The sequence below is a fragment of the Sprattus sprattus genome, assembly GCF_963457725.1.
Source record: "Sprattus sprattus genome assembly, chromosome: 15".
Taxonomy (NCBI): Eukaryota; Metazoa; Chordata; class Actinopteri; order Clupeiformes; family Clupeidae; genus Sprattus; species Sprattus sprattus.
Window position 1 is genome coordinate 16,727,289 of NC_137913.1, and position 71,747 is coordinate 16,799,035.

Genomic DNA, 71,747 nt, shown 5'->3' on the forward strand with positions numbered 1-71,747 from the left:
CAGAGAGCAAAGAAACTCCCTCTTCGTTTTATTCAAACCATAAAGTAGACAGAGAGCCTGAAATTGCAAGGCATATAAACTTCTGCCATATCTGCGGACAGGGAGACGCTATAATCAGACTCACAAAGATGAAGGCAGATTTTAACATCTTTTTTGTGGGTGCGCCGTGTCTCTTTGTGTGCAAGTCTCTCAGCTTAACATTACATTCACGATCATCATAAATATCATTATGGATCTTGCTCGGCCAATGCCCTAATCAGAATCGTTTTGTATTGACCACCCACCCCACCCTCCCCCAAAAAACTTGATTATTATAGATATCAATGAGAATCTGTTAACATAATTAAAATAAGCCAGCTGGACGTACTGCATAGCTTTGCGTAATATGAGAGAATGAGGAAGAATCAAATGAAATAACAAGATACAGTCCATTCCAAGACATGTGTGTTATCTTGAATGATTACATTTCTGGCCACAATAGACTAAAAAGTTTGTTGTATATCTTTTTCTGAGTGAAAATGTCATTACAGTTTGTGGATGTGGCGGTTGTACACTGATAGGGTTTGAGGCAGTGAGTTATTTCTGCGGTTTTGCAAGCTGTCTAGTTAATATGAGGATGAGAGTGACTTTATAGCAGATATATTCTTGTGCTAAATTTGATGATGATCTTAAGCTCTTAGACTACTGCAAGAGCATATTAGGTTTACCTCAGGTCACTATGGTATTCCACATTCATTATATAGAAATGTTATCCTTTTTAATTAAGAATTATTCTGGGAATAATTGCAGTGGCTGAATCCAGAACCCCAACAGAGCCGAGCATTAGATCAACGCTGAGCTTTGGATAGAGTGGCCATTAGGTATTCATTTGCATAATACAAGGCCACTGGTGACTGTATGTGTAGATATACGTACATGTATTAACGGTATGAGATCCCATAGACAGGGAAACAACCTTATAACTGTGAAACACAAGAGCAGCAATGATGAATCAGTAACCTGCATGAATGGGGAATGCCCAAGGTATGGGAGGTTGCAAGCTATTTTTATGTTGAGGAATTGAACACCTGGATGAACCTCAATGCAATCTCTTTCTGCAATTCGTAGCAGCCAAGAAAATGAATTGTTTGTAGAAAAGGCACTGGTGTGCAGCGTGTCTTTTTTAATCTAACTTAATCTAATGAGATTATAATATGTGTATAGAACTAAAAAGAAATGTCATCATTGTGTATTAACGTCATGGATGACATTCGTTTACTGCCCACCGCGCATTTTATTCAAATTAGACTCTCAAATTATACCTCTTATCAGACACTTGAGTGTTTCAAGGGGTTTAACCTTTTAAACAAACATTTTATTCCTTTTTAAAGCCTGCAAGGGCATATGTTAATGTCGAGGATACCAGAGATTAACTGCATTAACCCATAACACACAGGTTCTCTCCTGCTTCCTTGCTAATACAGAAATATGTAGGAATAATGCGCCACTCTTCCAAACGAGATATTTTTTGCCAGACAGATAAATCAGACTTGGTCAGTGATGATTTGTGATTGGCACATTCAAATGTTCCCTGTCAGATAAGGATATGTCAACACGCCTAAATCCACAATCCACGCTTCAGCGAAGAGTTTCCTTTATCGCCAGAGTTTTGACAACCCGCCCAGGCGGAATATGCCATTTCCGCCAGCTGTTTTCACCATCAAAATCAGGCCCCAAGTATCACTGACATTCTTTGCACTTCAAGCTGCAGTAAGGAGTTTTGATCTAAAACTAGTGAGATCACTGGCTAAAAGGCATGCAAAAAACCTTACAGACACCATCAACAGCCCTGTTGACACTGAAACAAGCTTGCTAACATGCTTAATGGTGTAGTTTGGTGATACAGTTTGTCGATGTCATACTGTTAATGTTTTACATTTTTGCAGGGTGGTTTGTCCTGAAAACAAAGAGCTACATAGTGCACATCCTGGATGGCTAGTGATCCGTTTGTTGATCGCACCTTCACATGAACATATACCATCAAAATTAAATTGGAGAAGATATCAAAACTATATAGCTGCTTATAAAGACATGGGGAATTGTTGCATAGTGTTGATTTAAAGCATGGAGGATGGGTAGAATTTGGTAACGCTTTAGACTTTTAACCTGAAAGTTAATTAATTCACTAATTTATCTATCAATCAATCAATAAATCAATCCAACTTTATTTGTACGGCGGATTTCATACCAGGAGGTTACACAATGCGCCTCACAGAAGAAAAATTGGGGGGGAGATCAGGAAATGACGTACTAACCACACTGGCACCCTTATTGCACACAATCAGTAAAGACTGTCAACTCATTTTAGAATACTGTTTTATTAATCATAAAGCCTACTGTGTGCCGTATGCTCATGTGTTAGGGCTGTAGAATCTGACATTTGCAATCCTCTGCTGCTGTAAAGCAATCACACATTTTGCATTTTCTTGCTGAAATGCATCTCTAGTTAAATTTTGCAAGCCCTGGAAGCCATCTTTTTTAATTTTCACAAAAGTCAGGCTAAAGAAAAATACTTCTCTCAAGCTTGTTTTCCTAGAGGAACTCTAAAAGCACTGTGCAGAGCACTTTGATGAGTGGTTCTTAACAGGACCCTTATAAAGTCTCTTTGGCAATTAGCCTTATGGCTGTTTTTCAGTGTGCCTTATGCTCTCGATGCATCAAGTAAAGCACATGGGAAGTGGCTATATTTCTCTCTGCTGAGCGCTCGACTGCAATCAGCACCACAGCACTAAGTATATATACTGTATATACAGCAGAAATCTAACCATCGCCCAGTACCGCATTAAACAGCCACTCATCCTCTCATCAGAGACTATTACTAGGCCTAACCCTCACACAATGGTTTGTTTCATTTTGTGCTTGTACATATGCAGACACAGTTAAGAATAAGCCTAGTTTGGATCAACATATTGGCCAAATAAAAGCACTGCTTGTAAATATTAGTAATTGCATATATCTAAAAGGGTCTGGCAAGCCGTGTAGATCATTGGGGTGCTCTTGGACAGACAGCTTTACTGAGCACTCCTGATTGCTCAGCGGCTGCTGAATCGGAGCTGTCAGTTTTGTCTTTGTTATTTTCCTTGCTGCTGCCTTCTCTAAATCCTAGCGGACGGTACAGTGTGTCAACTCCGCGCGCCTAATCAGAACGCCGCTGGATATCACACAGTCCTGCTCTGAACTCTTGACATTCTCTCACGAAATAACACCACACCCCACCTTGGCTAGTTCATTTCATGCATTATGACATCTTTCGTTAATATTATACATTTAGAAATGGATCATATGCATGGAGGTATTATCATTATTTTATCTGTATTTCCAGATGTTTCTGTTTTTCACTTGTCCTGTGCTGCAGCCCTTTGGGTGGAGAAATCAGCACACTCACGGCAGTTATGGAGAGCAGCAGTTGTCCAGTGAATTGCACAGGCCCTAAACAAGGTCATTACACGCCAACAAATCACATATTGATTAAAGAAACAAACAGGAATGGACAGCCAAATGATTTTCCAGATCAATGCGGCCGTAAAGCTTCATACAGTAGATAGGAATTATCTGTCTATGCCTGTGTGTGTGTGTTTGTGTGTGTGTTTGTGTATGTGTATGTGTGTGTAGGTGTGTGATACCAGGCAGATGGTCCCCCTTCAAGTCAGCTTGTATAAAAACTGTGCTGGGACTAAACTGGGATAGGCTGCTTTCGGATATAAGCGTGAAAGTCATTAGGTCCTCTTATGTGCCTCCATCAGTCAGTCAGTTAGCCTCATTATCGACTTCTGTCTGCTGCCAGTGACCTGAGGCATGCGTGTCAATCAGAGTAGTGACAGCAGCACCTCCCATATATACTACTTGTGTCTAATGACACCATGGATGGGGGGCAGGAGACACACACACACACAGGTGCACCATATCCCTTCTCCAGTCTTTTGCCAACAACGGAGATTTGCACATGAAGCCAAGTGAAGAGATGCAAAGGAGATGCGAGGCAGATAAAATGCAGTGCGAATCTGACCACGAACACAGCCATCTCGGGAGACAGCAGAACAACATGAGGCCTCTAGACGAAGGACAAAGCTAAAGCAAAATTCACAGAGGTGCGGCAGCCAGCCAGCTGTTGAGTTGGCTTAATTTGAGTTAAGTTGGGTTGGGCTTGTGTTCTGTTGTGTCTGCTCTGTCAATGGGGGGGGGGGGGGGGGGTCACATTGACCTTGCTGTACCGACGCTGACGTAGGACTCATCTCCGGAAACCTCCACGTCAGGGTCGAGAGGGAGTGGGAGCACCCGCTGCCACTGGCATCTGCACCATCTGTTCCGACTCATCACTGCCGTGATGGTGCGATTTAACCCAGAACCACGCCCCTCCACCACCACACTTCCTCCTCCTCTCCATAAAGCTTCTTACGGCCTGAGCCCAGAGGTTAGGGTTAATGTGCCTGCAAACCACTCGATTAACGCGCCACCACTTCACTCTGCTTCATGGTAAAAAGCATGCAGGTGACCTCAAGGGTCAGCTTATTTTCAGTTCGGCTGGGGTTGGTGTCCGTGTGGGGCTGTCCAGTGTAGTCTCAGTTCACCCTGTGGAATTCACTTCTCCATTATTTTCGATGACTTCTTTTTTCCTCTTTTAGAGTATTATTGTTTAAATCAGATGTGTGAGAATCTGCCTATGGTGCTCAGAGACAGCATCTTTCTATTTCTCTCCATCACTCTCTGTTTCTCCCCCATGCTTGCTCTCTCTATCACTCCCTCTCCCTCTCAACTGTAAGCTCAAGGTCGGTCGCCCAGGAAAGCAACAGCTGGAGCAAGCCTCTAAATCCGCTCCTGGTTTTAAATAAATGTGTATTTATTTTCACTCTTTATTAATGACTCCCAGCGAGTTTTTCAAAATCTGAGTGTGTGAGTGTGTCCATGATATAGTGATAATGTGATAAAGAGAGAGAGAGAGAGAATGATTGCGTGTGTGTGTGTGTGTATGTGTTTGTGTATGTGAGGGACTAGGTGTGGATTTTTATGTATGGCTGTGTATACCCCCCCGCTGTAAGGCAAATATGATTGTTTGTGTGGTAGCGGCTGTGAGTGCAGTGCAGTGGAGAAGCCTGAGATGAGGCTGTGTGAGTCATGCCGGAGTGAGCCTGGCTGTTTGCTCTTGTCTGGTGGGAGTGTGTGTGTGTGTGTGGGGGGGGGGGGGGGGGGGGGGGGCGTGCAGGCTAAGCAGGCAGGCAGGCATGTGATCTCCTCCATGAGTGATAGGGGGGGTGGGGTGGGGTGGGGGGTGGGCTGGTGAGATGGGGGGCGGTGGGTAATCCTGGCCCGGATACATTCACACGTCCTTCCTCACTTATCTCCGGCTGGATTCAAGCTGGAAAATCAAAGCTGAAGACTTACCCAAAGCCTCGCCCCTTCTGCTGCCTCCACCACCACCAGTGCTGCAGCTGCTGCCACTACGGCCGTCACCACTCTTCACTTCTTAACTGCTTATCTGATAGGGGAGACACATTGATCACAGGCCAAGCAAATCTGCCCTGAACAATTTGTGATGCTCAGTTAGGTTTGGGTAATGAAAACTGTTGAGCCATATACCAGGAAGGGAGGGAGGGGAGGGGATTAATTGATGCAAGGGAGAGAAAAAGAACAAAACTTGATACTTTCTATCTATTTCTCTCCGTCTTTTTCTGTCTGAGATAACTCCTCTCTCTTTCCCTCTTGAGTGCTTTCCTTTTTGAGTTTGAACAACAGCTTAACGGTTTTATTTTATTAATAGGAAAGTTATGTCCCCTTGTGTTGTACGTCTGCCTCTATGCCTCATCATCATCTCAAACAGAGATAGACAGGAGGAGAGAGAGTGTGTGTGTGAGAGAGATATATCCGTGCTGTTTAGGCTGGTGTCAACCATCCTCGCTCTCTAACCAAAACTATCCACTGACTTAAGAAGATAAAACCATAAAGCCCACCACAGTCTGAGCTCTTTATGTGTCATCGGGCAAAATCCTACAACTGCAGAGAAATGATTGTGTATGTTACACGGCTTTCCCCCTTAAGTATGTGTTTATGAATACAGATGATAATTATAATATTCTATATAGCAAAACTGGGATTAAGCAGTTTACAATACCGGAAATGAGAGGAAATGGAGGGGCCTGCGGTAGCCGCTCTATGACAGTGCTTCTGAGAAAAGCATTATGGAAGGCAAGAGACAGCGAGAGGAGCTGAGCGCATCGTGTGGGCGGAATGGTGTCAACCTGAAGCTCCCCGGTATACTGACCTAGAAGGTAACCACAGTAGGATATTACATCCACTCACATTACGTTTGCTCGACGGATTATTAGAATTGCCTTGGGATGAGATAATATAAGTATAAAATAAAATAATGCCGTCGAAAGGAAGACAGGAACCTTAAAGAAAAGCGTGTACTTTTTCTCTCTCAAGATGATGAAGCAACTCCCTAACAACCCTAGCAAGCCAAAAATGTAATATTGCTTTCCTAGCCACACAGAGATGAGAACAATGTGCTCGAATCAGTGATACAGCTCTTCATGTTAATATTCTCTATTTTTCTTGCCTAAAGCGCCATGCGGGACAAACATCCAGGCTGGCTGTGAGCTTGTGTGTGTGTGTGTATGTGTGCTCACGCTCGTGCTGTGGGAAAAGCTCATTGGCGTGGACTCGCAGGTCAGGAAAAGCGCCATTGCCCCCTACCGGCAGCTAGCGGAAGCGCTTCTGGAATCCCCCAATGTTTCTACCTCTATATTTGCTCAGGCATATGAAAAAAATGTGTGGGCTCTACCGAATGAATCACTGTTTCTGTTTAGGAGTGGGAGTAGAAGCAGAGCAAAGAGGCAGACATTCTGTTGTTCAGGAAGGTACACACACACACTCACTCATACCCACTTTTGGAAAAAGATCTGAAGTTGATAAAAGAGAAGGAGAAATCAATGGAGATGTTTTAAAAATAACGATGGCAGAAGTAATATGGCGTGGCATGGAACATTCTCATTAAGCCTGAGGTCAAATGCACAAGGCTGTAGATCCTTGCGTGACTCATCACTTCCTTCGAAACGTGGGGGCTGTCATCGGCATGTTTGTTTCCACACAATTATTTCAAAGATTCACTTCTAGGTTTTTGTGGTAACCCCGGAGTCAAAGAAAATGTTTTGTCAGTTTTGAAGCAAGAATGACCCCAATCCTTCCACAGCAATACCGAGGCAAGTGTCAGCCCTGTCGTGCACACCAGGCCAATTCAGATGTTCCCCTGCAAGATCTGCAATAAATCTTTGACAGTAGCAGCTCAAAAGCGTCTCTCATAGACTTCCAGTGTGATTCATCACATCATCAGAATGTTTGCCCTTGGATTTTAATGAAACAGCCCCCTTTTTCTTAATTTCCTAATTATGCTTTATCATTTCCGTCTGTCGCAGTAAGTTTCAGACAACCTCTCAGCAGGTTCTTGGTGCTGGCTGTGTCATTGTTTCAGGTGTAATTTTCTCCCTCAGTCTCCCTACCCTGCAGTCTAAGCACAAGGAACAAAACATGACCTCTATCTAATTAATTTGTCACGACTCACTGATTACCGGCTGAATGAAATCAAGACTTCAAAACATATTTGAAGGGTTGATGTTTTTTTTCTTTCTTTCTTTCTTTCTTTCTCTCTCTCTTTCTTTTCCCCTAGAGGAAGTCTTATGGGCAGGATACTCCACATTCTGTCAGAAAGCAGAAAGATTTTCTTCATTAGCCAGAACCCCCTACCCGCCCCCACTCCTTAAGTTTCTCCCCATGACCATTCTCTGATAACCTACCTTTTCCTCTCCCTCTTTCATCAGAAATCTGCATGTGTCTTCTGAATGGACCTATCACATTCAAAGAGAAATGGGACACCTTTTCAAAGTATATAGATGAAAGCAGTCTAATGATGTATTATACATGTGCGCCGATTGAATGGAGGGGTGGGGGGTTGAGGAGAGAGAAAGATAGAGAAGGAAGGGGAAGAGGTTTTTGTGGTGTGCAAAGAATGCCTGTCAATTTCAAATGACTTTGTGCGTAAGAGAATGAGAGAGAAGGAGACATCCCTCGTTTCCTAAGGCATTCTGTTGGTATTCCTATCAGGATGGCTTCTCTTTCCACCAAATGAAAATCAAATTAAATGGGAGGAAAAAAAGGCCAAGCCCCACCGCTGAAGCATTCAAGAGAAAAGGTAATTAATTTCGGAGCGAGTCTGAGGTGCGTGTGTGATGTCCCCTACTGCACCTCTCACCACTTCTGTCACCTTCATCTCGTCACAAACTGCACCATCTGCCCACAACCTCACCAACACGTACGGAGACTTGAGACACAAGTCTCCACACACACACACACACCCACGCACACACACTCACACACACACACACACACACACATGCACCCACGCACACACACACACACATACACCCACGCACACACATACACACACTCACACACATACACACACACACACACACACACACACACACACACACACACATGCACCCACACACACCTTATGTCCAAATGGAAATCTGTCATTCATCCATTACTATAAAACTCTGGGAACGACATCAGTGACATGACATTTTGTTTCATAGCCAACGAAGGCTGGCTTTGAAGCTTTTTTTTTTGTCACTGTTTTTTGCTTTTGTTGTTGTTGCTGTTTGTTGTTTTGCTTCTAATAGAGCCCTGAGCAGAGCAATGAGATTATTTACTGCATGCAGCATCTGTTGCTTTTTGCCGTCCATTTGTTCACTTGTAGCTTAGAGCGTGTGGCACTCGTGCCAATGCTGCGGTGACAGGGCCTGATGAGTGGGCCCAGCAGGACGGCCTCTCTCACCCACAGGCCTCCCCCGTGCCCCTATCAATGCACCAAATGACCATAACACAGCTAGAGCTTCTGACAGTTAATGCCTGGAAACTGCATATAAGCTACTGAGTGCCACATCGCCGGAGTCAATATGCCCCCACCCCCACCCCACCACTATAATAGGTTAAATTGGGATTACACTGTGGTGATGTAATAGTCAGGAGTGGCACTTGCGTAAAAGCCCAACAATCGCTTATACCAATCAGAAATGGGCATATTATGCCGAATGTGCGCAACTGTTTTTAGTTTGATAAGCGTTTTGAACATAAGATGCGTCATGGTGATACATCAGCTTCCCTTAACTCCCAAGCCTGGCAGTAGTTACTAATGAGACTTACATAAGTATGCCATCAAAGAATCAGAGCCTTTTTTCTAAGTAAGTGTACATTCACTGCATCCCACGCTCACCTCCCTCCAGTCCTCTGCGGTGCTACTGAGACACTGTGTGAGCAGTCAGCATTTCTCCACACAGCCTGCTGCTCGTGGAAAGCCGAGGAGGGGCGGAGGGAGGCAGAGAGAAGGCATTAATTGGATGTCTGGCTTCCATTAAATCGTAAACACAGAGCATTAGGCCAGCAAAGCAAACACTCCCAGTCCATCATGCCACAAAGAACACCACCCCCCACCCTCCCCTCCCACTCAGCTCTCATATATCCCTTTGCGTGGATAAAGAAGTTAATTTCACTTCCACTTACTACAGAATGCTTTGTCTGTCCTTTAAGCAGAATAAAAGGAGTCATATTATCATTCATACGACTAAGGATTTATTATGGCTTTGATGATGTATCAAGCAATGGAAGCACTGATATAAATCATCTACTTTATGTATTGGTAGTTTGTCGATCAGGCACTAGAGGCACAACAGCTGTAAATTGAACATTTAAAATAGCAAATTTGACAGAAAATAGACAAGAATTTGAACTCTTCTGTTTTGAGAAATTTGTAAACTGGATTAAGTGAACTTGATATACCCAAATATCATCAAATATCCCTTTTAATTAAAGTGTTCGCATTTTCACATTCAAGCAAAACAACTCTAAAGCTACCATGACGAAATCAGCGAAGAGCCACACCAAGAGAGAAATAACAGAAGCAATTTTCACCACAAAATGAAAACACAATGAATTATTAACAACTCTTTATTTAACATTCAAAAAATGGATGGGTGCAAATACATCCCCAATATATTAACATTAACATTCACATCATAAATTATTTACAAAATCTCTCTTTTCATTGTCTCTGCTAAAGTGATGATATGCTGTATAAGCACATGCTGTGCCCACACGTGAGCTTGTTATGCTGTGCGATATGACCAATTGCATCCATATTACGTATTGCTCATATTTCCTTTAGTGCGTCACAGGGGATCTTTACAGACTGAGTGCAACTCACTATGGGCTATGTATATATATTATGAATAAATGCCTTATACATAACTACAAGATATAACTCACACAACAAAGCATTGTTATCCTCGAATCCAAACTATTATAAACAGAAAGTGATATTGATGCACTTGTTTACTGCCTTTTAAATCATGCTTATTTTTTATTGTTGTTATCCTACTCGATGATGAACTGGCCTATAAAAAAGACCAGCAGAGTTGGATCGCCTGACATTTTAGGGAGCCCTTTTGGAGTAGTAAAGATGCCTGTGTGATATATCAGCCGTGGCTGCCTATCGGCATTGTGGGAATGCTTCATGGCGAGGGAAAAGAGGGTGGAAAAGAGTGGAGAAGTGAAATATGTGGACGAGAGAAAGAGCAAGCCCAGTAGGAAAAGATAAGAGCAGGAGATGAAGAAAGTGGGGACCAAAAAGGAGAGCTCAAGACACAGAAAAGTGCTTTGAGAGAGAGAGAGAGTGAGAACACCTACAGTATAGAGACCTTGAGTGAAACGAGGAGGAAGATGGAGAGGGAGAAAAGAGAAGAGAAAAACACAGAAAGGAGGAGGTTCAGAGAACGACAGAAATATAGCCATACAAAGGAGGCGAGGAAAGACAAGAGTGTTAAAATAGAAAGAAAGGAACAGCGAGAGCAGCTGGAAAAGAGGATGATGCAGAGGCTGTTACCAGAGAACGGTAGAAGGGGGACAGAGTGACAAGGCAAACACCTAGCATGCTGATAAAGTGTGTGTGTGTGTGTGTTTCATCCTCCTCAGGCTGGCGTGTGAAACACTTCTCCGCTGGTCATCCGCCTCAGAACCTCTTTCCAGAGGAGCTCTCGCTCCGACTGCGCCCCCTTCATGAAGCCGCGGTTCTCCTGCGCCCGTCGCACCAGATACGGAATCACCTCGTTCACCGGCCCGTACGGCACATACTTATACACAGGAAAACCTGCCTGGCCTGGAGAGATGAACAGAGAGGGAATGAGTGTGTGAGAAAGAAAGATGTTGAGTGGTGGTGGTTGGTACACTTATCGCTGGAAAAAAAGATGTAAGAGAAATGGGATCACCTCATTTACCTGCCAGACCTAGAGAGAGAGAGAGAGAGAGAGAGTGATAGAGCAAGAGAGATAGAGATGGTGATACACAGAGGAAGAGAAAGAGAGGATATGAAGAGGAAGGGAAAAATGACCTTCAAGAGCCTGCGAGGGGACCAACCCATTAGCTGTGAAATATTTTTCATCCAGCTCAGGGGGAATGAAAAGAGAGAGAAAGAAGGCAGAGAAGGAAAAGAAGAAAGTCAACTCTTAAGAGAAAAGACAGAGAAACAGAGAAAGAGTCACTTTTTCTTTCTTTTCTGTTTTTTCCTGAAAAGCACCATGTGAGACGTTTGTGTTCTGCGACAACAAAGACACCTGTGCCGAGATAATGGTGATTTAGGTGTCAGTCAGCCCACGGGAGCGGCTGGAGAACTCCTGCTGAGCCTGCTGCCGCGCAGCCACTGAATCAGTATGCACCGCACTGAGCATTGATCTCTCGCACACTCGCAAACTCACACACATGCACAGAGCCAACCTCAGATGGGTACAGCGCACTGACACTAAACGGCAGAGAGAGAAAAGAGAAGAGAAGAGAAGAGGAGAGAAGAGAGGAGAGGAGAGGAGAAGAGAGGAGAAAATGGTTGCCTCTGTGCTGTTCGGTGCTCTCTTTTCTCTTTTGGTTTACCAGCTTACCCAGTGGGAAGCTGATCTGATCGCACATCCCCAGGAGTTGGCCAAAGTACACCCTCCTGTCCGTCGGAGCGAGGTCCAAATCGTTCATCCTGTTTGGCAAGCACACATGAACGACAGACTCACAGAGATGCCATTAGAAGTGTATTGTCTAACAGGTGCGCATTCTGCATAAATGGATAGCGTGGGGCTGAGACACTGACACTGTCTCAATGCCATCCATAAAAGACTCGAAAGAATCAATCTGACACAGGCAGCTATCTGAGACATAACATTAATGAGATTCTCTCTGATGACTCATTCGCTTTGTGATATAAGGCTTTTCAGGTGGCTGCAGTGTCTGACACATTCAAGTATGAAATCAAAATTCATCCATCAGTGTGCATATGAATGCATTCATTTGTGATTGTTGGTATGCTCTAAGAGAATGGGGGCAATCTGGAACCGTTCTGTATTGTAAGAATCTTGAAAGAGCTCTGCAAAAATCCTGATGAAGCATTCATTCCCAGAAACCCTTTGAAATTTCCACCTCTGAGGAATCCCTTTCAGCTCCCAAGCCTGCCACCTACCCACCCACCCAGCCCCCTACTATCACCAAACGTGTGTTGAGTGCAAAATCCACATCCTGCGCATGCATCCGTCTCACTGTTAGCAGTTGAAGGCTAGATGTACCTCCTGAGGGTGAACTTGACCGTGTCCAAATTGTGAGAGGCCACCATGATGTTAGCGGTTCTGTGGTTCCCAATCTCCTCCAGCACATAGTCCAGACACCTGTAAGGGGGTTTAAAGACAGCAGGTAGTCATTCAAAACAGTCTATTCACCAACTAAAAAATGATGCTTCAAAGGCAGATTCAAAGCCATTGTGTGCATCGGATGTGTTCTTAGGCCACATTTCTTGTCTGAATATATAACACACTCTTTGCTGTAAAAGGAAATAGCACTTTTCTGTTGGTTTTGTCTTTCAACTTTGTGCTGCCTCGTTTCATCTGGTCCAGAAACAGGACAATTGATTTTATCTTAGAAATGTCTTGTCAAGGCTGTATATTTTGTATACAATCCTATCCATGCAATCATGTAAAAAAATGGAATGTGTAATGGCAGAAGATTGCTGTTCATTGGTAAACATTAAGAATGATGGTGTGTCTCACTTGTGGTACATCTGGTTGGTGGACTCGTAGTCTGTGTTGATGGGATCTTCATAGCCAATCTCGGCTGCCCTGCTTCTCTCCTGGTACATGTAAGCCCCGCGCACCAGCTTGGCACCAAAGTACCAGCCTTCACGTCTCGACAGCTCCACATCCATAGACACATTATCAAAGGCTTCCTGAGAAGGACAGAGAGAGATAGAGCGAGAGAGAGAGAGAGAGAGGGAAAGAGAAAGAGAGAGGGAGGGGGAGGGAGGGAGAGAAAAAAAAGATGTGGCTGTTTGTCTGTTGGGACTTTGCTGTTTTGTCAAATAAATAAGTGAGATCGTCACGCCTTAACTGTGGACAAGTCAATCATAGTGGTGGCGACACCAAGGTCAGAGTTTTAATTGCTTCAGGGAACATCATTATGGAGAAATGCATTTTTTCACACTGCTCCAAATATGAGATTGGAATGAATACGCTTACACTCATTATCAAATGTGGTCCGACCTCTAAGTGAAACTGTTAGACTAGGCTTGGTCATTAAAAACGGCTTCCCTGTTAGATAATAAATGTGAGGTTAAAGCTTGACTGTCAGAGGGATCATTTAAAGATGATCCACAGATATTCCTAAAACAGACTTTTTTAAATGGACAACCCAGTGAAAGACACATGCTTCATTAATGGATATCTATCTATCTATGTATATACGTATACGTATATGTGTGTGTGTGTGTGTGTGTGTGTGTGTGTGTGTGTGTGTGTGTACATGTATGTGTGTGTGTGGTTATGTATATATATATATATATATATATATATTTATATAATCTCTTGTATCAGTTTCCGCCTACTGCAGTTACATTACTGAGTACTGGTTGTTGTCAGTACTGATGTACATCATATAGTTAAGCATCTAATAGTCAAAACAGTGTCTCAAATAACAACATAGAAACATGAGGAAACAAAACATGTCTCAGGCATGAGCAACACATTTTACAACTGGGCTAGACACTTTATGAGTTATTCATTCTAAAAAAAAACAGGCTAGTTCTTTAACCACAATAACCTCATTCTGATATTTTACTGCTGGGCTAGCCACTTGATGAGTTATTCATTTTTAAAATCATAGTTCTTAAACCTCAAAACCCTGATTCTGTTTCCATAAGGCTTGCACATAATTTACAACACTAATAAATTCATCTTCACCCCATCATTCATCATTTTAAGGCTCAGAGAGTTATTGCCAATAGCCAGCCATCATTTCACCTCTCTCCCAGATGTTTTTTTTTTCAACCACTAAGAGCACAATGTAGAATGCCACACACGTAAGAAAAAAGAAACAGGTCATTTCTTTGAGAAAGATTCAAGTTGGCGAGATTGCTTAATGCTTATGTACCATAGGCTCAGGGCATGACGCCTTCCGACACAGCCTGCCTGTATGTCACTAATGTGTTGCACTGACAGCTCAAGCAGAAAATGACACCTGAGGCTTGGCTGCGGTGTATGACTTGCTTCTGTGAAGCTTAAATTCCAAAAAACTAATCGCAAGCATTTAAATGTCGTACGTTACCAAAATGCAATTACTGAGAGCATCAGGCCATGACTGTCTTGTAATTGAAATATAAATGTAAGAACTTATCTTAGGTATTCTATCAAATGTCTTTTTAAGCTTCTCTGTCGTCTGAGCTACAAGCTGTGATGTATGCCATTGTCAGTCACAGTCCCTCCACCAGCACTTGTCAGGCAACATCTGCACTACATGTGAGCTTTAGTTATCCAGAGTAAGAGGAAGAACATCTTTGTAGTGTCTATGTACAGTAGTGTCTGTGTGGTAATGTCGTACTATAGTAATGTGTAGAGCAGGTATTTACCTTGAATCCCATAATAAAAACGGAATTATTAAATGTGTTTCATGCAAGACCACAATCACAAGAGGCAACACTCTGTCTCACAAAATTACCAAAGAGCTCCAAAACCCACACACCAGAGTGGATGCCATTCATATATTGTCATGACCTGCTCACAGTCAAGGGTGGTATAGTGGCGATGACTGACTGATACCAAAATAAAAGCAGAACTGGTCCCGGTGCAATTAACAGGTTTTAGAAATGTGTGCTACACTAATTACTGTGAACACGCATAATATCAACCAAATTAGCAGTTCTGCTCCGAAGTGTTATAAAACACAGCAAAAGGTGGACCAGCTGACATGTGGTGCAAAAATCATTTTCATTCTCTGAACGTATGCATTACATTTGTTATCTGATGTCTGAAATGCTGTGGCCTCCAGTGGTCAGCCCATTCATCAGTGTTTACACACACAAATAGAGACACCGCTGACCTTCAAGTAGCACTGGTAAGTGTTGAAGATGACTGGGTTCTCTCTATTGAAGATCCTCTGCATCTCTAGGGTCAGCCTACTGATGGCTGGTTGGAAGTACGTTTGTTCTGCATCCACCATCAGCCTCACCCTATTCTCCACAGCATGCTGCAACAGAGAAAAACACACGTGTTAATACAACATGCCTTTTCAACCCTCACTGGACTTCATCAATGGATGGCCCACACAGGCGGACACATCAAAGGTCTTTCGCTTTGGTTCCCTCTGATCCGCTCAGGGGTCACAGCTGACTGCTGCACAGCTGAGTGCTTAGAAAAGTCACGGTGTGACCCTGGCTCGCTTGTCACCCTACCTTGGCTAAGACGTCCATTCTCTGCAGCATCCTCTTCATCTGTTCCTCCTCTTCCTCAGTGAACTTGTTCAGAAGAGGTTCCAGCTGACCTGTCTGGGCAAACAAGCAGAAACACATGCTGCAGCAACAGATAAGACTAGCCGAGCCGCCCCGGGAGCTGCTGTGCTGTTTGTTAACATCCAATTTTAGCACACACCCTTTGGCAACAAAATGAATAGCCAATCTTATCAATTTAATTACTTACGTCACTAAAACGTGTAATACTCATGGAACTATTTAGATAATGACAAACAATATAGCCCCAAAAAAGCCAACTGAAATATTCAGACCCACTTTCCCACCTCAAGGTTCGGAACAACAAGCAGATTGGATATCCTTGTTCTGTCATCTATCAAGCTGTTCCAGTCCAGCAAGTCAATGGTTCTGGTGGAATACAAAATGGTTTGTTTACTGCGGACAGATATCAGGCAACAGGCTCATCAATAATGTGGTGTTTTGAGAATTGTAAAAAGAAAATCTATTTGTGAGGGAGTTTGTAAGTGTTCATTCATAAGTGTTGCGCCGATTCAACTCGAACATGGTGCTTTTAATAAATAATAACATTTGAGATATAAATATGTTGGGATATATAGAGGTTCAAAGATCAAAGATAAAAGGTGTTTTACCCAGACAAGCCTATTTTCTCTCCTGTAAACCAGCTGGTAAAGTCCCCCTTAGCACCAAGCTTCTCCAAATGTGCCTGTTATATAAATCATGTAATAGTTATTTTAAGATTCATTACTTACTTCACTGGCGGATTAATAAATCAGAAAAATATCATAATAACACAAATGATTAGATGCATGACAAATTTTTATGTGTAAAGTCCAGACCTGTAACTGCAGTGCTTACAGGTACTTTGTATAGTGTTGTATATTCCACGTCAGAACCTCGTAAAATCAAGTGCTATGTGGGTCAAATTATACCTGTAGCTTCTCCAGATCTAGTTTTTGTTCCAGCACATCCATGCCTTCCATTCCCTGTTTGGCAGCTAGAAAATTGAAGAAGTGCCTCCATTTCACAAGGACCTCTGAGAACTGAAGCTGCATCGTTGCAAAAGGGAGGAATGAGTGATGGATTGTATGCATGGTTCATGCATAAATACATTTTATAAATGAGCCCCAATCACTGCAGTATAAGCCATATCAATCTCACCAAGAACTGCGGTCGTCCCAGAGCTGTCATCTTGATGGCAGAAAAACCATCTTCAGAACTCCCTCCTTTCACAGGAAAGACAGAAAGAATATCAAAGGCTGAGACTCTTCTCTGAACCTCTATTCTTTCTTTCTAAAAATGGATAATTCAGAATACCGCCCTCCCTTACAAGGCTACATGCATATGTTCACTGTTTACCTGAAGCTCTGATGCACTTGAGGAAAGTCTCCATGTGTTGGTCACATTTGGCTTCATCTGGGTAGAAGTAGGTGCGGGCACTGGTCACACCCCCCCTACGGTCTCCAAACTTACGGTGGGCCTTGTATTTTTTCTCACGATGGTTCTCCCCTTCATTGCCCAAATGCAAGAGTAATGACATCCGTTAACACAAACAACAACCAAATAACAACAATGACCAAATGACATTCAAGGTGCCAATTTTTTTTACCTGGGCTTTCTCTCTCTGCAGCAGACACACATGACCTTCAAGGGAAAGGCAAACAAACCGGAGATTAAATCAGTTCTCCTCTATGTACATTGTTATTGTTTATATTTCCTCAGACAGCCAACAGGGTTTGCATAATGTTTTTCATTAATGTTTTTTTTGGCTAAAGTTGAAAACAGTAATTCAATAGGCTACTCAGATAACAGACGTGGCTTGAGCAGACAGTTCTATAAATAGCCTCATTCTAAAACGGGTGTTCTCCTTCGAAGGTTATGACATAATATGATTGGTACAAAAACACCATGTTCGATACTCTCTGAGGTGTATGATGTGACCTATTGAAAGGGCAGGATTCCACGTAACAGCCTGGATCTGTTTCATCAGATCACGAGGCACAGCGTGCTGTCACACGACACCCCCATCCCAGCGTCAATGTCACCCACACTTTCCATTAATGCTACACACTGGCACCTCCCACAACCACTCACTGGTCAGAGAAGGCTTTGACGTCTAGAGGCTCAGTGCTGCTGGCCAGCTGGTTATTATTAGAGAGAGAGAGAGAGAAAGAAAAAGAGAGATAAGGACATGTACCCTTGAGGTCATGGGAGAATGCACGCATATGATGCCTGCTCCCAAGTGCAAAATGAATTCTTTCCTGCACCATGAGCACCTTGGCCAGAATGCAAAACCATCCTGAGCATGAACAACAAGGAGGCCTTATGCCTTTTTTGCCTAGTTCCCAGAATGTCAAGATATTATAACACATATTATAGTATTGGACTCATTATACAGCAAGTAGTGTAAAGCAGCGCTTAAGCAGCACACTATGACTATATAATGTTGCTATGACATCCATGGGGAGAATATACGATTCATGGCTGGTCAAAACTGCAGCACTCCATTGCACAAGGTGGAGAGGGAAAGGGGCCTTTTATTTGTTGATGATTGGGTTCCACTCTTTCTCTCTCTCCCTGGCTGGGTAAAACATAGTTTTCCAGTAATTGACTCGAGTTGGTCACTTCGGAAAGGGTGGCACTTTTTCTGCCTGACTGCACAGATGTGGTTATGACACTACTTAAAGATAAGATGGCTGCCAAGAAACCTTCCTGTGCCTGATTCCCTGTGTCCTGACTAAACCTTTCCCTCACTGACAGGGTTCATCTTTCTTTCTGTTCTTCCTCTCCTCATTCTTAATTCAAATAAAATGCAGCCATCGGCTAAATGGTTTTGGCAATACAGTGAACTTACCAGTAAATGCTTTTTGATGTTAAATTGTGTGAATTTAAAGCATCTTCCCTAAAATTCTATTAACATCAAGTTCCTTGCATACATTTATCCAAAAAAGAGGTCCGAAAAGAATCAAAGGGGAAAAAGGCTATTTTAGCGAACACAGGGGTGTTCTCACAAGGATGTGATCATGCAGTCTAAAACGACAGAGTATCCTGCTGTTCATTCACTCAAGAGTATCTGGCTTATGCTGCTTATTACAAAATGCCAACCCAGTAACTGTTTTAACAGCTGTACAGTCAACCAATCAGATTGGCTGGACCTCAACTTCATCCACCAATAGTCTTCTTCCACACTGTTTACATTCTGAACTACGGATAAAATTAAGATCTATTTCTGATTACTTCAAAACTGGGGAGATTTGTAATGTGGTAAATTCTACTGGTAAATGTGCATGCCTTAAAGGTCTGCAGAAAGCCAATGCTACATAGTTCGGGTTTGGAAGAAATTCCTGGAAACATATTTGTCTGGTAAGGAAAAACTGCTTGCGTTCCATTAAAATGGAATCCATGTTTTCAAGTAATGTTTTCAATTGATCACATATGGTTGTGTGAATAGGACACCAACTAGAAGGAATCACTAGTGACTGTTTCTCCTTTTTTGCCACAAATCAAAATCCCATTCCCCTATGCCTCAAATTTTAGAGGTGTTGTTTGAATTGGATGCTTACTCCATTTCTTTGTTTTCAGACTCTTCCTGGGTCAGGTCCTCTTCCACGCTATAGTCTAACACAGCTCCCACTCCATAGGCTTGGTTCTTCCGAACCAGGGGCTTGATATCTTGGTGGTCTTCCCCAGCCACAAACTGCCCATAAAAAGTCATCTTCATAATCGACTCAAATGTCTTCTGACCCAGGACCTTCTTACTAAAATCCATAATCTGCAAACACAAAACTGAGACTATAGTTACATCTGAATTAGCAGTGTCATTTTTTAGGTTAGTGACGCTTTTGACATATTTTGCTTAAAACAAGAAGAGCCTGCACTTCAGGGATAGGCTGTGCTGACTTTATTTAGCCTCATATCAAATTAAGTATTTCCCCATCTATACATCTAAATGCCATGCTTTTGTGTTTAATGTCATTCAATATCTAATCCCTGAGCCTTGCATTGTGTGACCTTTGGTCATATCCTCTTTAAATGTAAAACGTTAAAGTGTTGTATCAAATTGCCTCTACCTGTCCCCTTTTCACTTTAGACAAACAGACATGGTGTACTTTCCATTACCTCAGCAGTAATCCTACACAATAGGCCCGGATTCACTTTGAAAGCATTGGCTTTAAAAATATATATTGATCAGTCCTGTACTGAGGCCAGACAATCACTGGGCCAAAAAAAAATGTTCTAACTGCAGCAGTAATTCCAAACTCTTTGTAGATCATGGGTGATGTAACTGGACACCTCAAATGGCACAGTGGAGAGAATGACGCACAGGAGACCACAAAACAAACCTGTTACTATTAGAATTATTCGTTTTTTCATTGTTTATTCTGATGTGAAATATGAATAACGGATACAGTGATATTCTTTTTACGAATGTTAACGATAAACTGGGATGCTTTGTCATACTCAATACTTTTCACTCATTCTTTTAAAGCGACTTACTCGTTACCAAAAACAGTTTGTAAAGGGCATTTCAAAACACACAGCACACACACACACCTACCTCCTTGTTTTTATCAACCAGGAGGTCATAGGAGCAGAGTTTGAACACTATCAAACTTCTGAGTAATTCGCCCGTGTCTTTGCTCTTGTAGGCTTCTTTGGTCTGTTCAAAATCAATTGAGATCTTGTTTTTGTTGGGGACATGATTTCTGTTCTGCTGGATGAGATCTGCTTGTACATCGGTTTTGGGCACTGCGCAGTCGATATATGCTCGTTCTTCTGCACGCTGGTTCCGTCGCGTAGAAGCAACTGTGGACTCTAATCTTCTGGTCGACAAGGCGGATACATTTCGTAGGTTCATATCTAAACCTGCTCGCGCGAAAACAGGCACTGCTTTGCCGTAAGACATTACTTTCAAAGTTTTTAGTAGAGCAGCCTTCCGCGACTTCTATTGGTGCTTGGGCAGCGGCGCCCTGTGTTTATATTTCACCTGCCAAGCCTGCCTATTTAAATACATACAACGTGAGCGCGGGGTTGGCTGAGATTCTATGACGCTGAAATTTGATAACGTATCGTTATGCCATCAGTAGGCTACATCTATTCGCGTTGGAACTGTCTTGAAACAAAGTTCATAGGCACGTCACATCATCATATTCTCACCATCTTGGTCACTGTCACGAACATAGTGTGTGTGAAGAGACAAATACCCACCAAGATGGCTTCTTGTGTTGGGTACTATGCAGACCAGGCATAGTCTTTGGGGGGTAGACTGACCTTCCCCACAAGGGCCACTGGTGGGCCGAATAGCCTGAGAACTCGGTCACATCAGGCATTAGTCAACTTGATTGAGATTACAGAGAACTTCAGTCGTCAGTCACACAATGAGGATTTCATGAGATGTTTAGAAGCCTACTTGTAGCCTAGCGTATATTAACAATGCTGGCTGCAAAACAAATTAATCATGAAATGTTTCAACTTCACACGGCGAAATCATTTTTCCTGTATTACTGTTCACCCTACTGTCCATCTTTTGACCCAATGTTAATCGTCATCGAGGTTTTGAAAGTTCACTCAAGGAGACAGCGGGGGGAGCCGTTGTCTTTCTTATCATTTACATTTACCTTGAAGGCCTAAATGGTTTAATAGTCATATTCTAGAATTACGTTGGGCCCACTATCAAAAATATGCATTCTGTGAAGGTCTCTTACATTTTTCTTATTTCAAAACAGATTTGTTCTCTCTGCCTACCTGACTACGCGCTGAAAGTGTTTGGGGGCATGGGTATGAGGGAGTCTTGTGTTGGGAAGAAAAAGCAGCGTCTTTTCTATGGCACACCCACCCTGTAGCAGTCGTTCAGTGGCATCAGACCGAGAAATCAACTGTTGCGCACGAAAGTCAAGCTTACTTAATTCCCTATAGCCAGGGCCAAGGATAGGGTAACTAATCAGGAATTTCCCTCTGCCACTCCTGAAAATGAGCGCGACGAAAAAGCAAACGCATAACGATTCATTTTTACGCCTCCCGTTTCCGCTCAGAAAATGAGGGTCTATAATATACCTATGTCTGGTCAAATGTACAATATTTTCCAATGAACTACTGGATCACTACCTATCTTGAAAAAAGTCGCAAGAAGACGGGCTCCCGTTTCCAGCTTTTTAACACCAGCAAAACTATTAATGGATAGTTTTTAAGGATTAAGTCTTTATCCATTGTTGCCTTTACAAATGATTGGAGTACGATTCCAGTGGTGGAGTCGCTTGCTGAAGTGGAAACGAAGCAACGAGTAAAACTTTGGGGTTTTATAACTTTTGTGCGCCCTCTTCTCTGTGGATTGGTGTTGCTACACCCTCTCGCACTAATCGTTCATGGCGTAGACGGTCGTCATATCTTCTTCTGTTTTCGAAGAACTTGGATAATACTTTCTGAGAAGTGAAACTCAAATGAACGTTTTGTCTGACGTGTGTGATTGTACGTTTTATTCCCAGAAAGACAGAGGGTCGCAAAAAAGATCAGTTAACATTTCTTGTTTCTAATTGGAAGGAATGGTTGACAAAAGAGGCGCATGGAAGGATGCTGTTTCTTGTACAATGGAACTGAAAAGTATTTTTACAGTTGCCGTGGTGTTGTTTTTGTTCATTTCTCCGATTTTCAGCCAAGAACTCAATCCTAAGGGTAGGAATGTATGCAAAACGCCAGGGTAAGTGTAACCAAGTAGAGCAATGCATGGACTAATGGTTCACCCTGTTGGGGAAAGTTATCACGGATGCTGTAGTTTTTATTTGTGTCGCACCTCTTAGACTCTTCCCAGATTATGTCTACATAACAGACTAGTCTTGGTTGTTATGTAAAGCAAAAAAACTAACGGTTTGACTAACATGTACCAGAGTATTATGCAATGCCTTTTTTGTGTTTACAACATCTGTTAAGCACTTCTTATCTCAAACGCGGTGGTTTGTTAATGAAACTGACCGCAAGAAAAAATGTATAGTACAAATACAGCACGTTGGTGCAAGATAGAACTAATTTATATACTGCCAATCTTTTCAGCAGCAACCCAGATGTTCACATCTGGACATCAGTCCGTGAAAAGTATCCTCTAGGGGGCGTCATTATTCTAGGCCGCTGCCTGAAGTCGTGGCACAGGTCTTCGACCATCAATTTAGAATATAAATAAAAATGTTTCGTTTTCTGCTTCTGCGGTAGAGTGTAGGGTCTTCAGGGATGTTGTTAGACTCTGTCTCTGTCCTTTGCTAAGATTGGTTTGCACCTATTCCTGTACAACTGAGGATCATCAGTGTAAGCAGTGACAGGTCTCTCACTCTCTCTAAATGTGTGTGTGTGTGTGTGTGTGTGTGTGTGTGTATGTAGCTCAGCCATTGCCAATAAATCCAGAAAGTTTGTCAAGAGTGTGGTCGAGAAACTCAGGGGTTTGGCTTTGATGTGGAAGGTGAAAACGGGGAAATTATGTAACTCTTTGACAGGTATTGCACAGTTTATATGCTGTGAGATTTGATAAAAAAAAACATGTAATTCACATGACTTAGGAGGCCATACTATTGTGTTATGTAAACAGGACATTTTGAGTGCAGTTGGACACTATCCATGTTTAGCCCAACAGTGTTTTGATAACAGACCTAAAGGACAGTTGAGTCTAGGGTTGTAAAGGGATAATATGAAGAATGTTGACCCTGTTAATGAACCAATAATATCGCATTTAGATTTAATTTTATACACTCAAGCTGAACAGTTTTGTAAATAGACCTCCAACTGTTGGGGGGGGGGGGGGGGGTGTTAACAACAGCTCAACTGTCGCTACAGTGTCAGCACTCCCAGTTTGAAAGCCATGTCAAGAATGGAGATGGAGGAAAAAAAAACATGGCGCCACCCACCATGATCTTAATCCCTGACAGGAAATAGCTCACTATCAATTTTAAATCTCCCTGACTTCATTTTCCATTTATGTGGCTTCTTTTCTCCATTTGCCCAGTTCATTCAGTGTAGGACGTGACAGGAAAGTCACCAAACATTTATCTTAGTTATACAGATTTTTCCTTTCAGAACTGTAGTCACTAAATAGTCTTTAGTTTTGCAAGGTCACACATACAGCGTTGAATGTTGAATGGCTACTCTATTTATTTTTTTGGGTTGCATTATTCATTCCACAATGAAGTGATCCCTTTTTTATCACAGCTATAGCGGGCATCATGGCCTTGCCATTGAAAAGTTATTTTCAGACCACCCTTGTTCTGCCCCCTTTTGTAGACATAAACATTTTGACAGCCTCAGCTTTTTAAATGGTGGTTCTCATTAGGAAGATTTTTTTTATTACAGTGTAAGTTAATGCAGCACACATGGATCATGTGCGCACACACAAAACATACACCCAGGGGTGTTAACTCCAACCACAGCGGTGTTGTTCTTCACTAACATAAGGCCATCTGTTTGTGAACTCAAACATTGAAAAAAACTGTCATCACAAGACTGTATATGAATTATTCCTGCTTTGTAAATGTGTGCCTTTGCAGGTCAACTAGCAGAAGAAAGTGCTTACAATGTTACTGTTGGTGGTGGTTTGGTTCCCAGGGAGAATCATACTGACAAAAAAGGGGACCTTACCTTACCTGCTTTGGACGCCAAACAACTGAATGTAGATAATAAATCGCTTTCCCAGGCCTCCATATCACAGTGGCCCTCATAAGCTATGAAAAGAACCAGCCCCTATGACATTGGAGTGATCTGTTTTAATGAAGCAGAGGAATCGAAGCTGTGGTTGTATACACCCCTGTTAAGAGGAGAGAGGGGGAGAAACCAGAGGAAAACAAACTGTTTTGGAGGGGGTGGGGGTGTGGGCAGAAAGCTGGGGTCATGCTCCCGAGGAAACAGAAGTGTAGAGGGCGACCGGCGGAGGTCAAATTCTTTAGAGGGGAGGGAGGAAGCATGTGGACTTTATAGTGTGCCATGTATCTCAATAGAGAGAGAATGTACCCATGAGATAAAAAAAGCAAGCAGTCTGGGTTTTGTCAAAATGCTGCCGTCGCTCCGTCTCCCACTAACACAAAGCCTGCAGAGAGCTAATCGCGCCCCAACCACGGCCTCTCCTACAGCAGCTAGTCATTCCATTCCTCGCATAGATGTGTTGAGTTCCATAACCTCCATGGGTTAATGTTTCAAAGAGCCTGTTTGGTGGAAAAACCAAACGCAGACACATGTGTTATTGTTTGTGTGTCTGTGTGTGTGTGTGTGTGTGTGTGTGTGTGTGTGTATTCGATGATTCAGCGCCCGGGAGACGCGTTTGTAAAGCATCTGTGATATGCAAGTTAGAAGAAATGTCACAGGTGGCAGGCAGACGTCCCGAGTATGTGCTGTAAGCCTCACAAACCAACACAAGCGCCCCGGATCAAACAGGGGAGTGGGATGGGAGTGATATAAACTTGCAAGCCGCACAGCTCTGTGTGCATCTGTTCCCCTCACTCCCTTCTGTGACTGATCATCTATTCTCTTATCCAGGTCATCCGAGTCTGTGTGCTGCAGTGGATGGGCACAGTTAAGAGAAGAATGCTCCATACGTACGTATCTGCCCCCTTTGTTGACTGTGCTATTTCTTGATGCTTTTGAAGTTGCACTGTGTTGACCGCTGTCTTGTTTCGATTACATATTTTTGCCCCTCAGCTCTTTGTGAGGGCAATTTCACTTGTAAAGAGAACGAGGTGTGCGTCAGGCCCAACGAATGCCGCTGTCGACATGGATATTTCGGAGCCAGCTGTGATACTAGTAAGCAAACACTTTCTGAACTTTCATGCACTCTCTCAGACAGCCTTACTGATGAATTATTTAGATTCAAGACCACTCACGTATCCACACACAATACACTATGAAATCAAAACACAAGAGAGATAAAAAAGCACTTGGACGTGTTTACCAACGTGTTCCTTCTGAGCTATGACAAAAAGCACCTACTGCTTGCCTTTGTGGAAATGCCAGGAGTGTCAGCTGGCTTAAAAGCATCTGTTGATTTTTGTTTTTTCCCAGAGTGCCCCACCCAATTTTGGGGTCCAGACTGCAAAGGGAAGTGCACGTGTTACCCTAACGGGAAGTGCGACGATGTGACGGGCAAATGCACGTGCAACCCCAACCGCTGGGGGTCCAACTGCGAGAAGCCCTGTGCTTGCCAGAAGGGCAAGTGCGACCAGGAGACGGGCAAGTGTACATGCCATGCAGGCTTCTGGGGGCCACAGTGTGCCAACAGCTGCTACTGCGCCATCAACTCGGTGTGCGACCAGGCCACTGGCCGCTGCATCTGCCAACCGGGCTGGTACGGGCGCAGCTGCAACACCCAGTGTGCGTGCAATGGCAGTCCGTGCGAGCAGTTCACAGGCCGGTGCCAGTGCCGGGAGCGGTTGTGGGGACAGCACTGTGAGCGCTACTGCCAGTGCGTGCACGGCAAGTGCAACCAGGCCGATGGCTCGTGCACCTGCAAACCAGGCTACCGGGGCAAATTTTGCAGAGAGCCATGCCCAGCCGGGTTCTACGGACAGAACTGCAGGAACAGGTGAGAGCAAGAACTGGGGAAGCAAAAAATACTTGCAAAGGACGCAGTTTAACTCAGGACAGTTATTTTACCTCCTGTAAATGTTTATCTTTAGTGTTGAGCCTAGATCAGATTGAGTGTTTTTTATAGGACGTTGCATGATTCTATAATGGTAAATATAAATTCTATCACTATTCTGTAACACCTACATCACATCACCATTGTTAGCTGCCAAGAACCAATGGATTTGTGTCATGTTTACATGTGTTATTATTTGTGTTGTCATGCCATGGAGAAAAACATCAGCAAACAGAGGAATGTACCTCCTCCCATTTACACCAATATGGCCCCTTTCTCAGGTGTGGCCACTGCAAAGGGCAGCAGCCCTGCAAAGTGACCGAGGGTCGCTGCGTCACCTGTGAGCGAGGCTGGAATGGCACCAAGTGTGACCTGATGTGTGCCCCTGGCTATTTCGGGGAGAACTGCAAGGACGAGTGCCCACCATGTAAAGATGGCCATTTCTGCAGTCGCATCGATGGCAAATGCTCTCACTGTAATCCCGGCTGGATCGGAGATCGGTACAACTGCTCGTTATTGTCACTGTTACAATCTGTAATGGCATTTTTTGGTCAGTTAGAAGCGCTATGAAAATCCACCAGTCAAATGAAATACTGACAGAACCAGAAATTGTGTATAGGCAGTGACACAACAAAGGCCTGTTTACAAGCTTTCTTTGTGTCCTTCCTCTCCTGCAGCTGTGAGGTGCGCTGTCCCAATGGCACCTATGGCGACAGATGTGAGAACGACTGCAGCCACTGTTTTAATGGGGAGTGTCACTTTGCCACCGGGGAGTGCCTGTGTGATCCAGGCTTTCATGGGACTTAGTGAGTTGCCGTTATTCTCTTTTAAGCTTGTTCATTACTCTCTCTTAAGTCTGGGCTCCATATTTTGTCACTGAAATTTCACCTAATAAATTCCCAGGAAATAGTACTTTGCACTTGAATGCCAAATCGCCCCGTTTAATGCCATGCCTAATGTGCTTTTGAGGTTTAAGAATGTAGTCAGCCGTACTGTGGCCAACCCAAAACCAGTCTAATGTGTGCTTGCTTTCCTTAGACTAGAACAAGAAATCCCTAGTCTCCCTAGTCATGAAATAGGTGGCAAGTAGTCATCAGTAGTTTCCCTGGGAATCCCCTGATGTGTGGATACTTAGGCATACTCTACTGATGAGGATATGACTGATGTGTGGCTACTTAGGCATACTCTACCGATGAGGATATGACTGATGTGTGGCTACTTAGGCAAACTCTACTGATGAGGATATGACTGATGTGTGGATACTTAGGCAAACTCTACTGATGAGGATATGACTGATGTGCGCCACTACCATGAGGAAGGGACAGACCCATAACCACATCGGTGATTGGACATACTGGCACTAACACCAACTGACACCAACTTAGACCTACAGATTAAAGAGAGTACATTACCAGCTCTGCTTTTTTGTTTACCTCCTGTTAACGACCTATTGGTCGCAACCAGCTGGTTTACATAGCTGTAAAAGGCCCATTCTGTAGATACAAGTGAGCACAAATATGCCACAACACTGAGTTTAGAAGACTTCCCAGTCTCTTTTGGAAACTGTACACGTTTTCAGTTAATTGAAACATAAAGTGTAAGCACTTTCTACATTAAAATGTGTGATTGGTATTTGTCCAATAGCATGAATGTTACATTACTATTTGTTGTGTTGATGATTTAGTTTCAGCTGATTTCATCTCTTGTCAAGATGAGTTTGAAAACTAAAAACCCTTAAAAATACAAAAAGTTCATGATTCAGACATTTTGAGCCTTTTATCTTTTCATCAAAGTAATATTTTTATAATGTTTTCACATTGTGCACCTTTCCACATGCAAGATCAAAGGGTGGAAAAAAATAATATATGCATGGTATTATTCAGTACTTCTGGTGTGTCAGCTCAGTGTGCTGCTTTGATTCAAGAGTGGCTGGTTCCTCCCCTTTTACTTGCATTACAACTCCATCTATATTCACATCATCATTCAAAAGCCCCCTCTTGTTGCCCTTTGCCCCTCTTCTCAGCTGTAACCTCACCTGTGACTTCGGCCAGTATGGAGTGAACTGTGCCCAGACCTGCCCGTGCCATGACAAGAACTGCGATCCTGTGTCCGGAGCCTGCAATCTGCGTAAGGAAAACAACATTCATGGCTGAAGATGAATGGGTCACACATTACATCACTGCTGTGGAACCTGTATGGGAAATAGCTTTGAAACATTCTTGTGTGTTGTTGTGACGGCCCTAATTGCTCCCTCTCCTTGCTTGTTTGTTCCATTGTGTCAGAGAATAGGAAGGTAGTGTTGGTTATCCTGTGCAGAAGGTTAAAACTATTAAGGCAGAAGCCTCCGCTGTAGCAAGATGGGAGAGTTCTGCGAAACAGTCAAGTTTGCTGTTTGCTATTACTGACATCACTTCCTGTTTGGCTCTCTACTTGACAGTCGCTTAAAAGACGTAATGGTCATGCCGAGACAGAGTGGTCAAGCTGCTATGGGAACCATAAACAGACATAAATACATTACTTATATTCTGTGGTGAGGCATGCCAATGGCTTCTCTCCAACCAATACCACTAGCATGTTCAGTACATCATAATTAAAATGCTACAAATTCAACACAAGGGCTATTAGAATGCATTGTCACATTTAACATGTTGGTTCAGTTACACTGTCCTTCAGTCCTAAGCTTGCGGTAGTGTCTCTTGATACTTGTTTGGTTGGAAACCCTCCCCTCCATGTTTTTGTGATGAATTTTGTCTGCGAGAATATGGGAAAAGAGGACATGGCAAGAACTGAGGTACCAGATACACCAAGCAGCATGTTGTTACAACAGTTCTCCCCAAAACGCTGACTGAAGATCCTTTCTCTCCACCCAACCATACAATTCCCCGCTGTGACCTAAAAAAACAATTTCAAGCTCTTTCCAAAAAGAAAAAGAAAAAAAAACAGAAGACTAAAACTCTGTCTGGTGTTTACAAAGTCTGCGATTGGAGAGAAATACAGTTGTAACTGGTGACACACATTGTCTGGTGTGTCTTTGTGTATGTAGGTCACTGTAGCAGACTCTAGCCGAGGTTTAACACAGAGAGGCCTGATGGCGTTTCCAGACCGGTGTCTTATTTTTACGGCTGTGTTTGTTGGCTAAGAGCCTGCGCTGGCCCCGGTGTGTGTGTGTGTGTGTGTGTGTGTGTGTGTGTGTGTGTGCATGTGTGGTGGGGGTAGCATGGAGAGAGAGACTGCAGGAAGGGAAAAGGGATCCTGAGGGGAACAGGATCAGCAGAGGTTTCAGCGCAGCAGTGCTCATGTCAGGAGGTGGTGATGTCACTGAATCCCCCAACCACTCCACAAACCCCCCCAAAACCTCTCCCCCTGTTCCTCATACAGCTGTGGACACAGAGAACGCACTCATGTCCCCAACACTCTCTCTCACAGACTCACACATGCACACACACATCTGTCTCCAGGCAAAAGCATGAATGGTAACACACACAAACACACAAGTAAAAAAAAGCACATTCTCAAACAGAAAAAAGCAAACACTGCCCATTAAATTGGGGGCCGAGGGGTCAGTCATGCGCTATTTAACCGGAGGCATGTTATTTAGGGGGATCTGTTCCCTTCATTTCCCCCTGCTAACTCATTCAGAAAAAAAAGACAATGTCAAATTCAGACAGTCTTGTTGTTTGTGCCATCACAGCACAACAGCAATCCTTACTCTTTATTACTAAGACAACAGGTATTAAAAGTCTCCTAAGGTTTTATGTTGGGTCGTTAACTCCAGGTACTATACGTATACGAGAGGAAAACTTTGTACGGTACCACAAAACCCAAGTGACGGAGCCCAAGAGGGTTTGTTGGCATAAGTTTGTGTGTGGAGCAGACTGGCAGTGTGTGACTGGCAGTCTTGGGAGCAGATTGGCACACCCTCTGTTATTTTTTTCAGAGCCCAACCAGCGGATGGGAGTGATTGCGGCCGGGTCGCTGGTGGCCTTCCTCCTAGTGCTCCTCCTCTGCCTGCTCGGCTGCTGCTGCCTCTGCCACAACAAAGGTGACATCAAGTGAGTGACAGGCGACAGGGGAAAAGTGCCGGGAAAGTGTTGTTTACCAGCCGTGAAGGGTGGCAACATGATTCCATCGATTTTCTGATGGATTGACAGGGAGACATGTGTCTCTCTCTAGTCTCTATGTTATGTGTGCTTTTCTTTACCAGACTGAAGTCAAAGTGTGTGTATGTGTGTGTGTGTGACAGAGAGAGAGAGAAATAGAGAGAGAGAGAGAAGGAAGGAAAGAGTGCATGAGAGCATTGAGTTTCATTGTAATATAATGCACTATGGTTAACAGTGCACTCTGTGGCTTATTGCGTAACGCCGAGCCTTGATGCTGAAGTTAAACTGGTCCTTTTTTCTTCTTTTTCTTTTTTCTTCAACACATCTCTCTTTCCCAGCCCAGACCAGGATAATTCCACCAGCAGCAAGAAAGCCAAGCGTCTCCTCTGCGGTCGCTTCAGCCGAATCAGCACCAAGCTGCCGCGGATTCCATTACGTCGACAGAAGCTGCCCAAAGTCGTCGGTATGTCCAAACTCACACACACACACGGCTGCCAAAAGGCCCCAGCACAGTAACCCTGTCTGTTGTGTTTATGGTGTTTACAAGAGTGACAAAGTCCAGTGTTTACCTGTCACCAGCAGAACGTCAGAGTGTGTGTACCCGCACGATAAATTACAGGCAGACAGAGTCGCACCGTTACGGTAGGCTCCTTCGGAAATAAACCTGAGCCCATGGATAAAGTTGAAAAGTGTACTGCGGCTACCTAATGTCTATGGCGTTTCATCGGAAAGGCATGCACTGGTCGAAGGCCATATTATTATTCTTGGCTCTCACGAATGCCATGTGCTCATATTATTTCAGTCTTAAACACAGTCGTTTTTTTTCCCTTCCCTCTGTCGTTTTTCTTCTTTTTTTTCTCCCTCCCAGTCCTTATTAAACCACCTCTGGACCGGGGGGTAGAGTGCTTGGAGATCCTTTATCAAAGGCTACACTGTGTCGGGGGCCTGGTGCTCCTGCTCTCTAAGGAGGCTGTGTGGTTGCAGGGCTCGTGCTTGCCAGATCCCTCTTTAGTATTGGAGGGGGTTGGGGGTGGTGGGGGGGGGGGGGGGCAGAGTCACATTTGCAGCCTGTCTGAGTGTTTGGTTTTTGGTTTGAACCTGTCTGTAAAATACATCTGCAATGCCAAAAAGCTGGTGTGAAAAAAAAAATGGTTTAAGTTCAGAATGTTTAATCAGCAAATGTCAGACACAAGGCATTTCGCTTACGTTGAGAGGGGGCAGAGGGTAATGTAGCTCTTATATGCGCACCGCTTTTTAACATACTTTCAGATCTTGAATCCAGGGGTAGCATAGTGTAGCTGGAATACATTCAGTTCCAGGTGGCACATTTTAATCTGTTCAAGCTCTCCCAGTTACATTTGCCTCAGCTGTTTTGCTCTTCAGCGATATATCAGGACAAAAAGCCTAGTGGGGTTGTGCCTGTGTAATTCTTCTTTAAGCCCAGATCTAGTTTTATTGGCACCACACCCTCTAAGAAATTACATGATTTTTTTAACGAGACCATTGTGCATCTCACTGAATATTTTCGTTATGTTGCAGTTATTGTGCAGTGTATATTTAGGGAGTGGTTAAGTATAGGGAGGCTTGTGTTTTTTCACTATGCTGAAGCATAGGCCCCTTCGGTGAAAAGATGTCCTTGGCATGGCAGTGCAGAACAGAATTCGAATTGCAGTGCTTGTTTGTTGCCTTAATAAAATACTTAAGGTTACAAAAGCTGTCGAGTAGAAAGCAAATAAGCACCATGTTGGGGCAATAAAAAACGAATTTTTGTAAGGGGGTCAAACAGTCAGCGTCTCAGACAAACAAGCTCTTTCATCCACATGTCACAAAGCAAGAAATCCCATAACGTCAGCACGACCCCGATAACAAATCAGCCGAGATCTCATGACACAGAGCTACCCGAACACATTCTCCTTCACGAACGGTCCAGAACGAAACTGGAATTGCCGTTGAAATTTGCCACATGCAATGTTTCGTCTTCTGAAAAACATTTGACTGAAGAGGAGAGTCTTTCTCTCTCTCTCTCTCTCTCTTACACACACACACACTCTCTCTCCCTCTCTCTCGTACAAACTCTATCTCTCTCTCTCTCCCTCTGTCTCTCGTACACACTCTCTCGCTCACTCTAACTCTACACCCACCGCCCCCCACACACCCCCATTTCCTGTTCAGAGCATGCTGCGTGGCTCGTCTCATTGGCCACCCGCTGCACTGAAGTCTAGCACTCCTCTTCTGTGTAACTCTACTCTCTGAGGGACACCTAAGACCTGTGCATTCCACAGAAAGAGAGGGGGTTACTTCTTAGGAGCAAGAAATGAGAAGCTTGAAACAGGAAGTGTCCAGCTTGAGTCAGACCAGTGTTTAGTTCAATGTGGCACCAGTTCTAAAACATGTAGAAGACAAAAGGCGAAAACATGCCCCCTCCCCCACATACTAATGCGACACACACACACACACACACACACACACACACACACACACACATACACACACACACAGACACACTCACACTCACACACAAACAGTACACACACACACACAGTTCAACTGTACCCTAGGGTAAGCATATTGTCTTTATGACTCATAGCTTGAATCTCAAGCTCATGAATCTCATCCTCATTTGAAACAAGATGACTCACATTGTCTGAAAGTTAGTCAATGTTTTCCTGAGTAATTAGTTTTCCCTCTGCACCAAAATAGCTGACCCCATCCAAATGTTCTCCAGATGCACAAAGGGACAGTCTTACTGTGATTTTGAAAGGCTTCAATCTACCTTCTCTACTAACCCCCCGCCCCCCCCATACCATAAAAACTGCTAGGGGACTTGGGGCCACCTGCTGTCCCAAGCAGCTGGGGTGGAAATGGGGGCATTCGACTATGTAGTTTTGGCTGGCCAAAAATGTGCCTTTGTGTATAGGCCACAGTGAGGGGTTGGGCTCCCAATGGCGCTCCAAATGGCGCTCCTCTCCAAGCGCCCTGTCTGGATCCTCTTTATGGGGCACCAGTTGTCTAGTGCTCTTATACCCAACGGAACAAAGACGCTGACTGTGTTCTTTGCCTCTTGTCATGCCGTCATTGCTGTTTGCTGAAGATGGGTCACTGTTATTCAAATGCTATCAATTAGGTTGTCAAAAAGTCTTTCAAAAAAACAAATGCAGAGACTTATCACTACTTGCTAATTGGTCCTTTAATGAACACTTGTTGTACTTATGAAAGAATAATTAAATGACAATTATTCTCTTTTCCTCACTCAGTTTAACCCACCATAAGACAAGGACACTGTTTGTCACAACTGCTTCTTTGTAGTTTTGCCCTCAGGAGAGCAATGTCCAGTTCGGTTACAGGGAGAGGCGGTGTCCTTTGACACGTTTTAGCGGAGAGCGGGACAGCTGGAGTCACGCGCAATAACGCTGCAAAGCAGCTGATGTCAAAAGTTGCCTCTTCTCCTCTCCTGATCTCAGTGGGGATTAAGACGCTCCTCAACCACAGGCATCCCACAGCCGTCCCCATTCTGCAGGCCAGCAGCAAGCCCTAACATTAAGCATGAGGAAATAGCTTTCACCCGGGCGAAAAAGCTGTGACCTACATTAGGCAGTAAGAGAGAGAGAGCACTCAGCAGCCTCTTGGGAGGCACAGGCTGCCGCTCTTAGCCCAGCTCTCCAATGATGGCACCTTGATTACAGGCTGACTTCACTCCACTAAAGCTACTTGTCACAGTCTCTCGGTGACTAAAATTCTAAACTGTTATCGGTAGCACGTAAAAAGGTCAGGTTTGAAAGAGGCATTGTTTCACTAAGAATGTAGCAAGTCTTCTTTGGGCTTACACTATCTGACCCCCTAACCCTGGGTTTGTTTACTTTCTTTTTTTCCTTGTTTCCTTTTTCCCCCCTTGGTTCAACCGTGTAGTAGCTCACCACGATCCAGAGAACACCTTCAACTGCAGCTTCATCGAGCCCCCGTCCGAGGTCGAGCCGCACTCCCCCTCCTGGTCCGACCAGGAATCCCTCTCGTCCTTTGAGACCAGTGAGGACGGCCCAGTGTACTGCATCCCACACGAAGGTGAGTGCCAATGGGAAGGCTTAATGCGCAGAGATAGCACTTTTTTGTTATTGTTGTTAGCATTCGACCAAGTTATCGGGGCTATCAGGACGGGTGGGTTGAAGTTTCAAAGCAATTATGGCATGACCTACTTTAAGGGATACCATCATAGAGCCAGATCGAGCTTGTGATAGGCCATGGCCTCAAACCCTGTGTCCTGTGTGTGCTTGAATATACAAACAGGAAATGGCATGGATGGTAAAGTCAGCACGTGGCACAGGGCCAAGCCATGAGTCATTGAGTAAATTATAGGGAGGGGGGGACTAGTGTTTTCAGAACAGTCCTTGCCTTTTCTTTCTGTCTTTCTTTCTTTCTTTCTTTCCTTCTTCATTTATTTGTATTTAGCCTGTTGCTTCATTTATGTTACTTCTGTTTTGCTTTAGATTAGATTGTTCTAATGGCATCTAACCTAACAATCTAATCTAAATCTTAAGCAGTGAGCAGCGCAAGAAGACAGTAATAAAACCAAAACAATTATAACAAATGTACAACAATTAATGATTAAAACAATAGAAGTGGCCTTAAATATACAAAAAATACAGTAGTGGGTAGAGACAGAGTGAGAGGTAACAGCATATGGGGTAAAAAACTGCCGTATGTGCATTATGAGTTAGTAGGTCCATAAAATGCTTAGTGCTTAATGAATGTGAAGGTATGTGTGTTGGGAGGGTCTTTGGCAGTGGAGGGAAAACAGAGGTTAAAGCTTTTGGAAAGAAGCTGTTTTTATTTGTTGTTATTGCAATTGATGGTCCTTTAACTTCTTCCAGAGGGGAAAGTGTTGAACAGATAATGTCCAGGATGGCTTAGATATTGTATGATTCAGCTGTAGTCGGCCAGTGTAAATGTCCTTTAGAGATGGTAGTGTAGTGACCTGCTGACCACCTTCCCCACTCATCTCTCCAGTCGTACCACACTGTGCAGCAGTAGAGCAGGAGGCTCTCAGTGGTGGCACGGTAGAAGGTCACCAGGATCCACTGTGGGAGGTGGGACTGTTCTAGCTATAATCTCTGCTGGGCCCTCTTCCCCCTCGGGAGAGACGTTTGCGGACCACGTGAGATTGGCCGTGATGTAGACTACCAGGAATTTGAAGTGTTCCACCCTCTCTACCTCCTCCCCTCCTATGCAGAGGGCAGAGTGCTCAATTCACCTTGATCTTCTGAAATCTATGATCATCTGTCATGGGAACACCCCTCAGCCAGGTGTCAAACCTCCTCCCAGTAGGCTGTTTCATTGTTGCTTGTTTGCGATTAGTCCAACTTTGTTGGTGGTGTCATTGGCAAATTTGGCAATGATATTGGAGGGGGGGACAGTCATGTTTAAAGAGGGAGTAGAGTGGGCTGGGGACATACCCCTGTGGTGCTTCTGTGCTCAGGATCAGAGTTATGCTTCTTTGTTATGACTTTCTGCCATTTTGTGTCTTATAAATGAAACCATTGACTCGTGCCTCAGTGAAGCATTATCTCAGCTACAGTCATTGGAACTAATTGCATGTGTCTCTGATATTATCCAACATATCAATCCTAATTAAGCAGAACAAATGACAAATTAATTACATTAATTTCAGAGGCATCCATTTTTCTGTTATCACCATGTTGATAAAGTCTGACATAGCTGTGAGTTAATTGACGAAAATGCCCATTTAATAGACCTGCAGTACTTGAACAGATTAGTGTTATTATTTCCACTTGTATGCTGTATCAGAAGAAACACCCCTGCTGATATGACAAAACCACTGTGAAAAAGTCTGCATTTGAAATCTCTCCTTTTAATGGCTCTTCAGTTACCTGTTTCTTCATGTGATAATTTTTTCCTCTCGTTCCACAGAGACCTGTGGCGATAGCAATGAGAAGAGTAGTCCCGCCCCGGTAGCAGAAAGCACAGTGGCGTCCAGCGAGGAAGATGCTGGCGAATACACGTCCCTCAAAGAGACCACTCCAACCAAGCAAGGCGCCGGTGACGGCAGCGATCAGCCTCTGCTCAAGTCCACAGACAGCGAGGGCTCCACCAGTGGCTCCGAGTCGACCGGTGTGGCCCTCTATGCCTGCATCGCCCGCCTCTCCAAGCAGTCTAAGGAGGACGAGGACAGCAGCGCAGGGGAGGTTAAAGGGAACGGCAAGCCTCCGTCTCCCGAGAGGACCAAACCCCGGCCTCCTGATCCCTCCACCAAACCCAAGGTCTCCTGGATCCACAGCGCAGTGGGAACCAACCAACCAGAGAAAGGGAAGGGGGAGACCCCGCCCAGCGAGAAGAAGAGAGGATCGTCAGAGGGTGGTGAGAAGCAGAGGAGCAGGGAGAAGTCGGGGAAGACCAAAGACAAGAAGAGCCAGGAGGGCAAAGTCACCGAGGGAGGGGGGGACTCCCCCAGCAAGGGCAAACCTCACAAGGGCCGCACGGCTGAGGAACACAGGGAGCACATCAATGGAGTGGTGCAGAACGCTCTGAAGAAGATCAGCAACTTCCACTCGGAGAAGAAGGCTCCCAAGGAGGAGGCCCCAAAGGAGCCGCCCAAGAGCCCCAAAATCATGCACCCACACATGAACTCAGAGGCTGCCACCCTGCTGGCCGCCCAGCTGAAGGAGAAGACCCAGTCCATCAACCGCAACGATGGCCTGGTGGGGGTCAAGACCAACGGGCTATCCACTCCGCAGGCGCAGCGTGAAAAGCCCACCCCGCCCCAGAAGGCCAAGCGCACGGTCGGCGGGGCACAGCAAGGCTCCACCAAGCCCCTGCTGCCTACCACCGGCAGCCTGCACAAGATGGTGGGGCCCGTGACGGACTCAGCAGAGGTCCCAGAGGCCCGGGTCCCGGACAAACAGCCGAGCATGAACGGCTCTAAGACTGTCGAGGTGTCAGGGGACTCAACGCCCAAGAAGACCCCCATCAAAAAGCCCCCCAGGAAGAAAGGCAAGGAGGGTAACCCCCCTGATGCCGAGATCAAAACCACTCCAAAGACCGCTATCATGCCGCCTCAAGTAGTGAAAAACAATTAGTGCTGTTGAGTCTCAATTGAGCTGCTCAATGAACCACACAGGCCATTTTTTTCTCATTAGTAACAGATGACTGTTATAGTGTTCAAGTAAACGAACACAAAACAAGATTTTTTTTTCAATGTCCAGGACATACCTGAGGCAAACATTACTCTCGAGGCAGAGTCAAGAGTACAAAGAGGAATGCTTTACCATATAGTATTAATATGTACATGGGTTTTGAGGTAATGTTATAAGCTTGGTTTTATGTTATAAATTCAAGTGTATGCAAACTATAAGCAGTTCTTTTAGCATATTCTGTACTCTCCTATTATACAAGGTATGTTATTGATCTGTGTTCAAAGACAGTGGCATAAGTCTTATGTTTTGTTGAGTTCTGCAATATCCAGCACTTTCAAGGTGGTTTGTGCAAAACAAAGTATTTCAAGATTTTGTTTATCAGCTTCCAGCCTATTCAAAGACGGTACTGGTAATGCAGACACATTTGACTTTGCCCAATCCAGATTCTGATCATATTCAACATATATAGGGTTAAATTCCATGTGTTGTAATCTATAGACCATATGTATTTACAACAAGAAAGTTTGGCTAATACTGGGACTTTGAAACTTATTTGGCTCCATAATTACAGTCTTTAGCGAGACGAACAACCTTTGGGGCTTGAGGTTAGCTCTCTGTCGTCCCCAAAATGGTAGCTTCACCCATGATTGGCATTTAATTTTCTTTAGGTCAAAGAGCACACTGCAATTTAATTGTGATAAATCATGCTTCAGTATGGCCCTACTGAACTGAGAGCCCAGGCCCATCATGATACCACTGTCAAGCTCCCCTCAGACCACATGATGCCTTGCATAAGGAGATGTGAAAAATAACCTTTCTGTCAAACTCTAACGTACGGCGGTCTGTGCCAAGGCAGTGCAATCAACTGAGCCACACTGGAACTCTGGACCTTGCAGTTTAAGAGTAAAGTGCCTTAGAATTATCACAAGATGTGCCCTCGAGCGGTGTAAGGTTTTAGTCAAAAGTGCCCTTTCCTCTTCAAGCTGAGACTGACTGTGTGTGACGGTCCTGTGCTAGCCTATCTAAAAGACTGGTGGTGTTGAGATAGCATTACTGTGGCGGTTCCAGAATTCTTCAACTGTGGTTGCTATTACTCAACCAAGGGTGGCATTTTTCTGTAAATCACATTCCCATTTCCCCCCACAAACACACTGACACACACACACACACACACACATGCGTAAAGATATGACTAAAGGTATGACTTTGTTCATAATAATAGTGAAGGACAGGCTCAAAGCCAGTGATTTCATGTGTTCTACTCATCTATATGCCCTGTTATTTAGCTTGTTCACTTGAACCACTGATTCTCAAAAATGTATCTTTCATTGTGTCGGCATAAGGTAGTAATAACATCAAAGGTCAAATATGTCTGTACAACTGCCAAAACTGTTCAAAACCCAGGTATTGATGTTAATATTGTTACTGTTTCCTATGCAAGAGATGACACCGAATGGTACGAGTGCACCATCTCTCGAATGCCGGCCACGTGCATGCTTAGACGATGACTGTCTCCTCGGAGCGGTTTCCTGCGCATATTGTCTCCCCTCAGTCTATCATACTATGTAATTATGGAACAACACACCATGTTCAGAGTTATGGGCCTAACAAGCACTTGTGGGTTATTCCGAGACCAGGAATACCCTTTCTATTAAATTGAGGACTAGAATCAAATACATAGAATAAACTAGAAGAAAACTGGAGGCTTTTTGAGTTTTGATGCAATGTATTTAGGTGTTTAATAATGTCTTTTGCATCGTCCGAATGAAATAGTAAGAGTGAGTCAGTTTGTACAGACAGCAGTATGATATAACGACCACGTGCTTAGGATGTAAAGGAAAAAAATTGTTGTTACTATGGTTACAACTGTTTTCTATAATGGTACAATTATTTAGTCTTTATAATGGTTATTTTTCTACGTTAAAATATTTTGTAATAATATTTTGTCTATGTCTGTAAGCTGTGCTTATGTGATTTTTTTGCTATCTCATGTTATTTTAACGTTAAATGAACTGGCTTTCATTTTTCTTTATTTCTTTTTGTTTTGTTTCTTCATTTTATATATAAACATCAGGTACAAAAATTGAATATGATTTTACAGTATACTCGAGACGTTTTAGTGGTTGTGAGATTATTTTTGTCATTTTTCTGTGGAGATTCTTGTTCCTTGGACAATGAACTGCATGAAGCAGAGATAAATGATAAATGAGTCATTTCATATCTCACTTTCCTAATGGTCCACTGCATTTATTTAAAACTGCCTTTTTCAAATAACTCACTCCGACAAGACCAGTTATACATGATTTTGCACAAATGTCTATGTGAAAACATGCTCGATTGTAAATGTTTGGAAGTCCGATATGAGATTTTGAGGACTGAGGTTTTACTCGAAACAAGAAAAGAGAATCTTATGACATTTCCAACTGGCCCAGCTGCTTTACCGGCACAACAAAAGTAAGCCGTTCAGTATTACCAGTAACCTTGGGTGTGTTAACATCATTACTTTCCATTTTACAGTGTGTCCTTCTTGTAAATGTGTTGTTCCTCAGTTACTTCAAGAAAATAAAATGAAATGTTTAGCAATTGGACTTACTCACACCTTGTTAATGGTGCAGTTGGTTACATTGGAAAGCCGTTTCTGCTATTTTTTGTTGTGTAGGTAGAACTCGTTGTTAAGTCATGATTACTGATGCATGTAGGTCATGGCCAGGGGCTGTGATCGAAATTCATATGATGAGATCACCTACACACTGATGGTCAGAGCACACAGCTCTGCGTGGCTCCCTACTTCCCAGCTGAGCTCCTTCGAGCTGTAATTGATATTTCACAGCTTCCGGTTTGGTTTGGTAACCCTCCCTGCAGCCTCTTTCAAACCACCTCTCTTCTCTCTCCTGCAACAACATCTCTCTCTCTCTCTCTCTCTAACACTCTTCCTACAAAAACAGTATCTGTAATTCAATAACTTTTGTGTGTCCTTCTTGAAGATGTGTTGTTCCTAAGTAACTTCATGAAAATAAAACAAAACATGTAGCTGATTGGACCTATTACAGAGTGTGAGCAGTAGAGGATCCTACAGCGCCATCTCTCTCTCTGTCTCTTTCTCTCTCCAGCTCTCCTGTTCTCTTGCTTTTCTCCTCTGTGTCTCTAGAGTGAGGTTTAGCACACGGTCACACACAGGATCATCAAAGGAAGATCGAGCCACGGCCGGCCTCCACTTCAGGGACAAGGCGGCCTTTCATGAGGGGAACAGTCAGGGGTCTGTGCGCAGGGACCCTGCAGTTAATGCATCATGCGCCACATATTTGTTCTCCCTCACTCGGAGGGGGGACAAGGGGGCACGGTCACCAGCCAGCAAGCGGCTAACAGCAGCAGCAGCAGCGGGAGCCGCAACAGCAGCCCAGTGCCCTCGCAGGCGCATGCAGATCATGTGACCTGTAATTGAATCCAGAGAGGAGGGGAGGTTTTTTCGGGGGCTGAGACTTTTGGGCTGGCTCTGCAGCCATGGCGCCCCACTTACATGGCTGTCTTTTCGTTTCTTTTTTTTAAAGGGGGAGGGGGGGTCAGATTTTTTTTTCTTCAGGGTTTGACATAGACTAAACAAAGACCACAAATGTTGCATGAGGCTGCAGCCGCAAGAGCTGGCCATGTGGGATGCAGTGGTCGACGACCCAGCAGACCTTTTGCACAACCACTGCAGAACCTGTGTGCAGAGCCCTGTTTCACAATGGGGATGATCTGCGGATAGTTCTGGAGCACTGAAATCAGTGAATTGCTTTTAAGGTGGTAGCAACTGGAGCACTGTTGAGTTGCACAGAGTAAATTTGTCCGTTGGGTCTGCTTACATTATGCTCTGCACAAGTTATGTATGTGCTTTAGCCAGGAATGCACATTGTTTTCAGTAGACTTTGGGTGTTCAGACAAAGCTTAGTATTTTCCTCCATTTCATTCAACTTCGATGGACTCACATCACCACAATACAAAAAGTAGGTGATATCAAGTGGGGTTGTATGAATTGTAGCGGGTATTAAGAAGACAAACACCGGGGCTATACATGATAACTTCCAGATATGGCAGGAGGAGGTTGTTTGTGGAAAGAGGGGGAGGGAGAATCGTGAGCAGCAGTTGAGTAGGGGTTGGGGGGAGGGGATGAAATGACATGTTGACTGCCAGTCCAAACATATTCTCAAAGTTTGGCCCATAATCAAGTGCCAGTTCTACAGAAACAACCAGATCTTAAGACTGGGACCTGTAATCCCGCCAACAAAACCCAGGGCCACAGGCCTATTCAGATCCCCTTGTTGTTATGGCAACGGGAACAGATTGCATCCACATCTGGTAGCTATTTCAGCTCCAGGAGGAAGAAAAAAAATGTGGAGGAAAAGAAATTTATGAGTGAAGGAAAAAAAGACAAATATTTTCTGCAATGCAAAGCAGAAAGAAGCATGGATAAATTTTCACTTGAAAGGACCTTGTGTTTATTGTAATTATAATTATTTGTTGCTGTTACTTCGAGATTTATTTACCAACAAATACCAACAATTGGATAAAGTAATTACATGAAAACAACCCTGGTACGTTTAGTTTACCTCATGATTGCTGTGCTGTCGGAGTGTTCAGTGTGAAACTCCAGACGATGGACTGTGGAGGAAATTCGAAGGTTTGAGTTTTCTATAGAAGATCCCTTAAGAGTCACAAACTAAATCAGGATCTTATGGTCGGAACTTAAACTTCCACCCGCAAGTAAATTTAAACTTCTTCCCACAAGGAAAAGAAGGATAGTTTTAAATTGCATTCTACAGTAACATGACACATAAAGGATAAACTCACATCTCAGTCTTTTAGCACCCTTGCTGACGGCCAGTTAGTCCTGAGCCTGAGCTTCTGCTTTTGTTGTGAAGAGTTTTTGGTCCGTTTATAGCTGCAAAGTCATGGGTCATTTTGGTTTGTTTCTGCCTTTTTAATGGATCGAACGTTGTTGCATTCAAGTCAAAAGCATGTTATTCCGCACTATTGCCCTATATTATCTTGGCTAAACATCCCAATATGCTTATGCATACCATTGCCATAAAACCACATTTACTGGAAAAGCATTTGGCTCTTCTCCTTGAAGTAAACCACAAAATGCTGAGGTCAGTTTTCAACCCAGGAAATGGCTATGCAATCACGAATCTACAGAATCATATTATTTCAAGCGACGTTTAGGCTATTCATACCATGATTTAAGACTGACCAATCCAATATAATGCAGTTGCCAAGCTCATTCTAAACGGTACTAAAGCCAAAGTTCAGCATCACCACCCAAGACTACTTCACACTCAAGCATGAAAAGCTCTGCTGTGCAACATGGAACGGGAGTCAACAGAAATGAATAGCTTATATAACTTATTTTTCTTGAACCCCAATATTGTATTGGATAGGTTAAGCGCTGGAAAGCGTATCCAAGCCCCCCTCTATATTTTGACTATGGAATAATCTCCTATCGTTATTATTACGCTTTAGAGGCGGATAATCAGGTTTGGGTGACTGTTGTCTGCACCTCTAAATTGCAGTGCTTTTTTCCCCTTTGTCAGCATAATTCTGTAGCGAGTTTATTAAAGAGGATCTGGGTCTAATGGAAAACAGGTCAAACTCTCTCTCTCTCTCTCTCTCTCTTTTTCTCCCTCTCAAGTTTTCTCTCCCTTTTCCTAGACAGCCCCCTCCCTTTTTTTCTCGATTTTTCTCATCCTTCTCTTCCTCTCCTTCTCTCTGACTCTGTCCTCCCCCCTCTTCCCTCTTTCTCTCTGTGTAGAGGAAGGAAGCAGAGCGTTGGCTCCAGGTTTCAGTTTTCACATACTCCAAAGGCAGGCTGAGGACTCCTCTCTCTCTCTCTCTCTCTCTCTCTCTCTCTCTCTCTCTCTCTCTCTCTCCCTCTCTCTCTCTCCCTCTCTCTCTTTCTCTCTCCACACTCAAAGGAAGAATAGAACGGTTCCCCGTCACTGAATCTGCTCATTGTTACATTTCAAAACCAACATGAAGAATAGCTTAAATGTCATGATTTTATCAGTATCATGCATCAAACATTAACACATGAGTGAACAGTAACCATTTTAAATGATTGGTCTTCTTGACCTGCATCCCTGAGTCTCATTTTGTAATAATAGTACAACCCATCCATTTCTCATTACTCCAGGTGATAGTTGCTGTAGTCTCCTCTACGAATCTGGAGCAAGCCGGATGGCCGCCTCAACAAGCCGGAGCCAAGCAAGCACGGTTGTGGTGTGCATGTGGCAGAGGCCCCGCTCGCTCTGCCGCCATTACGGGCGGCCATGTGTTTCCCATTAGCTAGAGACAGATTAGAGAGGGGAGCTGCAGTGGTAGCCTGTTTGCCCCTACGGAGCTGTGATGTGGTCAGTGCCTGGACATTGAGCATTAAAGTCCTCCTGCATCCGGCATGATGTCACAGGCGATTCAATTTCCTCCAATCTTCAAAGGTGTAAACACTGGGCCCGGTTGCCGTCTTCTAGGGGCAAACTTTGCAAAATGGCCCGTGCTGCTGCGCTCTAGTGAATTCCAGTGAGAAGATAGAGTTTCTGCATTTTTTCCGGCAAAAAAGTTCAGTCCAGAGTTTTCGCAGAAATTCTTGAGACAGAACTGAAATTCAATGCTAGATTTTTTTGGACTGAAGTGCCTCTAACAGTTATTGGAATGGAGGAATAGTATGTTGATATGGTAGCATACCCATAAACCATATTCCTAACCAGCTCACATTCATGATGAAATCCTTTTGGGGATCAGAAACAATACAATCTGGGTAGTTGAAACCTCAAAAAAAACTATCAAATGAAGGTTAATCTCTTGTTCAGAGACTCTTTACTCTGTCACGTAAAAGCATTATGACTAAGTGTGTGGGATGTTAAGTAGCAGTTAAACATATGGACTATGTCTGAGCTACTGCATTTATGTCACTGAGAGAGCAATATTTTCATGAATCACACTGGACCAATTATTGCACCATGTTGAAAAAAAATATTGTGGTCATATGTGGCCTATGTGATGTGGGGTCTTAATTGCTTCTGTAAACATCTTTCAGATTTATTCCCTCAAATACATTTTGAACAAAGATGTTGACAGGGTGTTTTCAAAAGGGGTATTGGTTCCTGTGCTATAATCTCATTTCACACTGCATGAGCTTAATATCTACAAACTACAGTTTTGACTGCTTCAAATTTGTTCCCTCATTATGTCAATAGACATTTACCAAATGGGGTATCAATGTAGTACTGTTAATTATATGACCTAGTACAAAACAAAGAGCAGCAAGACAGATGTAAATAAAAATCCATGTTGAAGCTGCTTCGGCCCCAGCCACTATGTGAAATCTGTGAGCGCCACCCATGGCCAGCCTGCTACAGATGCAACAAGCTAACTCAATTCCCTGATAGACCATGACACTGCGCTGACTCTGAGCTGATTGGGTTATCAGTATGGCCCATGTCCCTGCAATGACACTGGCCGTGGCTGCGGACTCCTGGAGACCTGTGGATGCGGATGTGGATGCGGACTCACACAGGGCTTGTTTGTGAATCGGACACGTTCTGGGCCAAGGATGCTACGAGCTGACTGCCGAGGGCTGAGAAACTGAAGACGAGGCCTGGAGATCCGGTGGAACCAGGCAGGGAAAAAAACAAGAGTGCTTCCGTTTCTTTCATTGTGCGTGTGGACAGCATGCTGGGAGCCGGTGCTGGATCAGGGGTTCCATCACAGGAGAGAGGAAGCAAGGGTGAGAGAGAGAGGGGGGGGGGGGGGGAAGGAGGACCGCCATAAAAACAAGACGTCTGATCTCTGTCCAAGGATATGTGGCTTTGTTTGGGTAGAGTAGCTCTCATGAAAGCGACAGGTGGGATATGCACAGGATCAATGTGTTTGTCTTCTGGAGAGGATGTCTAGGATAGATGTTGGTATATCAGCGTGCATTAGATCTCTGACTCCCTGTTTGTTTTGGAGTAATATTGGCCTTTGTGAGATTTTCAGCATCCCTTAAAGAACATAAGCTTCAGAAATCTGGGGGAGAAAATAGGATGTTTCTGCCGTGGTGAGGTCATACCCACATATGACTGTTCTAGTATTTTTAGGATTAATTGTGCTTCCTCTTTCATTCTCTCCTTTTCCCGTTTAGTTTCGGAGAGGAAGTGTTGACTTGGAAACATGTTATAGGCTATTAGGCTATCTGGACCCTGCCACTCATAGATGTGCACACACCAATACAAACTGTACGTGCAGCCAGGCACACACACTCCTTTTTGATGTTTTCCCACTTTTCAACGGGTCAAGGTTTCCTTTTCCAGATGAACATGCAGATAAAACAGAGCCCGCTGCATTAAACATGTGCACCAATTTTCCGAACGAACCGCACGGAGCCTTTGTGTTTGGACTGTAGATTTGCAGAGTAACTGGGTCTGTTTAAAATGGAGAGCTCTTTGTCATCTGACACATCATCGCTTGCACACGTCGTCCAGAGTGTGAACGCCGGGGCTCCGGCTTTGCCTGGAAAATACAGAAAGGGATGGTTTTTCTGCAGCATTCCTATCGGGAATGGTTTATTTTAGTTGGAAGCATAATTGTCTGTGGCTAGCATTTGGAAGTACATTTCGGCCGCCGCACTGCCAATAAATATAGACTTAGACATTATCGCCCTCTGAGGGTGACCCAGTGTAAATACACTCCTGTCTCCTAATTCAACGGGCGCTCTTAGGCCCAGACCTCCCATTAATCTGCGGTCATTACCAACACGCTACAGGAACATTTCAACTCTAACCACGGAACCGAACTCTGCATAATGCAGGTTGCGGATCCCAGTGTGGAACCACTTTAAAGCAAGTCAATGTTTGGTGAAATGACAAAGGAGAGGAGCAACCCAATCTGGTTGTACAGTGGTGGTTGTCAGAGCACTGTTTATTTGCAGTAGGGCTGGATACACACATGACACAATGCGTGGCATTCAGAGATTTATTTTTATCGAAGTATAGAACAAGAAAAGCGTTTGCTGTGTATGTTGCAGGATATCCTTGACCTTTTCAAAAGAGCTGACAGTGCTTATTAGTTCTGGTATTGACCGGTTCCGAAGCCATAAGGGCATGATGTTGGTATTGATTGAGTACACACAGCATACTTCTGAGGCTCGGAAAGTCATTCTACAAAGGAATGAACTGACGTAGCTATGATGCAAGTAGACAGTTGAGACAGCACTGAAGACTGTTAACATGTGCTACTCAGAAATCAGATGTTTCTAATAGGGATCAAACCTGTGGGTGTCGTTTCATGCGCTTTTTGATACAGTATCCGTCTTAATGTCACCCCTGTTATTTGGGGCTAGAATGCAGCTGTGAGCAAATACTCCAAGGAGTTGGACCATGATTCAAATTTGTGCTAAAACAAAAGGCTGTCAGCACAAGTTATTCATCAACACGGGTGTGGGAAAATCAACATGCGGCACAGACACTTTCAAGGACTGCGTAGAACCAAGCAAAAAAGCGAGGAGAACAGTTTTTCATTAGGGGGTATAACACATTTGTAAACTGTTAACTGATAAATGTAACACTACATTAAATATCCTGTGTACAGTCAATTGCATTTACATTGAAACTGACAGCACTGGCAGATTTGGTTTCGAAAAACAAAATCCTGTTCCGTATTCAGAGATGTGGGCCAATGGCAGGGTGACAAATGCACTGCCACACTTGGGGCGACGTGGTGCTATCACCATCCACCCCCTCCCCCCCACCCCCACCCCACCCGCCCATCAGCCCTCCTTATCTGCCCTCTGCTCAGGTAAAGCCTCAAACCACAAAGCAGCTGCTGACACAGTAACACACAGCTAGAGCGCTAACCTCCAGCATGTGGGCCACTCTGCTGGTTGGACTCCTCCTGTGCTCCACCAGGACGGGGGCAGAGAACTCCTCTGAAACGTCGGCGGGGGAAGAGCATGTCATAGCCAGGGGGAAACTGATGGTAAGCCAGCGGCGCAGACTAATATGACAGGGACCCCGGGGTGTTGTACTGGGGTTGCACTTTTTTACCCCCATCTGCACAATGCCGTTACCTGAGCACACTAATCTACTCTCAATTTGTCTGCCCTTCCCCCCCCCCCCCCCCCCTCCAGGCTCCCAGTGTAGTCGGATGAGCCATCAAGAAAATGCCTGAGCTCTACAAATTCCTCATGGAGCGCTGGGCCTTGTAGTATCCTTATTAGAAAGCGACCGGATAAGAGTTATGAGCATATGTTGCCTGTAATTACCACATATCATTTTGAGAGCTTGGAGCCAGGGGGCAGGTAGCATTAAGCATTTTACAAAATGTGCCATGTCATGTTAAGCCTCTTGCAGTGCTACACTGAAAAAATAAACATTTTAAAATGTTTAAAACGCTCAATCTGGGCAGAGGCCTTCAATTCTCTGGCCTCGCTCTCTAATAACAAAGATAATCTATTCAAACACAATCTGTTTGTAGGTGAAGATAGGATTTTTGAACTAGTCTTTCTTATTGAGAAGTTTCATCTGAGCCTCATACTGTTACTGCTAACTGATATTATTTATCCTCTCTGCTTCCAAGCCTTTACTATGGTCCTATGGTGAGCATAGGGTGTTTTCATTCATGTAAGTAGACATACGGTATAGCACTGCATGAAGTGAAATAATGAGCAAGAATTAAGTGAAATAACAAGATATTTTCTGTTCCAAGAAAAGGTTGTTGAATCTCGAAATATTATGTTTGTGGCAATAATAGACAAAAAGTTTGATGTACATCTTATTATTATAAATGTAAGGAACTTAAGTGTGTGTGGTGGCAGTACAGCAGCGTGTGAAGCAGTACCTGTTGATTATCTTCTGTGGTTTTGCGTCTAGCGAATATGAGGATGAGTGCTACTTTATAAGGGATGTATTATTGTGCTAAATTTGAGTATTTTGTGAAATATACATTTAAGGAACAGTACAAACTTCATTGTATAACTGTACTTGCCATTTATTTACAATGTTTAGATCCTACCCCACTTCACGATGCACTAGCACCAAGGGAAATGCACACCTTCTATTCTGTATCAGTCATGTGGAGCTACAACCATACCAAGTTTCATGTGAATTGGTGAAGTCCAAATGCATAAGAGAGGTAGAAAAAGAAGAAAAAGTAAACTTTGACAAACGCTATCTGACAAACTCTATGACTGCCTGCACGCAGCGGATATCATAAATAATAAGTTACAAAAAGCTGCATCAGAATTTCAAGGCCCAACTGTTTTTGCAACAGAGGTACTGTACCAGAACACCAGCTGGTGCCAGAAAATTGCGAAGAACCTTGCATTTTATACTATTCTTGTGTGCTACCAAAGCCAGGCCATTTTTTTCCTTTTCTTCCAAATCTTCCTTGACCTTCCTACTTTAGTCATAACCTGGAGTACGATTCAGGAGAGGACAAAAAACCCAAATTAATTTTCTACAATGATAAAGACGAGGTTGTCAAGGTAAGGTAGTCTTACTTTATTTCCCTTCTTCATCTCATGCCTACAGCACTTTTCTTTTTAACTCCATTTTAATGTTTCATGAGATAAAGACACACGCTGCATTTTGAACCTGACTTACTGGCACAGAGTTGCAGATAGTAAGAAACGAATCAATCCTGTGGCTAGCTTCACATTCATTACAGGCCCATTGGACTTAGTTTGCACAGGTTCTTGTGTTATACTGCCTTGCTCTGAACACAAAATGTATGCTACTCTGGTGGTAGTTTACCTTTGTGAGACGTTTTGTGTAGTCAATGTGTATCATTTCGTTCCGAGCTGTTTTAAAAACAAGCCTACCGTGTATATCGGAAACTGCCGGGTCATGATGGATTCTATTTCTCTGGAGCTGCTCTGATGCAGAGATTCAAGGTGCTGGTGGCCTAAGCTAATCAAAATGACCATAACCAAATGTTAACACTTTTGTCTGAATATTAATGCTATCTTGACAGACAGTTCCAGTGAAAGAGATGAAGGTAGCTGATATCGAAAAATTGCTGGATTCTCTGGGCTTCTACAAGAGGTCGGAGAAGGGAGAGGAAGTTCCTGAAGAATTCCAGAACTTCCCTCTCAGAGGACCGCGAGATGAACTGTGATGACACCTAGTGGTCAAGCTTTGCCACTGCACTGCTAACAATGACGTTCAAGATCCAAAGGCTTCACAACAAGCCAGTTCTTGACACCGATGAATCAAGCATGCTGTACCTGGACATTGCTGAACTACTCGGTACCACATGTGATAAATAAATGTGTAAAAAATATGATTGTGTGATGTGATTCATATTGAAAATGGATGTGATCTAAAATAAGCAATAAAAATAACATCCAAGGTTAAATAAAATTAAGAGCAAAAAAGGATATTGCGTGGAATGGCAGCCTTGTTATATGAAGGACTGGCAAGTGAAAGAATAAACGAGAGAGTATAGTAGCACTATAACACTATTCCTTAAATCTGAATAATTCTAAACCAAATTGGGAACCTGATGAAAAACAAATGTTAACTCCTTGATGCTCATTGAGGTCACTCAAATACAGCTCACTAAAAGAAATAAGCACACAGTAATAAAACTTCGATGCTGACTCATCAGAGCTGAAATGAGGCAGGAGGGATGGAGAGCCTGGCGGTGAGCGCTGGTTAATCCCCCCTGTCAGACTGCCTGCTCTGATTTAATCTGGTTAGCCGAGCTGTCCACCTCTAATCCCGTCAGTCCTGCAGCCAAGAAAATAACAACGTGCCTGCTCCCGCTCACAACCCAGCAGTTAGCAAGGCATGGTGGCTGAGCCAGGGTCATCATGCCGGTCTTCTATACGCCCTTACCCAGGAACATACGCCTGGGCCTGGCCAACCTCAGTGGCTCTGTGTTTGCCAACAACAGGACCAGAGATAGCTACGATTTCAGGGACAACAGTGACAAAGCAGGTACGAGTGCACCCTCTGTATAATCTCTGCTAAGCACACCAGTAGATACTGTGCCTGCACATTGTAGACACACAGTCACAAATAACAAACTTAAACAAAGTGTGTACCTCTGTCAGTGAGCTACCAATGTCAAAATCAAAGCCAGCCATTCTATAGTATAGCAGGTATTTCTGTGCTCTTTGAACAATTACAAAATATAAAAGATTATTTTGTTTAGTCAGACAGGTGTTTCATTTATACAGATTTGTATTTGATGTTGTAATATTCAGTTCCATACTCAAACTCATCTATGTATATTCTCCGACTTCATTTTCAGACAATGAGGTGGTGGCCCATTTACCTCTGCAGATGTTGATGTACTTCAATATGTATTTCTTTCCCTTCTGGTGGACCTCAGAGGTGGTCATGCTGGAGTTAAAGGTGAGTGAGTGATTGATAATGTGGTCAATATGGAATTGATTGATAGCTGTTAGGATAGAACTGACCTTTATTCAATTCTCATTTAATTTGATTTCTGCTCCACAGTTTTCTCTGTTGCCAGCCTACTACCAGTGTCTTCTCGTGACAGGCGTGGTTCTTCTGACAATCTTCGAGATCATGAGAATCTACCTGGGTTATGTTGGCAACCTAGAAGAAAAGGTAAGTGTTAATTATGAAAACATACAGTAAAGAACATATGCAGCAGCAGTGGCCTGTGTGGTTATATTCACAGCCCCTAAGCTTACGTGTTAGAAATGGGATACTGATACTTTTTTGTATGTGAAAGTGATGTGAATGTATGAGTGTATAAGCTTGTCTGCCTGTGAATATCTGGGTGTTCTGGAGCCTAAGTATATGTGTGTGTGTGTGTGTGTGTGTGTGTGTGTGTGTGTGTGTGTGTCTACATGTGGTGAGTGTGTGTGTCTACATGTGATGAGTGTGTGTGTGTGTGTGTGTGTGTGTGTGCGCGCTGCAGTGTGTGCTCGTTAGGGTGTATGTGAGAACCCATATGTGCGCCCACATCTGTGCCATTTCCTTCTACTGAGTTGTTTTGACCACTGAGGGGAGCCCTTGCTCCTCTTTCTCTCTTTTCTCTCTTCCTTGCTCCCTCTCATCCTCACTCCTTTCTCTCCTCTCTCTTCCTCGCTCCTTTCTCTCCCTCTTCTCTCTTCCTCGCTCCCTCTCTCATCTCTCTCCCTCTCTCCTCTCTCTCCCTCTCCTTCTTTTCTCTTCCTCTCTCCTTCTCTCCTATCTCCCCCTCTCCTTTCCTTTCTCTCCCTCTCTCATCTCTCTCCCTCTCTCCTCCTCTTTCTTCTCTCTCCCTCGCTCCTCTCTCCTCTCTTTCCCTTGCTCATCCTCTCTCTCCCTCTCTCCTATCTCTCTCTATTTCCCTCTCTCCCTCTATTTTCCTCTCTCCCTCTTTCCTCTCCCTTTTCCCTCTCTCCTCTCTACTCTCTCTACCTCTCTTTTCCTCTCTCCTCCTCTCTCTCCCTCTCTCTATCTCCTCCACTCTCCTCTCTCTCCTCTTTCTCCCTCTCTCCTCTTTCTCCCTCTCTCTATCTCCTCCACTCTCCTCTCTCTCCCTCTCTCTCTCCCTCTCTCCTATCTCTCCCTCTCTCTCTCCCTCTCTCCCTCTCTCCTCTTTCTCCTCTCTCTCCCTCTCTCTCTCCCTCTCTCCTATCTCTCCCTCTCTCTCTCCCTCTCTCCCTCTCTCCTCTTTCTCTCTCTCTCCCTCTCTCCTATCTCTCCCTCTCTCCTCTTTCTCCTCTCTCCCTCTCTCTCTCCCTCTCTCCTCTTTCTCCTCTCTCTCTCTCCCTCTCTCCTATCTCTCCCTCTCTCTCTCCCTCTCTCCCTCTCTCCCTCTCTCCTATCTCTCCCTCGCTGCTTATCTCCAACTCCTCTTTCATCAGGTGCCAGAGCTGGCCGGCTTCTGGCTCCTCACCTTCTTCTTCCAGCTGCCCATCCTGCTGTTCTTCGTGACAGACGAGGGCATCCTCATCGCCCCCCTGGAGCGGGCCGTGCACGCCATCTACCTGCTCTTCGTGCTGACCGAGACGCTGGCCTCCTTCCTTGCGCTGCGCGACATGAGCCGCAAGCTCACGCTGCAGTTTCACCTGCGCCAGTTCGCCGAGGTCGAGAGCCTGCACCCCATGGACATGGCCCACGCCTTTGCCACCTCCTACTATGGCAGGAGCGTGCTGCCCATGCCCACGGTCAACGACATGCTGCCCCACTGAGCGGCAAACGCTAAATGGCCATCAGGGAACAACCAGACGAAGTGATGATGGGGCTTAGAGGGTCGATTACAGGGGGATAAAAATGCCATCTAAAAGATTAATTACCTCGTTAAGAGATTAATGCCTCCCCTGGGAGAGACATGCCATCACTATGACTGTGGTATGCTAATCAACATTTTGGTCCATCGGGCTCGTAGAAGTGGATGGAGAGGAGTGTGCCAGCATGTTGTCTCTCCACTTGGGGGCACTAAAGGGGTGTATCCTTGAATGTTGTATCTGCTGCTATGCCACAATTTGTCAAGGACTTATTTGAGATGTATTCCCTTGTTGCTGATTTGTCAGCTGCAGTATGATTTCCTACCCTTTTGTACTACATATTTGCATAGTAAAGAGTAAAACAAGGTCTGGTTTTGTATTCACTCATAAATCCTCATAAAAACAGTAGATAGGTGGCCACATCCCAAATTCTTTCTAAACTGGCTCTGCAATCAAGAAAAAAGATTGTAATTCCCCTAGACATCATACTGGCTGAAATGTTATAACATTGATGTATGATAATTGTAATAACTATGAAAACTTTTCACCTAACTTTTGTTCGGAGTGCAATTTACATAATATGCTCACGGCCAAACAGTGAAATGTGAATCTATCTGGCACAAGAACACTCAAATCTGATTTCACACATTTCTGAGAACATTCACAACCATACTGATATGGTTATTTCATCTACACTAGAATTTTATTGAAATTGGTTTGTTTGCAGGCTGCGAGGCTTGTGTTAATCTTGTGTACATTTTGGCGCAAGTCTAGAAAAATCAGCCGACGCACGCAAGACGTGAAAAGACGCGCTTGGGGCTTGCAAGGGCCTCTTGCGCCTGCGCTTGAGCCTCTGAGCATAAATTAGGCTTAACTTCAGCCCCAGCTCTGTGCCTAACTCCAGCTCTGAGGCCAACTCCACCCCCAGCTCTGAGCCTAACTCCACCCCCAGCTCTGAGCCTAACTCCACCCTCAGCTCTGAGCCTAACTCCACCCTCAGCTCTGAGCCTAACTCCACCCTCAGCTCTGAGCCTAACTCCACCCTCAGCTCTGAGCCTAACTCCACCCTCAGCTCTGAGCCTAACTCCACCCTCAGCTCTGAGCCTAACTCCACCCTCAGCTCTGAGCCTAACTCCACCCTCAGCTCTGAGCCTAACTCCACCCTCAGCTCTGAGCCTAACTCCAGCTCTGAGCCTAACTCCACCCTCAGCTCTGAGCCTAACTCCACCCTCAGCTCTGAGCCTAACTCCAGCTCTGAGCCTAACTCCACCCTCAGCTCTGAGCCTAACTCCAGCTCTGATCCTAACTCCACCCTCAGCTCTGTGCCTAACTCCAGCTCTGATCCTAACTCCACCCCCAGCTCTGAGCCTAACTCCACCCCCAGCTCTGAGCCTAACTCCACCCTCAGCTCTGAGCCTAACTCCACCCTCAGCTCTGAGCCTAACTCCACCCTCAGCTCTGAGCCTAACTCCACCCTCAGCTCTGAGCCTAAAGGGCCTTAAGCCTAATTTATACTTCTGCATCCCTCTCCGTCCTCGAAAAAAAAATGGGCGGGCGGGGGCAGGCGGTTGATTCAGAAAAAATTGAACGTACTGGTCGGGCTTACATACTACTCCGACGGCTATGCGTCCTAAAGCCTATTCAACCTATTCAACGCCAGACCGCTGGGTGGGGTAACTACTGTTTGTCGAGCCCGTAGCTACCACATAACCTCTTTATTGGAAGTCATTGATTGTTTTTCCTCCCAACTATCACTGACATGACACGGATGCTGCTTCAAGACCTGTCGGGCAGGTGCAGTCACATGGGCCTTGGAGACATGTAGCACAGTCAATACTAACATGTCTAATGCTATATATTCAGTTGAGTAGGCAAATGTATCTCCATCGTGGTGGTCATTTTTTTGTGAAAAACATTGCTATTTATAACAAAACGATATGCTTATCTTACATACAATACAGAAACTATTATAAAACGATCCAATAAAATGAATACGTTCTTATTTTCTTTGGTATTTTTGTCACATTCATACTGCAATGATCGCTGGGTAACCTTTGAATAACTACAACGCTATGACAATGCACTCATTGGCCACGAGACGGTTGCCCTTGTCAAAAAGTGGTAACGTGAATGTGTCACTATGAAACAAAGCATGCACACTTCGAACAAAATTACCCCCCAAACTCTGAGGACAGGGCCAGAAAAATAAACCCACGGTATTCATCATACATCATGCAGTGTTATAGTTATATCACACACACAGCAAGAACATGCATACCTCAACATACAGTTGTGGGACTGCGATTTCAACCATGAATATATTGGAAAAACACATACATTAGCACACTTACTAATGATCATCTGCCAGGCTTTCACACACGAAAAGTTGATTCCAAAACTCTCGAATTTAAGACAGAGTGGACTGACAAGTAGGCTATGCATTTGTGCTGCTTGTGGGCAGGACAAAACCGATGTGTTTAATCTGCAACGAGACGGTTGCCCTTGTCAAAAGTGTTAGCGTGAAACGTCACTATAAAACAAAGCATGCACACTTCGAACAGAAATACCCGTAGAACTATGAAGTAAGGGGCAGAAAATTAAACCCACTGCAGTCTTCATACAAATCCACATGCAGTGTTATAGTTATATCAGAAACACAACAAGAGAACTAACAACTAACAGACAATGGTTGATGGTGGAGCTGCTGGACTAGTTTGAGTTATAAGCAGAGGACGTGCTTGTAGCGATTTGAGCGACAACTACAACAACAACAGAACAGGAGACAGGTGGTACGTACGTTTACTAGATTTTCCGCTAAATCAAGCGTTAGCGTATTCACAATAACTCTCAAAAGTGTGCTGCTAATAAGTACAACGTTGTCGTGCCGATTATGCTCTCACACGCCACCCTCATTGAGGCAAAAGTAATGTTTGACTCAAATGTCTTTCACTGCCGTTTTATGTAAAGTCAGTCATTCTAAATAGGTTCTACACATACATGAAATACATTTCCTATTTAATAGATGCAAAGTAATTATGCTGCCAGCATTACTCCGTAGCAAATTACGTTAGATGTCAGTTGAAGCTGGTTGGAGAAGGCACTTTCAACACCGAGCCACCAGCCAAGAGACCAACAGTGGTCGGGAGAAATGTACTTTTCGAGGGTTTATATAAAATACGGTAGCCTAATGCTGCATGCTGTGCAGCTTTGTAGTTTACCAAAGTCGTACTAAAACATTTTGACAGAAAACAGGAAATGTGAGGTCCTGACATGTGTGATTCCGGAAATGATGTCGTAAACTGGCCAATCACAGCCAAGGGGGTCTCCGACTCTCTCCGTCTCTTTAAGAAAAGTTAGAAAAAAGCGTTTGTCTCCGACCAGCTCTCCGACGGCTCTCCGACGGGTCGGATGGGCGGCAACACCTGGGTGAAGGTGTTACCAAGGCGTGCCAAGGCGTGCCAAAGTGTCCCTCTACGACCAAATCGGAGAGAATCGTAGAAGTATAAAAATGCCTTTACTCCACTCACTGCATCGTTTTGAAAAATACTGAGGAGTGGGCAATGGGCTAACACTTGAGATTTCAGAGCAGCATTGGTAATTAATCCCATTCGTCATGGGAGCTCAAAAGGAACAGTTCTGGTGTCACAAGTGGGAGTGTGGCCTTACCTCTCACCACAAACCTTTTCGCTTAATAAACAGTAACGGATGGCCAACCTAATTGTGTGCTGTAGTATTACTGTCTTTGATTGAATATGATAACAATGAATCACTCTTTCAGATATGGTATTAATAATGTAATAGGTCGGCTAACCTAGCAAACTAGCTAGCTAAGTACATTTGCAACTCTCCTCTGCCTCAATCCTTTCTGCTAAGGTGTTTCTTGGATGACTGTAAACAGTAGATGGCGTGTTGAGACACATATTAAATGCTGCTTCTTATGAAGATGGGAATTGTGTCAATATTAAGACCTGCATTGATGTGTTTCATCACAGTTTGGTCATATTATTCAGTTTACAGCTCAAAAACATTTTTTGAAGGTGCAGTAACACTTGAAGTTTAATATCACGTTCAAACTATTTACAATTTCACAACAGAGAGAAGTCAGAATAACATGATGTGTGAGTAGGCCTAGTTCATTTAACTTTTAATGAGATAACCGTTATAGATCCAACCAGTGGCGTCAGGCCAATTGACTCAGGGCATGTAACTAAATGACAAGACATGAGAAAAAAAAAAAGTTTGTGTTGTGGAGTTGTGGAGTTATGTTCTAACACTGCAATTAATAGAAACAGGTGAGTTTTAATGCATACATCTTGTACGCTCAGACAGCCATCACGACCCATAAATTCATAACCCCGCAATTCACATGTCATCCAGGAGTCTTGCCTAGGCATTGCCTAGGCAGCTGTCAGTGACTTCAGCAAGGCACAGCACAAGTTGTAGCTCAGACATGCAGACGATTGGGCAGGTAATAATTAAGTGCTGTCCCATTGTTATCAGACAGTTTAACAGAGAGGATCTAAAGATCAAGCTTAGGGCCATGGATAAGTTGGGTAAATAAAAGTGCACGTAACGACACACACATACGAGGGTAGTTCAGGTGTAAGTTTATGCCTGTTGATAGTATGATAAACAGTATGACTGCAATTTATTGTTACCATTCGAGGTAGGTTAAAAAGTGACACTATGTTTGGACAGGCTAAATTGCTACTTTCTTAGCAACATTGTATTTTGGATCACTAAATAGTCTACTCTATGTCATGATTAACAATTCAATATATTGTTGATATATGTGTATGCGCGCAGTGGAGTCAGTGCCTGTAGTCAATTATCAAAGGGAGGCGCTCGCCACATGGTAGGCCAATCGACTACAGGCACTTAACAAGGTGCTACAACAGAGAACGGAAGAAGATAAAGGTAAAACACTGACTTTATAGACAGTCATTTTCTATATGTTAGAGCCTTATAATCACATTTAGAAACAAGTGGTTTATTTTAATGTGCTTGCTGCATAGGATTTCACCTTCTCATAGAAGCAAAGCGAAAAAAAATGGTAAATGCTGATTTTGCCCTGAATTTGCAAATCACAGAATGAAGACAGCCTGGGGGGACTGGACACACGTAATTGGTTTGGAGATGAGATAAAGTGGTCAGATCTTGTGTGACTAAAGTGCAGGAATCATTCCATTATGTGTTCTCGGCTCAGCTGGAGAGATCTGGAAATGGTAGGTAATGTGAGTCAGCCTTACAGAGCAGTATTTTTCTAGCGATGAGGACAGCAACCTGACCCAGGAGATTAGAAAGTGGGGAAAAAGTATAAGACTAAGTTGGTAGACAAAGGTGACACATCTAATGGATAGACCTACGGTAGGCTTCTGTACGGTAGGTTACGGTAGGCTTCTGTAGCCTGAATAACTTTCAGAATGTTTCAGATACACATCTGTTACATCTTAGCAGACTATCAATGACAATACATGGAGATAATAATAATAATAATAATAATAATAATAATAATAATTAATTTGATTTTTAACGCACTTTTCATTCCAAAGAATCTCAGAGTGCCTACATATTAGAAATTAACTATAATAATACAATAAAATTAAAAACAAATTTAAATATTAACATAAGCATAACAGAAAAGATTTAACACAAGGCCAGAAATGCCTTCCTGAATAAAAAAGTTTTAAGTCCAGCTTTAAAGGAATCCAGCGTCTGCGTTGCCCTTAGGTGGTCAGGGAGGCTGTTCCATAAATGTGGCGCTGCCGAGCAAAAGGCCCGGTCGCCCATGGTGCGACGCTTGGTTTTGGGGACGCGGAGGAGCGAGCTGTTTGAAGACCTGAGGGTGCAGGTGGAGGTTTGGGGAGTAATTCATTCTTGCAGGTAGGGAGGTGCATGTCCATTACTGTAATGCAAGTATGGGTTATTATAAGGACTTTGTAGTCGATCCGGAAAGAGACAGGGAGCCAGTGTAGTGAGCGTAATATTGGTGTTATGTGCTCATATTTCCGGACCTTCATCAGAATCCTGGCAGCGCTGTTTTGGATGTATTGCAGCTTCTGGATGTTCTTGCCAGTGATCCCATAGAAGAGTGAATTACAATAGTCCAGTCTTGAGGAGATAAAGGCGTTGACAAGCTTCTCTGCATCTGATAGGGTTAAAGTGGGGCGGAGTTTGAGATTAAATAGAGCTTTTGAGTACATCCAATAGGTATATTCAACATTTATATTCTCAGACCCTTAAAACAATGGGTTAAATGAGGAAGGGGACACATTTCTTAGGAGCATGATCTAACTGGATCTCCAAGACCACCTTTCTATGAGTCATCCTCTCAGTTAGGTTAGTCCTATTTTCTCAGACACTGGCTCCTCTCAAATGGGAGATTATAGCACTGGGACTTGGCCTTGGAGGCTGAGAGAAAGAGCCCAGGAGACACAACGGGAAGACTAGGAGAGACCACTATATCATTCCTTTCCAGATGTTTCATAATCATTCAATCATCAGCATTTTCTGTATTTTCAGGTTGTAGAGTGAATCATTCATTGCAACATTTACTGTAACCTGATACTCTTGTATGACTGCTTGACAGATCATGTATGCTACTGCCCACTGTCATGGTTTTAAAGCTGTTGTTATCCAATGTTTGCCCTTCAAACTCCTTAAAAAGCACATCAGGTCAGGGCAATCAGGGGGGACCCTAACCCCCAATCCCCCCTAGCCCCTAGCACGCTCAGTTCTTGGACCTCGGTATTTAAAAAAAAAAAAAGGAGGAGTTGGGAGAGGGGGATATAAGGAGAGAAAAAAGTGTACAAGGAAAGAAAGAAAGAAAGAAAGAAAGAAAGAAAGAAAGAAAGAAAGAAAGAAAGAAATGAAAAGAAATTCCCTCTGGAGATTTGGAGCCCATTAGTTGGCTTGGCCCTTAAGGCTTTGCCTCATGAAATTGCCTTTCATTGGTGGAGAGGGGTGAATAATAGGCTTGGAGAGGCAAGGGCCAGGCTGCCCCTATCTCACCGAACACATTGTTTCCCCTGTGCTTGCCTGCTCTCCCCTCACAAACGTACAAGGAATTGTGCCGCATGCACCGGCGCTCTCCTCCTCGAAGTCTCTCCTCCTTCTTGTCCCCCCCTCTTTTGTCTAAATATGACTTGATCCTGTTCTAATGCGATCACGCCCTGTGATTCATGGGAAGCTGGTGGCATGAGCTGAGCATTAATAAGGAGCAGCAGTCAGACCCCATACTGATAGGTGTGTTGTGACATCCTCGTCTTCCTCATCGCAAATCTCTTGTGCTCAGAGGCTGCAAGCAGCTCATTGCAGATCATTGGTAATGACAGGGAATGCAAGAGGACTCCTACTTACTCTTGTGCTGCATTAGTTCATGTCACTGGCGCAGTGACTGGTGTAATTCAGTTGTTTCACAACTTGCATTGCAATCGCAACGTGCAATTTCATCCTCTGCCATGCACTTGGAAGACAAAGAGATTCAATGAAAGGCTCATCTTCACTGATGCCAGTTAACCAAGTTTGTAGATGCCATGTGTACGTAAGAATGCATCCTCCCAGCCTGCTTTTACAGTACTCAGAGTTTCTCTGTAGGCGCTGAATGGCTCTTTGGCACAGTTCACTCAGATTTACCAGCCACCTGTCAGTCAAACTGAGCTCCAGAGGGGCACCTGTACTCTTTGGGTTTAATGACTAGGGGAGGGTGAGAATGGGAGCCCTTCCTGGAGTGCTTTTTTTATAGGTCTTTTGGGATAGACAGCAATCATCCCCTTTCAATCTTTCCTTTGCCTTCTCTCTCTTTCACTCTCACTCTCTTGTGTTCTTCTTCTCTCTTTCACTGACATGACGTGTGTCAAATAGGCCATTTCTATGTGGAAGGGAAAAAGTGATTGATGGCATCACTCAGCGAATGGCTTCATTATGTCTTTCACACCGTTTGGATGGACAGTTTCTCTCTTCTTGTCTTTTTTCTTTCAACATGCAATGTTTCCAACTCATTTTCTCAGTGTTGCAAATTCATTACAGGCATGAAAGGACAAATATACTTGACATATCTCCACAGTGTATGGTATGTGACCAAAAATGAGTCCAGGGACTCCAAACAAGTTTGGCGGTGTAGATAATGGACTATTTTTTCAGACTGCCCATGGGCCATTCTGTTGTCTGCCATAGCTACAGTGATACTGTTACAATTTAAGTTTTAAAAAGCACAGATGGACTTTTCCAGCACAACATGATGTTGAAGGCTAAACTTTTCATTGTGAAATGAATCCGAATGTACAGTTCATGTCTCCTTGTGGACAAGAGTCCTACACTGCAAGTCATTAGGCTGAACCATCAGTAAACCCTGGCAGTGAGGTCCCCAGTGTTGCCCAACAATGTTGCACTGGATACTCTACCACAACAGTCAAATACAGGTGGACATGTCGAGGTACTGTGTTAATCCAAATGTGTTTAGCAGTGTGCTGTTTTCAAGCAAGCAAATCAAGTTCACGTGGATAATATCATTAGCAATGAGGGCATGAGAATAAATCTCATGAATAAGTCATCTACGGTGCAGATAATCTCATCCTGAGGTATCGTTTCAAACACTAAGCTCATATCAAACTCCAGCCTTAAAGCCTTATCCAGAAAAGAAGCTTAAAAAAAATGGTTAGAAATTAGTAAAATCACTACTCATAACTTTAAGCACAGTATTATTTCCCCCTGTAAATGATAGGCCCCAAATGTATAGCTATGCAGCCACTTGAATACTTTTTTAATTGACGATAATGACTTGGAACACAGAGGGAAAGCCAACATAATTTATGTCTCATTTGAGCCAAAATGCCTGTTCTGTGTAGTGACGAACACTGCCGCAGAAAGAGCTGTAATATATCTCTGGGCTCTGTGGCATCTACTGAATGTCAATGAATGCAAAGCTGGGAGGAAGAGAGGAGAGGAGAGAGAGGGCACCATGGATAATTACTTATCAGCCTGCCTCAGCGTCATCCCTGAGCCGGCCACAGAGCCCTGCGTGTCCGCGGTGACACAGAACTCAGAAAGGGCCTTTTGGTCTGGGAGCTAAAGCTTTTTGTGCATTCCTGTATCATTTCTGTAGTGACCCACACCTCAGGTTATGTATTCAGCTTCACCCCAAGGGCAGCCCAGAGCGGATATAGTTACTGACAACTGGAGAAGAAGTGCATTTGACTGGTTTAATATATGCTGCCATTATGAGAACAGTGACTGGATGAATACTAATGGAGTAATGCATAACAACCTGCTTTATACGCATGTTCAGATGTATATGACTGCATGGTTTTTGTGGAGTGGCTAAATAAGAGTCTGTTCCATAAATAATAGAATCTTTGTAGGTGACATGTCAAGCTTCCGGAACATGGCCAGAGATTTGATTTAATCCCAGAGTCCGGATGTCTGTGTGACACATTGCAATCTTTAAGATGAGAATTCCTCCCATCAACACATCAGCTTTTTCAGTCTTTCTCCTCTGACATCCCTTGAGACGGAGAATTTGAGACAGGGAGGAAAAAAAGCATCGTGAATCCAGCTAATGTCTGACAAATTAGGGGGAAATAGGTCACAGGCTGAAAATAAGTTCTGTTACTGCTGTTGGTGAGAAAATACTGGGGATGTTAGACGTGGAGTCAAGAAGAAATCATTCTAGACAGAAGTTACAGAAGTTACTAGACAAAAGTGATCCCTTAAACTTTTCATGCACTGCCCCATCTGTAGTATTTATTTATCCATCATCCATCATTCCTCTTTACGTCCATCCATGCTCCTATAAGTGCATCTGTTTAATGGGCTGTACAGATTGCCGTCTCATATCTGGACACTTTATATCCTACATCACCATCAAAGTGGGAGACAATATTTAAAAACACTCCAGACTGTCAGAAGAGGAGCAGATTGAATCCATTTTCAATATGGCGGTGGTTAACTGAGAGTCCCTGTAGAATCACCAAAGGGAGAAGGCATTCCCTTTTCCAGATGATCCCCCTTCAAGTTGACACCTAGTTTAGAAAAACATGCTGACACTCGACGTGAAATTTAAAGTCTGTTGCGGCAGTACAGCCAGCCCAGGGGCGGCGGAGATAAAAATAAATTGCTTCACTAAAATGAACTTTTTTAAGAAAAAAATGAAAACATGTTTTATTTTTTATGAGGGAGAACCACCATAGCCAAAATGTTTGGTCGTTTAATTTAAGTTTAGTGGAAGTTTGAGATAGACATGGCAGAGGTGTGGATGTTTACAAGTGTGTGTGTGTGTGTGTGTGTGTGTGTGTGTGTGTGTATGTACGTGCGCATCTGTGTTTGTGTGTGTGTGAGATATCTGCATAGCAAGCAGTTCAGTGTTTGCTTTCCAGCACTAGCCCTGCTTCCTACAGACACAAAATGCTACTGACTGATATGGCATACTGTTTTCTACTTTAAAGAAACTATCATAACATTACCATGAATTACTTCAAAAGGCTTCTCAATCCTAGCATTACCATGCATTACTTCAGAAGGCTTCACTATCCTAATATCCCCATGCATTTCTTCAGAAAACTTCATCCTGAGTGACAAACATACATTAATCTCTCCATGGGATGTGTCCCTGGACATCCACCCCTTGGCCTTAGCGTGGCTTGTGTCTCACTTCAGCACGGAGCTACAAGAAACTCACTGACCTGAAAAAGTGTTTGCTGTTGATGTTGTTCAAAAGCAGTGCTTTTAACACATTCTCTGGCGCTCCGCAAGGGTCAGGCACAGCTCGGGCTCAGACACTATCACTACTTCCTCCAATTAGTGTTCCTATCTCAAAAGGCCACTGGCCTCCTGGTGCGCAGGCAGTTTTAATTCGATTAAAAGTGGAAGTTTGAGGCGTCTATCAAGTGATTTATTCCCTTGCAACACCCCCCCCCCCCCCCCCCCCCTCCTTGTGTGCAGATTGGGTGCACTGCTTAACAATGAGACAACGAGACAAGCATCAGATATTACTATTGAAAGGTGTCATAAAAATGGGTGACACAGCACATAATTAAGGATGAATGAGACAAAGCGTGTGTCAATAATTTATGAGCACCTACACCCAGCTGTCCATGATAACATGATATTAGTTATGTTGTTAATGAAACAGAAGTCCAAATTGAACGGTGCTAACAAACCCCACTTAGCTGTCTATTATACAGAAAACATCATCATCTGAATAGTCCTACATCAGTATGCAGAGGGATGTGCTTACGTAATTTGTCATTGCATCCAGATTCTCATTCTATTCCAATTTGTTTTCAGAGTCCCATTAACTTAGCTCTTGTTGGACACTTAATGTGATGCCAAAAGACAGCCTGGGCTCAACATTTCTCATTTGTTTCACCTTTAAAGTGTCCTATCACTAAGAAATCCAGTCGAGACCCAGGGGTCTAATAAAGTGGCATTTGGCTGGAGATTGAGCAGTGGATGGTGGCTGGCCTGTCTGTACCAAGCTGTGATGTTAGCGCAGTTGGAAGGAGGTCGTAGACTCAAGGTCAGAAACCTGCCGTTGGGCTCTCCGAAGGAAAGAAGAGGAGAGGAACAGGGCAGAATGCGGAGGTTGGTGTAATTGTTTTTCGTTGGTTCGTTTTTTCTTTCTTCCCTTTGTTGGGCGCACTGCTTGAACCCATCAGAATGCGGCTGTGCCGTTTTACTCTCCGCACCAGCCTCCCTGGGCGAGGCAAGAGGGATCGCTTGTACTTCGGAGAAAGTGCGTGTGAGCGCGTCATTACCCAACCAACCACCGCCGCCCCCATAACCGCCAGCACCGGCAGCTGCACAGTCAAACAGCGTGCCCAGGGTGCCAGAAGAACCTCACCATTCAGCCCCCTCGACGCATGAAATTATTCGCATGCACCGGGTGTTCGGTCCGACATGCGCTTTCAATTATTTCCCAAGTAAACACGCTGGCCTCTGTGGGGAGGATACCGCACTGGCCATATCCGCAGTCAGTTATTGCAAACAGTCCATGTTCAATGGGCGAGCTCTTGAAAACTAATTGGAGTTGTGCCTTTTCCTGATTGGAGAGGTCCCCCTTGAATGATTAATAAAGTCCAGGTGCTGATTTTCAGAGGGCGCTGGAGATTCATCATTAATGCAGGTGGAAGAGACTCTCATTCATCTTATAGAATTGAGAAGGGATCAGCTCCTAAATCACCCAGGACACACGGCGTGGTTATTGCGAATGGCCATGCCTGTTAATATCCTATCTAGCTCACTGAAATGCAGAGGTGTAATGCTTGCTGGTGCAGAACATTCCCATCAGTGGCCAAGTAATTGGTTATACGACAGCGCCTAAGACTTGCAGAGCTGGGTATTCGTATGCAGCGTGCGGAGGAAAGCCAGATCCAAATTTGCAGAGTACGGGTCCCGGCTCTTGTGCAGACGGGCCACTGATGTTAGACTGTCTTGACCAACTGAGTAGGGACATTTGGAAAATTGCAACATTACGATGCTGCTCAAAAATGAGACATTCCAGAATTCATGGGCCGTGGCGTTCTTAAGCTCGTGTACTTAGATAGAATTCTTTCTCATCTCAATGAAGAGTGGTGTGTCTTCTCTCGTTTAGTGTCAGTCTGCAGTGCTGGTATCATGGATGAGCTGTAACCACCGAAAATGCAACTCTAAAATCAAATGCCCCTGCCTCATGTCACAAACACTTAATACGTTACCAAAATGACTTTGACATCACATCAGTCTCCACACCGTACTTCAATTCATGTCAAGAGGCTTTATTACAGCAGAGGCGTGCATCTACCAAATGAATAATAAAAAAAGTCTCTTGACTTTCACAAGCACCAGATCATCATCAAAAGGTCATTGAGGGTTAAAGTGATTTGAGCCACGTCTAAATGTACATGTATGTGTACACATACAGTATATACATATATATATATTTTCAATTGTCAGAAGGAATCAAAATGCCCAGGGATCGTTGTCATCGTCTGCTTTTCTATCCCCGGTTTCCTGTTTAGTTTTTTTTCGTACATGTATTTGTGTCACATTCCATCTTGCCTTGTTTATTTATGGATGTCAACAGGCCAGATGTATTTCCTGGTGGCAGAAGGCCAGGAGGAAATGTACAATGTAGCCATCTTTGACTTTGGGCTGAGCTTTGTGTGAAACATGACAGATTGCTACTCATATCAACTCTTTTGATTAACACCATGCCCCCGGACTACTGGGGGAAAAAGTTGATTTATCTTGATGGGGGAATTCCTTGTTTTCTCTCCTATGTATGCCTGTGGGATAGGGACACACTGTGATTTATTTGTGTGTACAAGCGCTGCTTTCATCAGCCTCTTCCTGACCTGCAGCCAATGAAGAGTTATTTTGTCTGGTTTATGATCACAAGGCTGAAAGCTTCATTCAATGACTGATTCTTTCATACACACCATCACACACACACACACACACACACACACACACACACACACACACACACACACACACACACACACACACATCTGATTCAGTTTTGTACTCTCTGAAATCCTGCAACAACTTTCTTAGTGGCTATGAATTTAGACAGAACAAATCACAGATGGCGAGGAGGCAGGCCCTATCAATGTAAACAGAGCCCACGAAAGGGACACAAGACAAATTGACCACAAACACTCTGACACCTGGGGACAGGGCCAAGGAGGGACTTTATTGACAGAGACAGCTCGATCGACTGATGCTTTTTCACTGTGTTAATCCACAGCGATGTTAGCAGGAGGCTCTGAGTAACAGAAACACATCTTCATAAAGAGTCAGCTGACGTGTGTTCATTGCTTTGAGGTACTGGACCCGTTATCAACTATCGCTGATCCTAATTTGGAGAATTCCTCACAAAGTAGACAATTAAATGATGTTAATACTGTAAACTTGTCCAGGCCACCATGAATTAGTTGCATGTCAGGTACAAACAGGAAATACCAATGCCTCCAGCATGTTCAGGCATAACTTAGATGATTTAGTAATAATTCATGTCTTTATACTAAAGTAAATGAAGACTCCTTGTGTGTATAATGTCAGTATTGTTGGAATAGTTTGGATATAATTACTTGAGAGCAGGGGCGCTGACTGGCGGGGAAAGGTGGTACTGATTCTAACGGCCCAGCCCAACGCAGCACGGCCCACGGCCCGCGGATGGCAATTAATAATATAATATTAATATTCTTGCCTTTTTTTTTTTTTTAAATGTCTCATTACAAAGAAATGGTAATTGGAAATAAACGTATTAAACTCACAACTGTCGATTTCCATAACGTTTTCGTTAGTTATTTAACATATTGTCATTTGCCCTTCCCCCTGAGCTCTTGCGAAATGGTTCGGCCGCAACGCGCGATGCGTTGAATCGAACAGCATCCGAAATGCGAGATGCTGGCACTGACAGGCAGCAGGTGTACAGAGCGGCTGGGCTGGCTGAGGTCAGGTCTTAACCTAGGGTGACCAGACGTCCCGGTTTTACCGGGACCCTCCCGATTTTACCGGGACCCTCCCGATTTTGAGTTGCGTGTCCCGCGTCCCGGCAAAAACCTGTCGGGACGCTAATATGTCCCGGTTTACACCAACCAAATCGTCCCGGTTGTCAGCGATTACATAGCCGATGTGGTCTTATTATAGCCTGATCATTATCTAAACCCATGTAGAAATACTAATAAAGTGTCCAGCGTATGATTTGAACAATGTGTGCGTGTGTCAGTCAATCAAAGTGGTCTGCGTCTGCATAACCTGTGCAACCAGCGTTACAATGTATTTGTTTCTGCCTAACGTCTCTTCAAGACAGCCAGGATTATAGCCATGGAGTTAAGCTCAAAGTAAACGGTGCAAGGAGTGAAATTGTAAGTACAGGTAGTTACAGAATGTGGCTGTATCTGTTATCTGTAGTTGTTAACGATTGTTACCTGCTCAAATGTAGGTTTACTTGAGGTTAATGAAAGGGAATATTGTAATGTAGTGGGCTATGTTAACACTAAGCTAGCTAGCTATTTTGTTAGTGTGAACGAGCAAATTCGAAATACAAGAAATAACTACCGACATCTCTCTATTCTTTGCATTAATATATCTCTCTAGTATTTCGAAACAATAATATCAGTCCCTACCTATAGAATGTTGGTTTTTATAATCAGTTATTAATGCTAGTGAATCTTAATTTGACATAATTAAAGAGAATGCATTGGGTGCCTTCCATTTCAGCCCATTATACAATATATTTATCATTGATAATGAAGATTTATTTCAAATGGGCACCCCAAAAAATTGCCGCGCGCTGCGCGCGCAAACATGCCTATCCCCTAGAATCTTTCATAGGGCCCAAAATTCCTGGCAGCGCCCCTGCTTGAGAGGGTGGTTCACGTAAGCACCATTATGGCATACTGTTTTTCAGTGGAACAGGAGGGCGTGTCTCCCAGCATGATCAAGCCCCTTTCTGCAATGTATGCACTCCCACGAAATAGCTCGCCTGCCACTGTGCTAAAATGGTCCATGCGTCACAAGGGCTGATCGGAATGACATGGCAAACAGTGCTTTCCGCCTCCCGGCGTCTGGGCATGTTTTGATTGACTTTCTACCTCCTACACCATTTTACCAATGGAGTCAGTGTCATATGTTTACTGCATATGGCTATCAAAGCAGGGAAGCTCCTAGTTGGAAGCTTCCCATGTAAGATTACCCCCCCCCCAACCCCCCCCCCCACCCCCAGGTTTAGAAGACACATTATATAACAAGTGTTATAACAAGCTTGCTAACATCGCTAATGGGATGTCTTACGAGCGGCTAAACTCAGCGAAACCTGTTGAAATGTGCTTACTTTGTTTATGACAAACTAGCGAGTCAACAACTTTCCTAACACAGTTCAGCAGAAAGTAGCCCACTAGCTGGCGGCTCCAGAAACTCCATAGTGTTACTTTAAGCATGAGTCACACCAATCTGTGAAATACAAGATAGCTCACAGGCATTGGTCACAATATAGCACTTGGTACATTTAACTGTAGAACGTACCAAGTACTGTGTCTTTTCAATGCGTTCTCTCTCACAGACAGGTCTAGTTTAAAGGAGAATTCTCAGTTCAAAGTAGAATTCTAAGGTCAAAATGCATAATGCAAAAAACAATAAAATGCATAAAACAACCGTGATTGATATAGTTATAGTTATGCAGATGATAGACAGATCTGTCAACAGGTGACTACAGCCCAATAGACTCTTTGTATCTATTTTTAGATCAAATAAATCATTGGATGAGCCCAAATAAAAAAAACACAAAACAGAGATTATTGTGTCTTGCAACAAAGAGAAGATAATTAGCACTATTACGACTAATTAGTAGACTGTTAGGCACATAAGAGTCAAATACCTTTATTATCAGTGGGGATCAGGTTATTTTCACTATAGTCATCCTTCTTTTTACGCCATGCCCACATTGAGGGTCTGTCGCCAAAAAGCTTAATTTTCTTTTCATCTGGCCAGTCCAAGTCCTGGTAGCATTTTTTTCTGCCATGCTCTCCAAAGTATCTGTTGGCATTGAAGTGGCATCTGATGGTCATCTTGGAGACTTGGTGCCCCTGTAACAGTGATCCTTGATTTTTTTTGTGTTTTTTTTGCCTCTCTTACCATCTTCCTCAATGCTTCAGTTACATAACATTTATAATCATTTTTAGGGGTGCCAATAATTGTGTCACATGTTATTCTGTTAAAAAAATCCTTTTTTCTTGGATGAGGGACCTTTTTTCTAAAAATACATTTACTTAAGTTAAAGGTAGGGTTTTCTGTATGAGATAAGGCTAATTCACCAAAAGGATAATTTCTTATAACCCTTTTTTTTCTAATCTTTATAATTTACAATGTTGTATTTATGTAAAGCACATTGAATTGCCACTGTGAATGAAATATGGTATATTAACTTACCTAGCATGACACAATTCAGGCATTAGCGATATGGCCTAGTATTATTTAGTGATAGGAAGTCAATGATTATCTCTGAAAATGGTTCTCTTGGGTCATGCCTTCTACTTTACTTTTTTATATAAATGTTTTATATATTTGTATCTTATATACTGTGTTTTATCTGAAGAATTTCTCTTATGTGAAGTACTTAGTATGTTTGTATGTTTTATGATCACTGTATGCGCCTATACACCAGAGCAAATTCCAGGTAGGTGTAAACCTACTTGGCAATAACTACAATTCTGATTCTGATTCTGATGTCCATGGGTTCAGGATTTACCTCTGTCCACATATCCTGTCATTTAAAACCTGCAGTGAGTACAAAGTGAAAAAGAAAACTGCATATATTATCAGCAACTCAAATCTATCCAGAATCAAGATCATTCTAAACATCAATCCTATCCATTATAGTACAACACTACATCGATCCGATGTTTCCACTCTCCTAACGGGCTATGTAAACAGGTTTCTGGAGTTAGTCATGTCGACTTCCTTTGCCAGACAATGTTGACCTGCGGTTAAGAGTATATACATTAATGTGTGTGTAATGAGATGATGTTCATTTGTGTGGGTAATGTGTTTGTTTAGACTATGTATACAATATGTCAAATAAAAGTAGGCTGCGTTTAAAGTTTTATTCTTGTCTGTTTAATAAGCCACTGAACAAACATGCGGAGAAAATATTATCTTTGCTACTATATCGTCATCTTCACTGCTTTTATCGTTGAACTGCAAAAGAGGTAAGTTGCTCCATGCGAACTGTAACATCATGTCATTATCACTTTACATCATGTCAGTGTATCACCTAGCCACAGCACAATTTATTGACTTTATATTGTCGTCATAATGTGCGCAATGACAAACCTTCTGTGTAACAATATCTTGATTGTATTGGTATGTCACTATTTGTTCTGTGGGTAGTTTACCTATAGCTGAATGGTAATATTTTTTGATTTTAAATATGGAAGCATTTAACCTTTATATAGCACCTCTTAGGCATATTGTCATTTGATAACTGAAATAAAGATTGGTGTGGGAAGCCAAGTGGTGCTCTGTGCTGATCTGGGAGAGGGGTGTTCTCCAGAGAAGGAGATTTTTTTTTAAAACAGTTGTTGGAGAACCAGTTGGCATTGCATTGCATGTTCAATTTGAAATAGCTTTCTAATAAGACGCTATTGAAAAGGGAGCCAGTTGTGTGTGGACTCAACAAGGTTAGTAACCAATCAACCATCTATCACTTGAACTATATGACAATTGTACAGGAAATGCCTTTAAATTCAACCTAATTACTGTAAGGCATATCATACTATTTGCTATCATACTATATTAATAGTATTCGGTCACCAATCTATCTGTGGGCTCAGCCTCCCAGCAAACCTCCCGCTTCTGTACTTGACTGTACCCAAACGCATGACAAGACAGAAGAGACACAGGGAAGGTTAATATCAAATCTCCTAGATGGAAATTCAATTACATTTCTATAGCGCCAAAACAATAAAATTGTCTTTACTCTGAACTGTTTTCTGTTCCTAAGAACTTTACATTTTGATCTATTCTTTTTTAAAGGTGTCTAAGGGCAAGCCCAGGGCAAGGAGCATGTTGTGGGTCTGAAGAGGAATAAGTAACTGTCACACCGAACCTGTCTATCCAGTCATGATGTTCACTCATGTCCATCAGTAACATTTAGAACAGTTCATATAAATCATTTAAACAGCTAGGACATTGTGACATGCAGGTTCATGTACATCAGCAGTAAAACATAGGACAAACCATATGTATGAAGCGTATGTGGTGAATAACTGAAGCAGTAATACTGGGAGGAGGAGCTGGAGAATGAGTAGGCTTTAATGCAGCCTAGAACTTAATTTTTGGGTGGACT

General features: G+C 43.6%; 4 protein-coding genes across 4 annotated transcripts; 3 read left to right on the forward strand and 1 right to left on the reverse strand.

The window, feature by feature from the left end:
- Positions 1 to 10,022: 10,022 nt before the first annotated feature.
- On the reverse strand, positions 10,023 to 20,837 carry prodhb (proline dehydrogenase (oxidase) 1b). Its single transcript, XM_080852396.1, has 14 exons — positions 20,427 to 20,837; positions 19,432 to 19,640; positions 17,478 to 17,512; positions 17,228 to 17,377; positions 17,030 to 17,094; positions 16,801 to 16,917; positions 16,501 to 16,574; positions 16,177 to 16,258; positions 15,836 to 15,928; positions 15,484 to 15,630; positions 13,164 to 13,339; positions 12,687 to 12,785; positions 12,018 to 12,106; positions 10,023 to 11,245 (listed from the first exon to the last, which is right to left on the reverse strand). Exons 1-14 carry the CDS (start codon positions 20,772 to 20,774, stop codon positions 11,058 to 11,060), a joined length of 1,872 nt encoding a protein of 623 aa, XP_080708522.1. The 5' UTR covers positions 20,775 to 20,837; the 3' UTR covers positions 10,023 to 11,057.
- A 993-nt stretch (positions 20,838 to 21,830) lies between these two features.
- On the forward strand, positions 21,831 to 40,299 carry scarf2 (scavenger receptor class F, member 2). The gene is made up of 11 exons (XM_080852024.1): positions 21,831 to 22,562; positions 25,373 to 25,431; positions 25,535 to 25,636; positions 25,895 to 26,414; positions 26,753 to 26,971; positions 27,149 to 27,277; positions 28,495 to 28,598; positions 30,409 to 30,523; positions 30,910 to 31,034; positions 34,478 to 34,630; positions 36,494 to 40,299. The coding sequence occupies exons 1-11, from the start codon at positions 22,408 to 22,410 to the stop codon at positions 37,657 to 37,659; spliced, it is 2,847 nt and encodes a 948-aa protein (XP_080708150.1). The 5' UTR covers positions 21,831 to 22,407; the 3' UTR covers positions 37,660 to 40,299.
- Positions 40,300 to 47,589: 7,290 nt separating this feature from the next.
- On the forward strand, positions 47,590 to 49,842 carry selenoe (selenoprotein e; the record flags this gene model as incomplete). Its single annotated transcript, XM_080852860.1, has 4 exons — positions 47,590 to 47,703; positions 47,855 to 47,931; positions 49,132 to 49,210; positions 49,699 to 49,842. The coding sequence occupies 4 exons, from the start codon at positions 47,590 to 47,592 to the stop codon at positions 49,840 to 49,842; spliced, it is 414 nt and encodes a 137-aa protein (XP_080708986.1).
- Positions 49,843 to 50,539: 697 nt separating this feature from the next.
- On the forward strand, positions 50,540 to 52,882 carry LOC308376495 (transmembrane protein 17A; the record flags this gene model as incomplete). Its single annotated transcript, XM_080852852.1, has 4 exons — positions 50,540 to 50,666; positions 50,983 to 51,086; positions 51,192 to 51,305; positions 52,556 to 52,882. The coding sequence occupies 4 exons, from the start codon at positions 50,540 to 50,542 to the stop codon at positions 52,880 to 52,882; spliced, it is 672 nt and encodes a 223-aa protein (XP_080708978.1).
- Between the last annotated feature and the right edge of the window lie 18,865 nt (positions 52,883 to 71,747).

What these genes read in the sequence shown, in the direction of transcription:
- prodhb (XM_080852396.1), bottom strand. Translation starts at nt 20,774, where the DNA reads ATGTCTTACGGCAAAGCAGTGCCTGTTTTCGCGCGAGCAGGTTTAGAT. An exon ending in TGGGACGACCGCAGTTCTTG is followed by an intron (nt 16,918 to 17,029) that starts GTGAGATTGATA and finishes GCAACGATGCAG; the next exon opens with CTTCAGTTCTCAGAGGTCCT. An exon ending in GAATGGACGTCTTAGCCAAG is followed by an intron (nt 15,631 to 15,835) that starts GTAGGGTGACAA and finishes TCTCTGTTGCAG; the next exon opens with CATGCTGTGGAGAATAGGGT.
- scarf2 (XM_080852024.1), top strand. Translation starts at nt 22,408, where the DNA reads ATGGTTGACAAAAGAGGCGCATGGAAGGATGCTGTTTCTTGTACAATG. An exon ending in CCCGGCTGGATCGGAGATCG is followed by an intron (nt 26,972 to 27,148) that starts GTACAACTGCTC and finishes CCTCTCCTGCAG; the next exon opens with CTGTGAGGTGCGCTGTCCCA. An exon ending in GTCCGGAGCCTGCAATCTGC is followed by an intron (nt 28,599 to 30,408) that starts GTAAGGAAAACA and finishes TATTTTTTTCAG; the next exon opens with AGCCCAACCAGCGGATGGGA.